Source organism: Arvicola amphibius, chromosome 2, assembly GCF_903992535.2.
Source record: "Arvicola amphibius chromosome 2, mArvAmp1.2, whole genome shotgun sequence".
Classification (NCBI taxonomy): Eukaryota; Metazoa; Chordata; class Mammalia; order Rodentia; family Cricetidae; genus Arvicola; species Arvicola amphibius.
In genome coordinates this window covers 172866879-172938967 of record NC_052048.2, presented here as the reverse complement: position 1 = coordinate 172938967, position 72089 = coordinate 172866879, and the positions used below count along the sequence as shown (strand labels likewise).

The window sequence follows — 72089 nt, the reverse complement described above, 5'->3', positions numbered from 1 at the left end:
CCTTAACTGTATTCTGATGTGTGCCATACTGTAGAGCCATTGAGGTGTGCATCGTTGAAGTCACTGTTACTAATCCCCAACTTGAAGCATTATGTTATTCTCTTTAGTAAACCCATTTCTTAGTTTCTACAATGAGCTGAAAATTAAATTAAAAAGTCAATAGTAACTTTTGGTAGAACAAATAGCACAGTTCATATTGAATTTGGCATCAGACATAAGTAAGAACATCATTTGTAAACACATTATTACATTGAAATGATGACATCACCCTATAGGTTTCTAGTATTTGTGACATAACCAGGAAAGAGTTTTTTGTTTTTAAAGAAAAGTGGTATCCAAATGACATTTTACTGACACATTGGTGTTTTTCTGTTCTTCAACTAAAATCTTCAGTTAGGAAGGCAGTTTTCATGTTAGAGAAAAGAGCAGGAACCTGAGGAGACCTCAACCCTAAGTCCATCATTCATTGGCTATAGCAATGTGCTGTTCATTTCCTATGTGACTCCCAGGCTAGAATTGTCAAAGGCAAAGGATCAGGCATAGCAGACGTGTACAAAGATCACTGGAGAACTCAGTAGTATTCAAACTTACATAATTTTCAATAGAAAAAAGGTAAAATTGTCTATATTAATAGTTGTGTCTATACATACAGAAAAAAATCTATTGATTGGTAATGACTACATACGTATATAGGGTCACATAAGGCAATGTAGGAAAATGGAATGAATGATAAGGAAGATAAAAGCAGTTTATGAGTGATGGATAGTAGTAATTCTCTTTTCACTTTCTTGATGGTAAAATTGATTCTGAGTTGGTTGCATTAAAATTAAATGCTACATACACACACATATATTTCTCTTCTATGGAAACTTTTGTTCATTCATAAATTAAATAAAGAACATTTGTAACAACTCAGAGAGTCAGATATTAAGATTTTCCCCCAATATTTTTTTTAAAAAATTGCACAATGCAGGTTTGCCTACACCCTGAACAGCTCCCAATAACTAGTGCACTTTTAGCCTGATTCCAGGGCTACCTTTGCTGCTTTCTTTTCTCTGCCTCTTCGTCTGCCTTCCTTTCCCAATCTTCTTCCATTTTTCTGCAGGCCACCTTATTTTTTAATGCCTGGATATTTCTTGATCCATTTATTGTTTATATCATATATCTTTCAGCCTTCCATATTTTATATTTTCTATCCCGATTTCTCTTTATTTATCTCCTTTCTTCCTCGTCATCCACTGGGAGGAGTGTGTGTGTGTGCATGCGTGCGTGCGTGCGTGCGTGTGTGTGTGTGTGTGTGTGTGCGTGTACTTTAGTCTCACTCTAACTGTGGATATTTTAATTGCAACTATGACTTTAAAAAACTATTACCCCAAAGTGGGTATAAGAGTGATGTGGATGTGCTAGTGTGTGTGACTACATGTCGCACCTGATAGCTGGCTAGATCAGTGCTGTCATCTAAGACAGCCAGCTGTCTCCTGTTTGCCCTTCCAGATCCACTTTCCACTCTTCCGTAGGTACCCGATCAATGGCCAGGTGATGGACATGCTAATTACCATCATTGTGCTGAGACCTCAGCATCATGTACGTGTATTTGAATCCATTGAACTGTTCCCAACAAAGAGTGTCATTTAAATATGTGAGGTTTTGTGTATCAGATAAACCTTCATCATGCTGTTGAGAAAACAAACAGCAGAATAGAGATCTTGTGTCTTTAGGTTTAGGCTTTAGCAGGAGCCAAGGAAAAGTATAGTGAAAAAGGGTCTTCCTGAATCCTGATAACCTCTACTTCCTTCATTGTGTCTTGGGTTCCCATATGGTCGCTTGAATTTCCCAGACAACTTACTTTCTACTTTTGTCTGTGATAAACTAACTTTCCTCCAATTGTCATAGTTTTTTTTCCACGCCACGAGAGGGCGTGGGAAATCTCACACACGGGACACAGACGGCCCACGCCGCTCTGTGACAGAATCGAACTCGGGACCAGACCCGGGATTCGAACCCGGGTCCTCGGACTCGCAAGCGCCGCGCTTAACAGGCTGAGCTACTGCTCAGCTCATGTCATAGTCTGAGTACATATTTTGTATTAGAATCTTGGTATATACAGCAGTATTAAGTTCACTCTTCATTCATTTGACAAACAGCTCTTCAATAAGCCTGCTAAGTGGCAGGAATGAAACCAGAATAGAACACATGTAGATAGGTCATAAACTATCATAGCTTTTGATCTCAAGGAGATTAAAATTTAGAGTATAACAGTCTACCTTGGTGGGTGAGCAATTTGAATGATATGTTCATTTTTAAAAATGATATATTTGATCTAATCCAGTTCAAGCTTAATATAAAAATTACCTGGAGCATTGTGCATTATTGCCTTTTCCTCTTAATCTACTTTATAACAGACGTTTTGTTGAAGAACACATGGGAGTAGCAGGTGCAGATATTTTCAGATAAGAACATAGTAATTAGCTATTAATACATTCCACCTGGATAGAGGATCAGCCAGTTCTCTAACAACTTTTTCCAAGCATACAACTCCAAAAGTGTGCTTAAATTGAGGTGTGGGCCTCTCTATTGGAGGTGCCTATTTTTGTCACCATTTCTTTGCAAGGATTTCATATTTCAGTAATCTTCAAAGAAAATTAGCCCACAAAAAGTTTCTTAAAACTTAATGAATGAAGGGGGAGTGGAGAGATGGCTCAGTGGTTAAGAGCACAGGCTCCTCTCCCAGAGTTTCTGAGTTCAATGCCTAGCAACCACAGGGTGTTTCACAACCACCCGTAATGAGATCTGGTGCCCTCTTCTGACCTGCAGGTGTACATGCAGGCAGAACACTGTATACATAATAAATAAATCTTTTTAAAAAAACTTAATGAATGTTGAATGATTTATACACATCAAGATACTTAACTGATCTTAGATACAACCAATATAGGTTACCTCATAGCCATCAGATAGTTGCTGAGTGGAAAGATGTGATAGAACTAGATCCCCAACAAATTGTTGGTGAGAAAGAACAGTGACTGTCACAGTGGGAAAGAAACAAAATTACCATATGGTCCTGTCATCCTACTTCTTGTTACACATCCTAAAATGCGGAAAGCAACACAACAAAGCAATATTTACACATCAATATTCATAGGGCCATTATTAATAGCCAAGAGATAGAAATAGCCTGCATGTCTACGGATGGGAGAAAAGCTAAAATATAATGTGGCATACAAACACAAGAGAGTATTAATCGTACCTGAAAGGAAAAATACATAGTACATGTTAAAATATAGCTGACCCTTGAGGACATGCTAAGTGAATAAAGACAGCTGCACAAACACAAATACTGTATGACTCACTAAGCCGGAACATTTGTGATAGTCTAATTCATAGAGAAAATAAGTAGAATGATAGTTTCTAGAAATAAAGGGATGATGAGGGTCGTTTTTAATATGTATATGGAACTGTGCAAGAAGACAAAGTTTTTCGGTAGATTGTAAAATAATGGGAATGTACCTAACCATTTGGTTTAAACTTCTACATGAATAGGGTATAAAACAATAATTGATGTTATACATATTTTTAAACAATTAAAATATGCTGTTTTGTGTATGAATATTTACACACATACATTTTTCAATCTTATGTATTGTATCTTTAGCAAGGAATTCATAATTTTGAAACTGCTTAATAATTAAAATGATGGTTGGAAAAGATACATAAGGTGAAACTGTATCTGACCTTGGTGCTTTTGTCTCTTCCCTGAGTATAAGGAACATTTTTAGAAGAGACAAGAAATTATAATTCCAAAGGTTTTCTGGGTAGAATAAAAAAGTTTTGCTTCCTTTATAACCTGTTGAGTATAATTCACTTCAAGTTCAAATCATTCAAGAAATTTAGCTTTTTTTTTTTTTTTTTGTGCTTAGAGCAGAAAGCATCAAAGAGCCAGAGGACATGGAGGATACCAAGGAAGCAAGGATTTCGAAGCACAGCGGGACTGATGCCTGTATGACCACACAGACTGTGGCAGCATGGGCAGGGCTTCCATAGGTGTGCTCCACAGGAGATCCCAGGGTTGAGAGAAGTGTATCCAATACCACATCACATACCAGACACCATAGTCAATTGATAACCACTAGCAAATTAAAAATTAGTTTTCTCCAGGGGAGTCTCACTGGGAAAACAAACCACTCTGAAGGGTAGACCTCATACCCACCAGTAGATGACCAGCACAAAACAAACTCAAAGGAATCTCTTTGGATGTTCCTGTCTCATAATGTTGTGTCAGGACATTCTACTCTTTTTATTTATTTATTTGCTTATTTGTTTGTTTGGTTTTTTTAACCTTACGAATCCTTTACATATATTTCATGGCTTCTGGTGTTGATATTCCTCTGTATGCAAAAGTATGTCTCTGCATCTGTACGTGTTTCTTGTGCTTTTTCCTCTGACTCTTTTTCCTTATCCTGATTTTTGATGTTGCTCTAATTTACTTCATTATTATACTTCAGATGCCTATTTGCTTACTAAGGAGAGACAGAAAGGGTGTGGATTCAGATGGAAGAGGAGGTAGGGAGAAACTGGTAGTGGAGGGGGAGGGCAAAACATAATCAGAATATTTTATGTCAGAAGAAAATTTCTTTTTTGGAATTCTTTTTATTTTTTAAACAATCTTATTTTACATACCAATCCCAGTTCCCACTCCCTCCAATCCTCCTGTTCCCCCTACAAACACACCCCTTCTCCTCATTCCATCTCCTATCCACTCCTTAGGGAGAGTAAGACTTCCCATGGGGAGTCAACAAAGCCTGTCCAAGGCCTATTGTATCACTTGAGGAAAGACCAAGGCTCTCCCCCCTGTACTTAGGTTGAGCAAGGTGTCCCTCCATAGAGCTCCAATGGGCTCCAAGGAGCCAGTTCATGCACTAGGGATAAACACTGGTTCCACTACTAATGGCCCCACAAACTGCCCAAGCCACACTACTGTCACCCACATTCAAATGTCCTCGTTTGGTTTTATGCAGGTTCCCCAGCTATCAGACCAGAGTCAGTGAGCTCCCACTTGCTCTGTTCAGTTGTTTCTATGGGTTTTCCCGTCACGAATTGTCTTCTTTGCTCATAATATTGCTCTTCCCTCTCTATGACTGGACTCCGGGAGTTCGGTCCAGTGCTTAGCTGTGGATCTCTGCAACTGCTTCCATCAGTTATTGGATGAAGGGTCTATGATAACAATTAAGGTAGTCATCAATCTGATTACAGGGGAAGGGATGGTAAGGTACCCTCTCTACAATAGCGTATATTCTTAGCTGGAGTGATGCTTGTAGATTTCTTGGAATTTCCTTAGTGCCTGGTTTGTCAATAACCCTATAATAGCTCTTGCTTTCAAGGTATCTCTTTTTTTGTTCTCTTCTCTGACCTTCATCCAACTTGACTTTCCAGATCCCTCATGTCCTCCTCCCTGCTCCCCTTATCCCCTATCACCGCCCCCTGGTCTCCCCAAGCTGCCAAGTTACTAATGAACTCTTGTCTACATCCCCATCCCAGAAGATCCACATATGTCCCTCTTAGTGTTCTCCTTGTTTTCTCTCTTCTCTGGGGTTGTGGACTGTAGGCTTGTTATCCTTTGATCTATGTCTAATATCTACTTATGAGTAAGTACATACTGTGTTAGTCTCTCTGTGTCTTGATTACCACGGTCAAGATGGATTTTTCTAGCTCCATCCATTTGTCTGCAAATTTCAATGAACTGGAGAGATGGCTCAGCCTTTAAAAGCTAGGCTCACAACCACAAATTTAAAAATATATTTTAAATAAAATGAAAAAACATACATAGCTTATAGAGTAATTTTCTATTGATTGGATTCTTAAGCATTTTGTTGATGCCAGGGCACACACCATAGCACACCTTCAGCATGTGTGGGCATACAGTGTCACACTTGCCAGGTGTCAGGTCTCCTTGTATTCCTCTTGTGTGAACAGGCTTAAAGATCACTGTTTTGTCCTTGACCCCTCTGGCTCCTACAACTCACAGAATCAACTCATAGAGGCTCACAGAGACTGAACGAACAATCAGGGTGCCTGTTTGGGTCTGACCTAAGTCCTCTGCATATATGTTACAGTTGTGTAACTTGGTGTTCTTATGAAACTTCTAATGGTGAGAACAAGGGTTGTCTCTGACTCTTTTGCCTACTTTGGAGACCCCTTTCCTTCTACTGGTTAGTCTGTTCCATTATTAATATAAGTGGAGGTGCCTACTCTTATTACAACACAATATACCATGTTTGATTGGTATCCTTGGGATACCTGCCCCTTTCTGAAGGGAAATGAAGGAAGAGTGAATCTGGGGGAGAGGGAAAGTGGGGAAAGAGACTGGGAAAAGGGGAGGGAGGGGAAACATAGTGCAGAAGAATAATAAAAACATCAGTGTTTTGGATAGAGAGACATCAACTTTATTGGCTACTTCAAAGACCTCATTCAAAATCAAATATTCATAATATTAAAATGTTTATGTCAAAGAGAATATAGATAAATTATCAGAAAAAATTAATGACAAAGATTTCTTGAAGAAATTAGGAACCATTGATTCTAAGTTTCCAGGTGTCCAAGTTAAAAGGAGAAGTGTGTTGAACTTCTTTGACTAATAGAAGAAAGGCAAACAAGTTATGTTATTATTAATTTCTAGGTGTTGTTTATTTTGCCATTCTCTACATGTCCCATATATGTTGTCTCTCTTCTCATGCATGTGTCTCAACTAGGAACTCTGCCTGGTTTTCCTGGCTCATCTTTTAAGCACATATGCTCTTGTAAATGGTTTGTCTATTCTTACCTATTCTAATCTAATTCTTCCATCTCTTGTACCTCCCTACTAACCACAACTTTTTATTGTCTAGGTTGCCACATGTGACTTCATAAGGACTGTGTGGTAATTAGGGTTTTTATTGCTGTGAAGAGACACCATGACCAGGGCAACTAGTATAAAGGAAAAACATTTAATTAGAGTGACTCACATTTACAGAGGTTTATTTCATTATCATCACGGCGTGATGTGGTGGCACACAGTCAGACAAGGTACTAGAGAAATAGCCATGTGTCTTACATCTTGACTTCAGGCAGCAGGTAGTAATGTGGGACACTGGGTGGTTTCTTGAGCATATATGAGATCCCAAAGACCTCTTCCATATGACAGACTTCCACCAACAAGATCATACCCACTCCAATGAGGCCACACTCCCAAGAGTGCCACTCTTTTTTGGGAGGCATTTTCATTCAAACCACCACACACTGTTTCTATCCTTGACAGCAATCCTTTAAGATATCAAATCACCTTTATTTTAAAGACAAGAAGCCTGTGACCAATCCATAGATAAATCCATAGAATTAATCCCTATTAAATTTCACAGGAATCACTGGTACAGAAGTTCTCTGCCTCTAGGGATTTCTGAAAGTACTTTGCTCATTTTTGTGTCTTGCTTTTTAGTGATGCATCATTTATCTGCTCTCCATAAATGAGAAGAAGCCAAGAACCAGGATGTTGCCACTCGGTTCCGCCATGTATCAGCTCGTAGAACAGCGCCTGCAGCTACCACAGATGCCAGCATGTATTAGATAAATGAGTGCCTGAATCAAACTGAGAATAAAGTCAAATAAAAAAATACAATGCATGACTTTCCTACCTCTGACTTTCATACCCCATGCTTTTCCTACTCCATTTGGATGGACTACTCTCTACTGAAGATTATATATACTGAAACACAGTCAAAAAGGTAATGTTAATAAAGTCTTATGATTCCCTGAACCACCCCCCAACCCAAAAATCAGGATTAAAATGTTATGTAAACAGAGAAAGATACTTATTTTAATGGAGTAGCTCAAAATATAATTAGACTGCCATCTTCACAGTCTGCAGGGAAGACTATCAGACTATGGAGATCAAGGATAAGCAGAAAGCCAGCATGCAAGAATGAGAAGACTTAGACTTGTGCTAGAGTCAGATTTTTCCATCAGTCAGGTGTAGGAAAGTCTTTCTGTATATGTGTTGCTTTTATTGGTTAATGAATAAAGAAACTGCTTTCTGCCAATGGCTTAACAGAATATAGCCAGGCTGTAAGGTCTCTCTCTCTCTCTCTCTCTCTCTCTCTCTCTCTCTCTCTCTCTCTCTCTCTCTCTCTCCCTCCCTCCCTCCCTCGCTCAGAGAAAGTAGGCAGAGTCAAGGAGATGCCATGTAGCCCCTACAGAGACAGACACTTCGGACAGAATTTTACCCAGTAAACCACAGCCACGTGGCAATTCACAGATAAATGAAGATGGGCTAGTTTGGAATACAAGAGTTAGCCAGAAATATGCTTAAGCTATTGGCCAAACAGTATTCCAAATAATATGGTTTGTGTGTGCTTATTTTGGGGCTGAGCAGCTGGGAACTAACTAGCAGCCTCCGTACAACAAATTGGCTGTTGGGATAACACCTGATCTAGTAATTCATTTAAACAAAATCTTAGATGTTGACAAAGATTTAAATAATCCCAGCTGAAGTGGAAAAATAGTTGATGATCATTGAGGAGGAACATATAAATAAAGAGAATTCAAATTTTAATTGTATTCTATTCATATTGCCTTCCAGAATTTTTTTACAGGAATTTTAATGCATACTGAAGATATTATCTTAGGATGGATCTTTTCCCCATATAAACCAAGTAAATAATTAAAAACTTATGTGGAAAAAGTCTCTGAATTAATTATAAAAGGAAAATTGAGACTTTGTCAACTAGCAGGTATAGACCCAGCAGAGATTATGCCTTTTACTACTGATGAAATTTAAAAAATATGGAAATACAATGAACCATGGCAAAGAGCTTATGTTAATTTTTGGAAAAAATTAATAACAATTATCCCAAAAGTGATATAATTAACTTTATAAAGAGAACTACTTGGATCTTTCCCCAAATTGTACATGACACACCAATAACTGGAGCCTGTACATTTTATACTGAAGCAAATAAATAAGGAGAGGCAGGTTACAAATCAGAAAACTAAGTAAGGTGTAACAAAGCCCTTATAAATCTGTCCAAAAGGCAAAGTTACATGCTTTTCTCATGGTACTAAGGTATTTTAAAGAACCTCTCAATATAGTTACTGATTTGCAATATGCAGAAAGAATTGTCTTGCATATTGAAACTGCTGAATTTATACCAGATGATACAGAATTGACTTCATTATTCATTCAGGTTCAAGACATAATGAAGAATAGGCTTTGTCCCATATACACAACACACTTCCAATACTATATGGATCTTCCAGGTCCTCTAGCTGAAGGTAATGTAGAAATTGATTGATTATTGATTGGAAGTGTGCTGAAGGCTTCAGAATTTCATAAGAAACATCATGTCAATCTCAAAGGTTTAAAGAAAGAGTTTTCTATTAAATGGCAACAAACTAAGAAGATTATAAAGAGATGTCCTACTTGCTCTTTCTATAGCAACACCATTACCAGTAGGAAGTACCCAAAAGGGTACTCAAAGGAATGAGATCTGGCAGATGGATGTTTTCCACTCTGCAGAATTTGGAAAATTAAAATATGTACACTATACAATTGATACATATTCAGGTTTTCAGTGGACAACTGCTTTAAGCTCAGAAAAGGCTGATTCAGTAATCACACATTTATCAGAAGTTATGGCCATCATGGTATACCTGCAAAAATAAAGACAGATAATGGCCCAGCATATGTACCTAAGAAAATGAAACAGTTTTTTGCTTATTATAATATAAAGCATATTACAGGTATACCAAAAATCTTACAGGTCAAGCAGTTATAAAAGAATAGATTAGCAAAATGTGGAACATTAACACAATGGAGTTCTACATGGCAGAAAAAAATAATGACATCTTGAATTTTGCAGGAAAATGGATGGAGCTAGAAAATACTATTTTGGGTGAAGTAACCCAGACACAGAAAGACAATTATCACATGTACTCACTCATAGGTAGTTTTTAAACATAAAGCAAAGAAAACCAGTCTACAAACCATAATCCCAGAGAACTTAGACAACAATGAGAACAATAAAAGAGACTTCCATAGATCTAATCTACATGGGAAGTAGAAAAAGACAAGATCTCCTGAGTAAATTGGGAGCATGGGGACCTTGGGGGAGGGTTGAAGAGGGGAGGGGAGAGGCTGGGAGAGGAGCAGAGAAAAATGTAGAGCTCAATAAATATCAAGAAAAAAAGAAGATCAAATCGAACTATAAAGAATATGCTAAACGCACAGAAAGGGATGAAAAATACCTCCAGAAATAGATTGCATAATGCTTTATTAGCCTTGAATTTTCTTAACACTAATGAGAAAGGAACGACAGCAGCACAGAGAGATTGGATAATAGAAAAAACTTCTGAATTAAATCAGCCAGTATCCCTTTTGGCTCCCGGAGCAGCACCATGGCGGTCGGCAAGAACAAGCGGCTGACGAAAGGCCGCAAGAAGGGAGCCAAGAAGAAAGTGGTTGATCCATTTTCGAAGAAAGACTGGTATGATGTGAAAGCCCCAGCCATGTTCAATATTAGAAACATTGGAAAGACACTAGTAACGAGGACTCAAGGAACCAAAATTGCATCCGATGGCCTCAAGGGTCGTGTGTTTGAAGTAAGCCTTGCTGATCTCCAAAACGATGAAGTTGCATTTAGAAAATTCAAGCTAATCACTGAGGATGTTCAGGGCAAAAACTGTCTGACTAACTTCCACGGCATGGATCTTACCCGGGACAAAATGTGTTCCATGGTCAAAAAGTGGCAGACCATGATTGAAGCTCACGTGGACGTCAAGACAACCGATGGTTATTTGCTCCGCCTCTTCTGTGTTGGTTTCACTAAAAAACGCAACAATCAGATCCGCAAGACCTCGTATGCACAGCACCAGCAGGTCCGCCAGATCCGGAAGAAGATGATGGAGATCATGACCCGAGAGGTGCAGACCAACGACTTGAAGGAAGTGGTTAATAAATTGATTCCAGACAGCATCGGGAAAGACATAGAAAAGGCTTGCCAGTCCATTTATCCTCTTCATGATGTTTTTGTTAGAAAAGTAAAAATGCTGAAGAAACCCAAGTTTGAATTGGGAAAACTCATGGAGCTCCATGGTGAAGGCGGTAGTTCTGGAAAAACTACTGGTGATGAGACGGGTGCTAAGGTTGAGCGAGCTGATGGGTACGAACCACCAGTCCAAGAGTCTGTGTGAAATGCAGATGTTTAATAGTGACAAATAAAGCCTTATTTGTGATGAAAAAAATAAATCAGCCAGTATATTTCAAGGATGTGTTGACCTCACAATGGAAACCAGGAGATGTGCTATGCTGGGGAAAGGATTTTGCTCTTGTTTCCACAGGAAAAGAAAACTATTGATACCATCAAAATTAATAAAGATTCACTTTGAAAAAGGAGAAACCCCTTGAGAAAGAGAAATGACAGCTTATCCACAGAGGTGAAAATTATGCAGGTGGTAAGAAAACCTTATAAGGTTTGGGGCAGGGTTCAGTTCTTATCTTTGCAGGAAAATAGTCATCGTCAAAGAGTTTAAGAGACCTTGGACATCTAGATACCTAAAGATAAAAAGATAGCTATCCAGAAAGAATCAACAAGCAAAGAGAAATCTGACTTATGATGTTGTATCATCTGCATGGTGAAATTTGATTATCTGAAGATGTATACATCTCTACTTAAAAATAAGAGCTGGTTTTAGAGTCAGACAATGACTATACTTCTCTAAATCCAAGCATGATGTTAAAAGAAAATTTCAGAATTTTTGTCTCATATCAGGAGCCATCTGGTATGGGATAGAAAGAAGATAGATTTTAAGGAAATATTTTACTTTTCTCCAGGTCCATTTTGTCTATATCATATCTTCCATTGAATATATATCTATATAAATAATATTTAAGTTTTCAACAATGGACATTAGATTTTCCTGCAGTAATCTTTGAAGTTTCCAGGAAGAAGATGGGGCCCCACAGCAATGACTCCACTTGGTAGATACAACATCATGATGCTGATAGCACTACTGTGAGACTGGTTTTTGGGTATCAGCTGTGGAAATGGTGCACCTTCTTACAATGTTCTGGCCAGAACTCCAAATAAGAATTTCAAAAAAACAAAACAAAACAAAACTAAAAACCTATTGACCTATTGATTACTCAGAGATCATTTGTAATTATACAAAACAGCAATCTTGAAATTTAACCATCATTTTACTTTTACCAGATCCCTTAGAAAGAACATTGCCACCATGACAGATGGAAGCAATTCTCTGTCATCTACTACACATTTTGGAAGCTGTTTGATTGCACTTCCTGCCTACTCAAGTAGTATTATCTCCCTGCTCAGGCCTTCGATGGAATTGAAGATTAGATAGTCATAGTTACCATCCTCTTATGATCTAGCAAAGCCATTTCCAACACAAGACTTAGACTCCTTAGGATAGAAAGTTTATTAAAACATTAGACTATATTCCTTGCTTAATATTGTTTATGCTGGCTCTAATTCTAACTTTACCCTTGATATCTGTTCCTAGTGTACATAGTTTTGTATTGGGTTTGGAACTCTCTTATTTAAACAAAAGGAGAAGGTGCTGTGGGAGCTCCTTCAGTCAATAGCCTTTAGGATACCAGCCCATATGGGCGTGGTCTCTTATACTATACATGCAGCTGTAAAGCATGTGCTCACTCTCTTGCTCTTGCTTCTGGTTCTTACTTCCAGCTGCTAGATTTGATTCCTGTTCCCAGTTTGTGCAGAGGACTGTGATCTAGGACTGTGATATCTGAGTCTACCCCTAAGTAAATAATCCTTTATTATATATAATTCTGAACTAGTGTGGGATTACTTTGTAACTTCCGGCATTAGTCAGGCCTTTAACTCATTGAAGTGGCTCACTTGCATCAAGGAGGGCACATAGATTAAATCAAATTCACCAGTTTAAATGTAAGTTTTATTTAGAAGTACCATCACAGCTTACTTCTTATAGCATCTCCCCATCAAACTAGACTCCACAGTTTCACCTTAGTGAAATAACTCACATCAGAAGGTATTCTGAAATATAAAGGTTTAAATGTTCAGTGGAAGTTAAATGCATACCTCTTTGTTTGCCATTGGTCTTAGTGAGGTGAGTAAGGTAAACAGACTGCCAGAATCACTGAGCTTATGCACATACATGCATGAAACAACATTGATACTTTAATGTATAACATGAATCTCCCCCAGCCTCGACACTCAGTGCTACAATTGCACATTTGTGGATGCAATATTTTTTAATCAGTATCCATTCTCTCTTATAAGGGTTGGACGTTGTCAGAACACAGAGGAGTTTAGCAGAATCTCTTCAAATTTGAATGAATAATTGCAATGCCCATAGCCTTGGTTTCTTTTTCTTTTTTCTTTCTGAAGTTAGTGTAATAGCCTTCCACGCTGTCAAAATGGGACACTGATGTGATTGACAGGTTGAAATGAAACTGCACGGGCAAGTGGTGACAGAATTCAGAGATGGAATAAGAGAACCGCTACACAAAGCCAGAGGTGATGCAGTGAGTTTAGGGGGCAGCTATGGCTTTGCATGCCTCCCACATCCCTGCGGAATGGCACATCCTGAAGAAAGGAAGGATGTAATCAGGTGGGGGTAGCTTCCTCTACCATCATCAAAGAACACACACACACACATGTACCTGTACACACAGACATACATACACACACACACACACACACACACACGCACACACACACACACATGCACCTATACACACACATGCGCGCGCGCGCGCACACACACACACACACACACACACACACACACACACCACTAGCCTGGCTGGTCTGGACATTCTGGCTTCATGCCTGACTCCTTACTATATGCAAGTAGGTAGCACAAAATTAAATAATCTCCTTCTTGAGTTTTTATGTGGAGTGGGATGAAGTGAAGTTCTGTCATGCAGGATCAAGCTGCAGCAGGCATCGCCTTCAAACTCAGTGAGCATGCCTCCTGCCAGCAATGTTCGCAAAATCCAGCATGGATGCCTTGATCATAACTGACATTGTTTATATTTCTATAGATTTATTACTGGATTGCCTTTATTGGAATACTTTATGAAATAGATTCTCATTGCTAAAACAGTACATGACCATTGCTCTGTATATCATTAATATTATTCAATGTCCTCTGCACAGTGTGTGCTTAGAGTTTTCATATTCCCAGTCTTTTGCATATTCACCATGTTGAACATTTTAAAAGGAGCACTATTCACTTTTGTGTATAACTGATGTTGACAATTACAGAATATTTTACTCACTATACACTCAGAAACTAATAGCCTTACAGTTGATAGTTTGCATATTCTATTGGCTTTAAAACAAGATTTCTCTTTGTTCTTTTTATGTTAAGAATATCAAATTATACCATTTCTGAACACAGATCCTACATGTTATTCATACATTAAGCAACATTGTGACACATGTGAAAAGACACACAACTTTTAGATGTGTATTTATTCATGTATGTCTTTAGTGCTTCCTTATATTTGATGTCATATTTGTGCTTTCCACGTTTTATTTGTAAAGGACTTTATATATGTTTCCCAGACACAGCAACCCCCTAGAGCCCATCACTGTGCATTGGAGCAGTAGAAATCTGATAAATATTTGTAAAATGGATGAATGAATATGAGCCGTGTATAAAATCATGTACTGTCAGCTACGTATTTGTACTACTGGATCATCAGAAGACATATAGATGCTTTTTTAAATTTATCTTTTTGGAATTTTTAAATCAAAAGATTCCAGTGTCTGTTCCTTCTCATGCTTTTGATTTCTTAGGGCACTTACTAATTCACCAAGTGCCTTCAATAAAATGTTAGCATTTTCTTTGTGTTGTGTCCTTTCTTACCACCCCCGGGGAGAAGAACGGCCAGCCTGACTCTCTCTGTGACAGATCTACCATGGCATGTCTACTCTGATAGAAAATCCCTCTCCCCAAAGGCTTTGCCTCTCCTGCAGAGAAGGTTCATGAGCAAAGGCTGTGATCAGCAGCCATGCATTGGTGAAAACACACAGTGGAAGAAGATCTCAGGCTTTGTTTCAACTCAGGGATTTTAGCAGAAACCCAAGAAGACTGTTTAGAATATCTGCTCTCAACAAAACAACCTTTCCCCTACATCCTGAGGCTGCTCTTGTCATTGCAATTTTGTTATTTGTTCTTGGCTCTCTATTGAAGAACAACTGAGTTTTCTCTTGTATTTTCAAGGATGCATTCACTTGACAAAGATTTTTACAGCTATGTTATGGGGTTTTGTGTCTCTTTTTACACAGCCTGTTTCATACCTCTTGGTTTAAAATAATCAAAATAAACTTTTCCTCTAACTGGGACAATAAGTACATCAAGCTTCCTTATGCAACCACACACACACACACACACACACACACACACACACACACACACACACACACACATATATATATATATATGGAAGTACTACTAAAGAAAAATATTCTACATTTTTAATGAATGAATCCAATACTGTATATAGCATGTTCATCACAAACCATACGAGAAACAGCATTATTTGTGTTTTAAAATGCATAAAACAACAAACTGTGGAAATAATTCTATTTTCTGGTGGAGAATCCAAAAACTGAGAGACTATGTAATTGACCACATGGTAAATTCTCATAGTAAAGATTACTGAATGTGTGTGAATGGCACACCAGTATACAGTGAATGGGAAACTGTATTGAGGTTGGTGTAACTTATGGGTACCTATGCCTTATTGGTAATTAAAGAAGGACTGAGAAAGAAAGGAATTTTTGAAGATCAAATACAGGAATCAGTAAGATAGGCACCTTAAGGTGATTGACATGCTGTCATCAGTCTAAATAGCTGTCATAGCAACTCCTCTCCTTCACTTAGAACTTGCAACAGTTATTAAAGTGGAAGGCAATTATTTTTAAAGTGTTTGATAAATACCTTGAGCATATTTGAAACTAAAACCTATAAATGCTAATTCATTAATCTTTTAAAAGGTAGCCAAGAACATGGGTTCCACTGCTGAATCAAGCACTTCATTCTTTCTTCTTCTTTGTATGTACATGATGTATGTATGTGTATTAGTGTACATGTGTGAGTATGTATGTGTGTATGTACGTGTGTGTGTGTGTCTGTGTGTGTGTCTCTCTCTGTGTGTGTGTGTAGGCCAGAAGTCAAAGTCAGTTGTCTTTCTTTATGGATCGACACCTCATTGATTTTTTTGAGGCAAGATCTCTCACTGAACCTGTAGCAAACTGATTAGACTTTATGAGCTAGTTAGCCAGCTCCAGGTTTCCTCCTGTTTCTACCTCCTCAGCACTACAAGATCACAGGAGCCCACTAGGACCACTTTTCCCCATGGTACTGGGGATCCAAACTCAGGTCCTCATGCTTATACAGGAAATAGTTTATTGATTGAGCCATCTCCTCAGTCCCCTCCATTCTCTTTCTTGTACAAGCAATAACCATAGCACATTATTTACATTTCCAGCTTGAATCTCACTACAGTGAGAACATAACACTGATAAAGGAATATGGAAACATAAATATTTGAACTTCTTCCAATATTTTGTCATCATCTCACATATCATTTAAAACATTGAAAACTGTCTCAAAGCAAACAGCTCTGCTTTCTCAGCCACAACGCAGTTCTTTATATAATGCTTACTTATAGAACTACAGTGACAAGTACAACTGGATTTCACAGATAAGGAAGCAGATTTTCAGGGAAAATGAGCCAGTGTTAGAGGGACAAATGCAGCATGCTTTCTTTCATATGTGGAGTCTAGACTTAACAACAACAGGAAGGCACGAAAGTAGATTATTTAAAAAGAGGGAAAGGATGAACAAGATTGGAAAGGGAAGGTGAGGGAGTAGTGGAGGGTGAATAGAACTGAGGTACTTCAAGTACAGATACATATACACTTATGAAAATACCACAGTACCACCCATTATTATTGAGATCACTATATCCTAATGAGAATGAATGGAAAAAGACTGGGATGGGAGTAATATTGTTGACCCAATGAAGCAACAAAGTTCCAGCAGACAGTGTCAACAAAAATGTCCCAGTCTATTGTTGAGCAGCCCACCAGTGATTTGGTGGACCATATTGCATGGGTGGAATGAAGAGTAATGGAGAGTCCACCAATTGTTTAATTCTGACTATGCAATTTTCTTTAAAACATTTATTTATTTTTGGTTTCAGGGATAGTATATTTTCATATGGATACAAATATATGGACATATATAGAGATGTAAAAACATACACGCACTGTACCATTTACAAAATTACTACAAAAATTAAGCATTTGTACATTATTTCTAAGTCCAAAATCTTTGAAAAGGCTAGAGAAATGGCTCAGTATTTAAGAACTCTTTCTACTCTTGCAGAGGACCTGTTTGGTTCCCAGCATCAAAACCTGATAACTTACAACCATTTGTAAGTTCAGTACTGAGTAATCCAGCACCCTCTTCTGAACTCTACAGAGACCTACACTCATGTGCTCTCTCTCTCTCTCCCTCCCTCTCTCTCTCTCTCTCTCTCGCTCGCTCTCTCTCGCCCTCCCTCTCTCTCTCTCTCTCTCTCTCTCTCTCTCTCGCTCTCTCTCTCTCTCTCTCTCTCCTCTCTGTCTCTCTCACAACACTCCACTCATACTTACATAATCAAAAAAATAAAGTCATAAGAAATAATAGTTAAGTTTTCATAAGCTTTTATGAATGGATCAGTCCAACACAACCATTTAAGCACAGTTCATGTTAGTATCTAATAATGTATACATCATATAAAATAGGACAGAATACATTTATAAGGAGACATTATTTTTTATAACTCAAATATTTGTATCAATATAAAGTCTATAGATAGATTTCTGGGCTTTCCAGTCTCTTTGTCCTGGCACTCCAGGCATTGTCAGGGGTGGACATACTTCCGTGCCATGGTTTGGAGGCTACTTCCACCATCTCTGTGCCACACTTAACCCAACACATCTCATAGGCAGGACAGATGGAAGGTTATGCGGCTGGGTTGGTTTCATTATCCCTCCTCTGGAAGTTAGGCCTGGTCACAGGAGCTGGCCACTTGAGGAATACTATTGCTAGGATTGCTGGGGTCATTTTTGTAGATTCCTGGGAGTTTACCTTGCAAGAGGATTATACCTGACCTCAAAATGCTCCACTTCTTATCATTTTATTCAGTTCTCTACCCCTCCATCAGCCCCCAACCTAATCCCTCATGTTCCTATCCCTACCCAGCCCAAATCCTCCCATGAGATGTCTTCTATTTCCCTTTTCCAGGGAGATCAGAGCATTCGCCCCACTCCTTTGAGCCTCTCTGGGTCTGTGAATTGTAGCATGGTTATCTCTTACTTTATAACTATTATCCACTTATAAATGAGTACATACCATGTTTCTTTCTGAGACTGGGTTTCCTCACTAAGGTTAATTTTTTTCATTCCATGTATTTGCCTTCAAATTTAATGATGCCACTGTTTTAAACAGCTGAGTAATACTCCATTGAGTAAATGTAACATGTTTTCTTTATACATTCTTCAGTTGAGGGACATATAGGCTGTTGCTTCCATGTTATGACTATTATGAATAAAGGTGTTATGAACATAGTTGAACAAGTGTCCTTGTGGTATGATTGAGCAAACTTTGGATATATGCTCAAGAGTGGTATAATGGGGTCTTGAGGTAGATCAATTTCCAATTTCGTCATATTGATTTTCAAAGTGGCTGTACAAGTTTGCACTCCCAGCAGCAATGGAGGAGTGTCCTCATGGTTCCAAATCTGCCTCAGCATACGCTGTCAGTTGTTTTTGGTCTTAGACATTCTGACGGGTACAAAATGGAATCTCTAGGATAGAACTAAATGTCAGCATAACAATGCCTAATAATATTCTGCTATGGCAAAGATTGGTGACTAGCCCAGTTGTCACCAGAGAGGCTTCATCGAGTAACAGATGGGAACAGATGCAGAGATCCACAGCCAAACATTAGCCTGAGCTCAGAGGATCCTGCTGAAGAGAGGGAGGGAGGAGCCAGAGAAGTCAAAGACATACAGGAAACCCTACAGAATTAACTAACCTGGGCTCATAGGAGTGCACAGAGTCTGAAATGACAACCAGGAAGCCTGCATGAGACTAACCTAGATCCTCTACGTATATGTGACATTGGTATAGCCTGGTCTACTTGTCGGACTCCTAAATGTGGGGACGGGGGTTGCCTTTCATTCTTTTACTGGCTTTTGGGACCCCACTCCTCTTACTGGGTTACCTTGCACAGGCTTTAATACAATGGGAGTTGCTTCGTCTTCCTGCAGTTTGTAGGCCATGTTTTGTTGATAGCCATGGGAGGCCTGCCTTTTTCTGAGCAGAAAAGGAGAAGAAGTTAATAGGGGTGGGCAGAGAAAAGGGGAGAGGAGGTAACAGGCGAAGAGGGGGAATGGGAAACTGAGATCAGGATGTAAAATGAATAAATAATAAATTTAACAAATAAAAAATTAATCTATAGAGAGAAGAATATCTAGATGTTGTTCATTTAAATAAATGTACAAAAGATGAATCTTAAACAATATATGGAAAACATTCATACGTAAATCATGAATATTTAAATAATTATTTACCATCACATGGTTTAGTGTTCTTTCAGCAGTTTCCAAATGAGGATATATCAATGTGGGAAGATTAGAGAGGCTCTGAATTTTAGCCCTATACTCACAATATAACCCAAGATAGAAAACTCACAACTGTTACCAAAATCTGCCCTGTTTCTACAGTACTTAGGGTACCTTATTAGAGAACAGTGAGTTAGATCAAAGCAGCATTTGGAGGATATAGCTTCCTTCTGAAGTTTTTTTCAGAATGAAAACACTAAACTTCATATATTTAGTGTTATATATATAATATGACATTATATTTTCTGACAATATTTTCAGATTGTGGCCATTTTTTTTTTTTACAAACAATTACAAAATATCAAGGACCTGCCTTGGAATAAAAAAAAACACCTCTGTTTTGCCTTTTTAAAATGCACCTTAAGAGTTATAGAACTTGCTAGAAATAAAAATACTACTTTTTGTCTATTTTGTCTCCAAAATTCTGTGTTTAATTTTGAAAATGAAGAACTGCCTTTATAAAGAAAGACAAGCTGCATATGATGTCACTCATCTGTGTCACCTAAACGTGGAAATCTCAAGGACGCTAGGGTAGGATGGTGGTGGTGACAGATGGGGAAGGGCTGGTCAGAGAGTTCTTTAAAGGTCTTGTTATTGTTGTTGAAAAGTTATTCATGTTTAAGAAGGTAGTGAGCGCAGTGATCTCAGGAGCCAGCAGAGGGCATCTGGTCCCTTGGAGCTGGTATTGGCTACTATGATCCACTGACAGATGGCTGCTGAAATACAAGGCAATGGCAAAAGTAGTACTAGATTCTTTACCCCTGAACCATCTTCCCAGCAACCAGTCAGTGAGTTCTAATTCATCATTAAAAGGAGTTAAGAAGTTCCAGTGTGTCTGGTCATAATAAGGCAATATAGATGATAATGCACAGAAAATTAAGGGAAATATTACCTAGAACAGAGGATTTGAACAGCAAGATTAGAAAAGATAATTATTTACCTAAACTTTAGTTTTGTACATTGTATATATGCATTGAAATATATGAAAGCCTGTAAGTCTGAATAGGTTTTAGGTGGGGATAGTGATGCTTGTTTTATTCCTAGTATTTGGGAGGTTGAAACAGGAGGCTCCAGCATTCAAGGCTACCCTGTGCCACATAGCAAATTCTAGACCAATCTGGGTTATAGTTTGAGACCCTGTCAAAACAAATCAGTAGATAAAAGCTTCAATGAACAGCCTCGGCTTGGCAGAGGATCTCATACAAAAGGGATATTCTGGTTCACAGTCTCTGGTTATTGCTTGCTTTTTCTTTTTTATTTGTGATCTCCAAGTCTTTCCTAAATACTATACTTGTTTCATTCCACTTCAACTCAAGCTCATTGAGGAGACTTGCTTTGTACCTGCCTCCTATCATCTATCCTAGAGTCAGATAAACAAAGCACAGGTCACAGGTACCTCCTGGGAAACGGGCCAAATATAACTTCCCCTCCTATGAAAGCTACACAGAGGACTGCACCTCTAACTGGGCTTTGAAGATTCACATAGTCCAGATGAGAAGGGGTCAAAATGTTTTCTTTCTGTAGTCTACTGAGGCAATCTGTTAATGTACAAAAAGACAAAAACAAAAACAAAAAAAAAAAACCCTGTGTGGGAAGTGAACACAACACATTATTGCTTGGTGATGAAAAAGCAAGAATTTTTTTATCCATCTGGGTGGTCATGGTGCATGCCTTTAATCCCAGCATTCAGGAGGCAGAATTAGACAGATCTCTGTGAATTCGAAACCAGCCTGATCTACAAAAGCAAAGTTCAGGAAAGCAAGAGCTGTTATACAGACAAACCCTGTCTTGAAAAACCAAAAAAAAAAAAAAATCAAATCAAAACAAAACAAAACAAAACAACAACAACAAAAACTCAACTGTTATCCAGATTTAAATATCTAGGATCAAAAAAGGGTACTAAATTTGTATAAACTCCATTTTTATTTAAGGCAACAACTGCTGTATACATCACTGTGTACATTTTACATGTGTTATCTTTTCTGTTATCAGAATATCATTTAGACTATAAGAAGTTGCCAGAGGCCGTGAGAGTTGCAGCAGGTGGCAACTAGTGTTCAGATGTCAACCCACCAGAGGAATAATTCTCTGAAGGATGTAATCCTGTCCAGGTAAAGCCTGCAGGACCATCGACTCTGGAAACTGTTACTCACATTTGCTAAAGCAGCTTGGTTTCTCCCCAATACCTGCCTTGTAGTGTGTAACCTACTGTGTTGTCTATATGTAATCTCATGACTGCATCTCAAGCTTCAGTGCACCTATATCTGTGTGTGGCCAGGAAGATGTCTTTTCATTTGTGTGTATAATTTTGATACATAGAAAATATACGAGGACATGCTTTGTAACTAGATCTATTGTCCCATGAGAACTGTAGACACTTAAAAGCCTGCTTTGTTCCCTTCTGGCCAGACTAACTGCACAAAATTAGCTTGGTTCACTTTTACCTTAGAGCAAGTGCAAACTAGACTAAAGGCTTTTCAAAAATATATCATATGTTTAAAACTTTACAGCTATACACAAGGTCAAAGTTGCAGGTGTCTAACCTAGGTTACTACACAAAGCACCCTATGAAAAGCATGCCACGTCTTCACTTGCCAAGCCTGCTGACAATAGACCTATGTCTCAAAGTTTGTCACTGTGCACTGTGCCCCCTCCCTCCCAGTCTGGTCAGTCTTATTCCTGTAAACTTGAAACCTTGTGTTGCTATGGTAAATGGCTAAGCTCCTTATTGCTTATCCTAGGAATATGCTTTTGACCAGTGAGAAGTACCTCTTGTAATTATTATCATTTCTTCAAGCCCCACATGGGAAAAGAGAGTCTGCAGGCTAGAGGAATAGAGGCTTGGAAGAATTATAATTAAGACAGGAAAATTAGAATAGAGGCAGAAGAATAAATGGATTTGTTAGGAACAGCATGATGTGAGAGAACTTACTTTTCCGCAGAATATCCTAAGTTCCTTTTGCTTGCTCTAGTGTCCAGTTTGAAGACTGAAGAGGATCTTGGGGCTGGACCCCAAATGTCCCCCTTATGAAGTGCAGGCTCAGATCTCCTCCTCCAGGGAAAAGCCTCACAATTGCTCTGTCTTTGAATATGCTTCTCTGCATAGCACAACTGTGATGGGGCCCATGCAAGCCGTGTGCAGTTTAGCCTTGCACATCTCTGGCTATACATGAAAAGTCCAGGGATGGTCACATGTCAATGTTGAGCCCCTAACTAAATAATTAGGCCATTCTTTTTTTTATGACTGGCTTTCTCAAAGCTTAAATAAGAAGTGTTGGCAGGTATATGTTATCACATGCCTGATGTACAAAGGAAACCAGAATGCAGGAAGAAAGAACAAAGCTGTATCAGAAAGTAGAGAGAAAGGCTGGTTTGGAGCCCAAATATTTCCTTACACCCTGCTGGGCTCTATTGCTGCAGGGAACTCCATAGGACAGCCTGTGAGGCCCTGCTCTTGGTTAAATATTAACACCTTGTGAATTCACTCCTAAAAGACACTCTGCCACCTCTGCCTCTATTCCGAGCCTCACCGTACTCTTGCTACTTCGTTAGCTTTATCCTGTCGTCTGTGTATGCAATTGTGCTCTCTTTTTCCTTCTTCCCATCCTTAGAATTCTTAGAACCCTCAGCTTAAAATTCTCTCTTTCATGGGCATCTCTATGTGCTGGTCTCCAATCTTTGCAAGATGATTTTATTGTCTTCTCAGCATTCCTTGTTCTAGTCTGCAGCTAATTTCTCAAATTATATCTTCTAAGGAAGTACCCATGCATTATGAGTTCTGTATATAAGGACCAAAACTAAAGCAATGTGATTGCTAGAGACAATCCGTCACTTGTGCAACCCTGACAAACTGAAGCCTGAGATGCTCTGGGCTCCTGTTTAAATGATGATTGGTTCAGGGCTGAGTAAGTATCAAATCATCTGTTTCTCTTTGGATTTTCAAAGAGAAAAGAGGCCATATCTCTTGAGCATTTGCATCCATAAAAAAGTTGGAAATATTTGGTCATGTACATGTTACTTCATCTTCAATTTTGTTTCTTTTTGTATTTTGGCTTTTTACACAGTGTAGTATTATGGGGAAAACACATTTTATGTAGTCCAAGAACTACTTGTTTTTCTACCATAAAGTATAATTTTCATTTAAAAATATTTTATTTTGTTTTCCTTTTGAGATAGGATCGTGTGTACCTCAGGATGCCTCCAAATATAAATACTTTAATCTTGATTTTTAAAATATAGGTATAATTATTTTGATGTTATAGCTCTGACAAAAATATTTTCCTATTAATTCTAAATAAGTTTTCATATGTGAAAAATAATAATTAATAGAATAATAGGTACGTGAATGAAGCTTTGCGAAGTAATAATTGATAACTAAGGACAAAGAGAATTTTCCATAATAAACGTCAAAATCAAAATAGGACAGTTGAATCTCAGATGAAGATCTATTGGCAGCATGTTAAAAGTCCTCTTGTGAATAAAGTGTTTTATTAATTATTTGAAGCATAAAGGGAAAAAGTATTTGGCCACTGCATAAATTATCTTCTGTTCAATGATGTATCTTAAAATTTGAAGTAGTAATTTACTTTAATATGTTTTATTTTGGCAAATCAGACACTAAATGGAGCATAATAGATTTCATAGAAATACTGAGACATGTAATAATTTACATGTATTCATTTTTATAAAGCTTAATACTATGTAATACAAAGCTTATAGAATGCCGACAGGGAAAATACCCATAACCAAAACCAGTCCTTTATGTAGAGATAAATGACCTCTGCTCTAATTCAGACACTGAGTAGCTAACTTCTTTTCTGATTTGACTTCTGAAGTAGAAACTTCAGAAGTAGATGAGCTATGACTCTTCCTATTTTTAAAATTATAACAACCGTGAGAAACCTTGGGAATTCATTTGAAAGGTGTTTGTTTTACTTCTTTCTTGAATGTATTCTAAACTTCCTTAGAAAATAAACCCATTAATTCAAACTTTTATTTATCATACACATTGCCCAGTAAGGCTTATATATTCTTAATGGTGTTTAAATTCTGATAAGAATTACAAATAGCTGGATTATCAATGCCATTGAAATTTTATATTTTATATTGTCTTTTCATATCCACTTAATCAATATAATATATTGTGTGAGCAAATCTGAAAGCAGCTGTTTGTATCCTTGTGTTTTAGAAGAAAAATTACATTTTTCTAAAAAAAAATTGATATTGTGCTGGCTTCAGTAGAGCTCCCCATGGCTTTCTTCATGCTCACTGTGAAACTGAAGGAGCTAGGACATGGCATCCATCCAGACAGGAAGGCATCATTGTTCTGGTGGAGGAGGGGATGCTTGGGGAAAAGGAGGAGGCGTGCAGATTCACACAAGCATCCCTCTGGTGTTTGCATAAGCCACAGATGCATAACTGTCTACTTGGAACTGTGTTCTGCCACTTTAATGATGCCAGCTGGAGCGTCTAGGAAGGACATAAAGGGGTTTTCTCCCTATAAGTTCAGCCTCTATTCCTTTATGAGTAATATGGAAGGTAGTGGAGCATTTAAGCTCATCCAGAGGAAGAAGAAGAGAAAAAAAATTGTTTACATATTTAACGCCAACTTTAAGGTAAATTGAGAGGGAAAATAGTACCACAGACTTTATTCTGACACTTTTTTCCTAGTCTACAATTAACCTAGCTATTGTTTTGGGATTCTTAAAAAATACTTTAATTACAATAGAAGGTTCTTTGCATCCCATCACCTTTTGCCTATTTCTGAAGGGACTAATGATCAAAAAAAAGATGTGTCCTTTCTATCTACGTCTTATAATATGCATAACCCAAATGGTGGCACAGATTAGCAAACCCATCGAATCCTGATCCTTTTCTCTTATATTCATGGTGTTTGGATCAGTCTGGTTGATATGACATGCACGTCTAGTTTGCTGTTTCATTGCGTACACTCTAATGAAAATGTCCATTCCTATCTTGGTTGTCATTTACATTATTCCTTTGGAATTCTGGCTGCTGTTGTTTCTCATAGAAATAAGTGGGAGGAATCGTTATAAGACACACAAGAGCTCCACAAGGTTTTATTCTTGACCTTGTGTTTTGAATTCATAGGATGTAAACCTGCAATATTTTAAGGTATTGACAAATTACTTTCTCCTTCAACAGCAGCCCGTGAGTTCTCATTTTCTTTCCAGGCTCTCAAATGAAATTGTCTTCCTTATTTATTTAGTTACAGTTTACAAGAAGTACATTTTTATTTGTATTTCTATTTGCAGTTATCGAACAAGCTCATGTTGAGCACTTTCTCCACTTTGCTTGTTATTTGGGACTTACTTTTCGTGAAATTCCACATTTTACTTCTTGACCATCTGTTTTTCAGTTTTTTTCCCCTTACCACTTTTGCTTTTTTGAGGCTGCTGGCTCAGTCTTCCTGTCTGAGCATCAACACAAGAATAAGATTATGAAGCGCTTCATAGGATGTCGTAGGATGTATTAAGGAAAATACAGAAAGGTAGACAACAATGTCACAGCATTCCTGGGCCATGCTATAATAATTTCTCCTCTTAGTCCCAGGGCAAACTTCAAAAATTACATATTACACCCTTCTGTTGGCTACAGGATGTGTAAGGACCTCTTTTGGCAGTCTCTTTAGGGGTATCGAACAGAGCTGGAGCCTATCTTGGCTCACAGTTTAAAGGGGAGGCAGATTATTGTGGCAGAGAGTGAATTCCCAGACACATCGTGTCTGTGGTCAGAACACAGAGAAAAAGGAATGCTGGTGCTCAGCTGGGTTCTTTTTATCCAGCCCGAAACTGCAACCCATGAAATGGTACTGCCTATAGTCAGGGTTCATCTTTCCACCTCACTTAAACCTTTCTGGAAATGTCCTCACATAGAATTTATATCAGATTTCTCATGGCAGCTGTGATTTTGTAACATAGAAGTGCTTCTGACTCATAAGAACTAAACTACTAAACTAAAGCTAAAGTTAGGTTTTTCTTTACCTGGTGCACACTATGAGGACCCCTAATACTCCCAAACACATTGCAGTTTCAACCTTTGGCTGTAGAGATCACGGCCTTACTAACTCAGAAATGGGAAAACCCTACGGTAGTCATATTTGTCATTATTTTCTTCTATTCTATCATGTTTAGTAAAGCTGTTTTTACTCTGATGTGGTGATGACAGTGCCTTAACTATCCTTCTCTAAGCCGTAAATACTTAATTTTTGTATCTAAGTCTTTAATCTGATGTGGGCTTCATAGGTAGCACAAGGAAAGAAAATAAGTCTGTCAACTTTTCCTGACACCTTTTGTTGACTTCTTCAAAGATTCCCATCATCTGTTATGCTAGTACCCATCAAATTCCTGTATAAGTTTGTGCAAGTTTCTCTATTGATTGTTAACCTGGGTAACTGAACATCTTGTGATTATTCATGCTACTTTTAACAGTCTTGCCATCTAGGAAGGGACACCCGGATCCTATGCATCCACTGAGTAGGGTTCATCTCTAGCTACAACTCCATTTCCGTAGTCTTCCTTTCTCTATACCACACCATCTAACATAAACACAATGCATAGTATTTATCTGTTTACTATGTCTCTACCAAAAGAGTACAACTTCAGTGAGAAAATAAGTTTAATTTGTTCACTGATCTGCTCTAATGAACCTACCCAGAATATTTTGCTATTTAACTAATTTGGGACAATTAACATATATAAATGGATTGAAGAATGTACAAATGAATATGGATCTTATAGGTTCTAATTTGGAATTTATTTTTCACTGACGGATGTTGACTAATTATAATGTCACCATGGCTTTTAAAGAGAACATGGTACATTTCAAATATTTTGCACAAATGTACATTTAGTCCTAAGACTAGATTATGGCCCAGCACTTTCTTATGAGTACACATTGATAACTGATTTGGTCTCTTTAATGTGATGGCTTTACTGTTTCTGCAATTTTTTTCCTTGAGCTATTTTGAGGACTTTGTATTTTTTTTTCTGTAAAATTAATCCTGTTGTTACATTTTCAAATTGATTTGTTCATTACTGTGGTATCATTGCTCTGAAAAATGCATTTAAGTTTATCAGGGTCAATGGAAAAATGGATTCTGGAAGCTGGAGGCAGGAATTAGGGTGGGGAGGCGGCACATTTGTGTTCCTTATCCCAGTTCTCATCTTGAAGCCTTATGTCCTGGTTTCATCTTCTCAGCTCTCCCCACCCACGTGACCTTTCTCTTCTTGGGTCCTTGTGTTGTAATGCACCACTTTATAAACTATGACGCTCTTCCCATCTCCAGATATTTAGTTGAAGCTCATCACAGAGTCCCCTTTGCCATGTAAACACATATTCACAAATCGAAGTGCTTAGGATACAGTTTGTGGCTCTTTATCACAATTATCATATTTTCTCTTGTATTCTTAGATAATTCTGTTGTGTTTGTCTCCATTTTACAATATGTTATTTCTTCCTTCTTTTTTACCCCTTAATTGGGCGGGTATTTGTCTGTTTTATTAGCTATACCATGATGGCTATACAGGGGTGAAAGGTAACTTGCTGGGGTTCGGTCTCCCTCTGCTGTCAGATCTCAGTTCTCAGCACATCAAGGATGCTGCTTTCCTTCTGCTCTGGTGATCTGCCCTCACTCCCACCTCCGGGCAGGATGCTTTCAAAGTCAATATTAAAGGCAATGGGGCGCCTGGAGACTGCTCACGTTACACCCCTCTCTCTCACGGACTGAATGAAGCCTGTGAACTCTGTTTCTCTTCTGCCGCTGCTCCAGGGAATCTAAGACTGTGAATGTGTCGCTATTCCCTGGGGGTAGTCTGAGGCCTGAGCATGCGCACCAGCTGATACCAATTGTTGCAGATCGCAGAGTCTCGCCCTTTCTACGTTCTCCAGGGATTCCCGCCAGCACCCCGGGTCCTGAGATCCTCCCCTCTCCTGGGTGGTGGACGGTTAGGTTGGGTTGGTTGGAATATCTAGGGAAATAGCCGTTGGAGTTCATGCCCTTGCCTCTAGCCACGCAGGCTCCGCGGCGCCGCCGCCCTTGCTCCCTGGTCGCACTTCCGAGTGAAAGCCGCTGTGAACCGCTTGAATGAAACATGTGTGGGTTTAGTGTGTGGTAAAACCACCAGGGGATCCCTTCTCTCCACAAACCAGAAGCTCTGTTAGAAGGAGGACGAGAGGGAGGAGGCCTGGAGCGAAGCGCGAGCAGTGGCTGAGCGGCTGGGAGAGGCCGGGCCACCTCCCCTGGCGACCACGCACCGCTCCACCCGCCTGCGGCGGTTCCAGGCACCACGCTCTCCGCCGGGGCTGTGATGGTGGTGGCAGTGACAAGCTCCTACACCCCACAGCACTGTGCACAAACCAGCAGCGCCCTCTCCTCCCTCTCCCTCCACCCCACGCCTACTCCGCCTGGGCACTATGCACAACCGCCGGCGATAGCCCCTTGTCAACTTTGAGCTGAAGGAGCAGCAACTTTGACAGCAGCCGCGGGTTTCGAATCTGGCTTCTCCTTGGCAACAGAAGCCTCGAAAGTGGCCTGAGTTAAACCAGACAAGAGTTTCCTCTGAGCACCAGCATTGGCTCTGTTTGTAAAGGGTTCCCTGCCAGCCGGGAGTGGGATTGTGACAGCCAGTGCCCTGGTGGAGGGGACTTGTTTTTCTTTCTCTCAAGAGACCTCGACTAGCGACTGGAAAAAGCTGTACCAAAAGGATGTAAATAGCAAAGCAACTGTTACCAAGAAGGCAGCCACCACCCAAAGGCAGGGAGGAACGCGGGGCTTCCTCCAGGCTGTGCCCAGTCGCAACATTAGGAAACAATCGGGTGGTGTTTGCAACTTTTCAAGGTCAGTCTGGTTGGATCTGCTATTTTCCCTGGGAACCTTCCGGTGATCAGAGCTTGGGTTAGATTTGACTGCGAAATGCACAGGACGCCAAACGTGGAAGGATTGTAGGGGGTGTGTTGAGCTCTTGACCCCCCCCCCCCCCCCCGTTCTGTTCCCTGCTTTCCCAGTAGTCTTCACCTCCTCTCCACTACCCAGCGGTGAGTATGTGACATGTGTCTAACTCTCTGCACCAAGTTTGGCAGCAGGTGTCGGTGCTAAGTAAGAGCGGGGCTACTAGGTGCGCCCTCGCTGAGCCATGCCGGCCCGGGGCGCGCCTTTCTCGCGTACATCGCGGCTGCTGCTCCTCCTGCTGATGAAGATTTCTGTCTCTGCTGCCCTGAGCTTTGTTTCTGAGGCCAGGAATGGAACTTGTCTCGGGGGCAGTTGTCCCCTACTGCTCCAACGCCACAGCAGGGATGCCCGGGAAACAGGAAATTCTGCGAGAGACATTCTGCGAGTTCGTATGCCCAGGGAGAAACTGGAAGCAGAGGTGAGAGGGGCGACCTCCTGGGACCTCCCACCGGCCCGAGACGGCAAGACAGGTGTGAGTGAAGAGGCGGCAGGTGCCGCAGCCGCTGGTCCCTTGGGTCCTCCAACCAAGCCACCTGCTGCCTGGAGGTGGAAAGGTGCACAGGGTAAAGAGCCATTGGGAAATTTGGGGAGAAGGGACCCCACGGACCTCCAACTCTTCCTTCAGACTTCGGAGGGGGAAGAGATGAGTCCCAGGGGCGCTGGAATTCCCGGGAGCAGCCAGGAGAAGAGTGTGAAAATAGAACCTGAACCCAGAGATCTTTTTTACTGGCCACGGAGAACTGGACAACTCCAGGGTTCCCACCAAAAGCCTCCAGCGGGGCACGAAGGGAGGACCATTGCTCCCCCAGGCAGGGCACTGCCACAAAACGGGTCTGTAGATGACTGGATCCCTGACCAAGGGGGTCCGCGACGTGGAAACAGCACAAGCAGGCGTGTGAGACTGAAGAACCCTTTCTACCCCCTGACCCAGGAGTCCTATGGCGCCTATGCAGTCATGTGCTTATCTGTGGTGATCTTTGGGACTGGTATCATTGGTAACTTGGCGGTGATGTGCATCGTGTGCCACAATTACTACATGAGGAGCATCTCCAATTCTCTCTTAGCAAACTTGGCCTTCTGGGACTTTCTCATCATCTTCTTCTGCCTACCCCTGGTCATCTTCCATGAGCTGACCAAGAAGTGGCTTTTGGAGGATTTCTCCTGCAAGATCGTGCCCTATATCGAGGTAATGTCTTCTAGCTACTGCCTTTATCTGTTTCCGGAATTATAGTCAAAGAACAGTGGTTGGGGGTACTACCTGGTGGGACCCCTTGCTTCTTTCTCTGACTGTCCTCTCTTTCCCTCAGTCACTTATGTGTGCATGTGTGTATATGAAAGAAAGAAGCTTTGCTAAATCGCTTTCAAACCCCTTTGCTCCTGGCCTGTGAAAAAAAGATGGTCATATAACATGTACAACCATCACCAGGATATGGTTGTATTTCTGACTTGGCACCCTTCAGAGAGCCCAGGGTTAAGTAATGGCCTGTTCCTGGTGGTTGCCCTTATTGAAGCCTAGTAAAAGGGGGGAAGAAAGCCATTAGCATATTTACTAAAGTTCTAATGTTTCATCGTGACTCTTCCATCTTCCCATCCCCCAGGAAGACTAATGAGTATTTCCTAAACTACCAAAGCTGGAGTTATATTTTATGTATAAGAGGAAATCAATCTTTTTTTTTTTTTTTTTTTTTTACAGTTGGCCTCAAGATGTATTAGGAACCTCCAAAATTAGTTTAAGTTGGCAAAACTCTCTATCCTACTACTTTACCTAAGTTCTTAGGTCTTTCTTGTTTCTCTGTGGATCCTTTAAAAATTGAGAAACTTTTCAAAACAGCTTATTCTTCTAAATGGACTTAAACAAAAATAAGAGGATAGCCCCCATCCCTAGTATCCAACATAACCAAGTATATAAAACAAGTTTACTACTATTATGTCTGTGAAGAACGGGCTATTTTTAAGGGATTTACTCTTAAGATTAGAATGTTTCTGAAGAAATCAGTAAGCTTACAAACTTTGGAAATGAAAATCGTTTGAGCCAAGGAAGGTTTTACAGCTTCATGTTGAAGCTACTGTGGCAGCTGTCGCTCTGTTGGTTGGAATTTTCTCTGTAAATTGGCCTCTTTAAACACCAGCTCTTGGAACCTGCCCAAGTATTTGGCTGCCAGTTGTGGTTTTAGCCAGCTGGGCCTTGATTTTCTCCATTCAGTCTGGCCATTTCATTTATGGAAACCCAAGATGGGGAACTGTAAATATTGCAGGGCCTCTGATCTGTCTGGCACCAGGACCAGTTGACACTATGTTCAGCATTGTCTCTGGCTTAAAACTCCAGGGTAAGTCAACTGAAAACAGTGTCTACTAACAAGGTTCAAAGCCAGAGACAGTCAATAAGACCCTCTGTTACTCTGTCAGGGCTCAGATGTAGGACCATCCATGACTGCTAAATCAGCTGTTGCTACTTACCAGGATCCAGGGCCTCCCTTGTTGCCGAGCATGGAGTGACTTGGAGACACTGTTATTTACTGGGGAGACAGTTCACTCTTTAATTTGAGAGGACATAGGTGAGGAACATAAAAGAATATGCTTCAATTTACAATTGTCTTTTCAAAGACAACTTTAGTTTAAGCATTCTCTGGTTCTTGTTTTTAACAATGCTAAAAGATTTAGGCAAGAAGCACCTTTAGAAAATAAAATAAAAAGTTCAATGGAAGAGGCAGCCTGCAAGCAAGAACTGTGTTAACTTGTTTCAGTGGGGACTAAAGGGTTGGGGCAGGGGTTGGTTTTATACACTGGGCATAAAAATAATAAAGAAGGCAGAAAAAAAGGACAAGGAAAAGAAAAAAGAACAACCAAAGTTACTGAAGGAAAACCACAAGTGAAAAGAGTTGTATCAAACAGAAGAAAGAATATAAAAAACTTTGGTTAGTTTAAAGAGATCTATCTTTTCTAAATAATGGTGTTTATTTTGCATTTAAATTCCTTTCTCACTATGTCTGAAGTTGTATTTTGCTTTCAGTTTTTTGAAACTGGGTGCCATATCATGGAAGCTGGCCTTATACTTACTGTGTAGTTAAGGATGTTCTTGAACTCCTGATCCTCCTGCTTCCACATCTGGAGTATGGGGATTGCAGTTGAGCTTCACCATATCCAACCCGAGAGTTTACAAACACACAGTGACACTTTATTCTGTCTTTTCCACTTACTTTTCTTACTAAGACTTCTGAAAGCCTCTTGTTAGTAAAACTCTTTTTGTACTCTCTGCAGTTTGGCTTAGTTTTCACTATTTTTTTTACCTCTCTTCCGTTATTGAGATTTTATTTTTTCTAGAGAAACAAAGGCTTGCTTGAAAATATTTACTTAAAAACATGGTTTATATTACACATTTTTTCTTTCGTTTTTTTTGTTTTTTTATGCTTCTTACACATTTTTGTATTATATACTTTTTGCTGTTATAATATACATAAAATCAACCTTTACTCTATATTTCATTCCACTAAAAGAGATTTACAATACTTCAGCATGTTTTATAAAATAATTATTGAGCCATGGTATGTTTCCCATTTCCAATTTCTTTAATTAATTATTATTTTTTTAAAAAAATGTTCTTTTCTCATTTACATACCTATACCAGTTCCAACTCTCTCCCCTCCTCCCACTCCCCCAACTTTCTCTCCTCCCCACCCCCTCCATCCTTCAAAGAGGGTAAGGCATTCCATGGGGAGTCAAAAAAGTCTGACATCATTTGAGGCAGAACCAAGGCCCTCCCCACACTATATTTAGGATGAGCAAACTATCCCTCCAAAAAGAATACAGTCCAACAATCCATTTCTAAGAATAAAAGCTATAGCCCAAAACTCAAATACTATATTTCTGCTATTTTCAAAGAAGGGAAAAGGATTTGCTCACAGTCCCAAGTGAGATTACTGCATACACAAACCCTGAGATGGAGCCTTTCTGTATATGGTCTTGGGTGGGGGAGGGGATGAAGCTTGTTGGGCCATAATCAGGTTCAACACTTGTTTGGAATTTGAACTGTGTATGAAGATGTCAAAAAGACGTCCGTTGACACCAGAGGGCTCTTCTAGTGTTAGGGCAGCCATGAAGAGAAAGACAGAATTGTCAGTAGATAGAAACAACTTTCAGAATTGGGCATAACCTTGAGTCTAATGAAACTCTTTGGTGAGGAGCAACTTGTTGAGAGGATTACAATCCACAACTGTCAGACACCCACACTCTGTTATCCAAAGGAAACAATGCTTCGTCCCTGAAGGAAGAGTTGGAACAACCAGATGGAGAGCCACAGAATCCACTGTACTCACCTTTCCAAATTACTTCAGATAAGCCACTGTAGGTTCCAGCCGCATTTTAATGACAAAGGAAGAGATTTAGCAAATGTACCTAGGAAGAGGTACTCAGACCCACAAACGCATCAGTCTAGGTTTCTGTTTGCTTGTTGTAAAGTAGAGTTGTATCCAAAGAGTGGTTTGATTTTTTTTCCTACTTCTTTTCATCCTTTGAAATTTATCCCTGCATCTATTAGATAAGAAAGCATCAAAAGGTCAGTCAGCACCATTCAGTATGTTAACCTCAAAACTCTTGCTAGTCATAAGTTTTCATCCTGTTTCTGCAATAAATTCCATGATTTGTACGTGACACATTTTTAAAAATATTATAATAAGCATGGCTGGGCTTAGTACTAATAAAGATGAAGGGCAATAGAATGGTAGGAAAATGGAGGTGAGAGAGAAGGTGAGGAAGAGAACTTGGATAGCTTTGGGAGTTTCCCTTGTAGATACATCTGTTTAAGTTGGCCTATCACATAGACACCAGGAAAAATAATACTCAGAGAAATAGACATAGTGTCTTTGTGCTGTGGAATCTTGGGTATGGGTGGTAGAAGGAGAATTGTGTAAGAATTACCTAACTTCCTAGCTACTCAAAGATGGAGCATGTGTTTGAAGCCAGATGATTCAGACACTGAATATGGCATGCGGAATAGCCCTTTGCTCATAAGTTGATGGAGGGAAGTCAGTCGGAATAAATGTATCAGATGATCCCAGACCATTGCCAAACAATTATTTGTTTACATCTTAAATATGGGCTCCAAATGATATAATTTCCTCTGTTGATTAAAGGACCACACCTTCATGCAAGAGCTAGAGGCTTCCAGTTGGTCTCAGGTCATCACAAATTTAGCTATTTATATTGCTGGAGTACCAGATTCCTATAGAGAGGTAAAAGATGACTCAAGGGAACATATCTCACCAGGAATTCTGCTCATAGATAATATGTGATAAACTTAGAATATTTTCCTCATGAAGAGAGATGACGCTTCCAATGGCTCTGGAAATACTGGTTTGTAGCTGTGTAAAACAAGTGATTCTTTCCTTGCCTTAGCTTGTACTCAACAATGACAAATGAAGAAAGGAAGGGTAATTGGATGCTAAAGATGGCATGGCCAGTAAGTGTGCACTTCTACAAAGAATTTCCTACCCCCTCCCTCTTTCAAGTAATAGCACATTTATCACAGCAGATGCTAAATTTGCTTTAATGGCAGATTAGCTATTAGGTAGTATGATGGACTTTTAAGTGGAAACATGCAGTTTTATGAGCAATTTGAAAGTTACTAATAATATTCTCTGGGAAAATGGACTCAATCTGTGAGAATGGTACTTAACAAATATTTTATGACTTCTCATTGATCCCGTTGTAATCCTTTGCTGCATTTCCAAACATGAGAAAATATTTAGCTGGAGATTCTGGTGGGAAAAAAAATCAGTATTCTGGTGGGAAAAAAAATCAGTTTCCCAGACTGTTCTTTCATTTACAACTATATTCTGGAAAAGTATATGATGAAATTAACTGAATTTGGGGCTGAATAAATAAAGAATACAATAATCAAATTTCAGCTTCAAATAGCTAACATGATTATTGTGAAAATGAGACCTTTTTTTAAGCACATCAATGGATCGTGAGCATGTATTTTTCTTCGTTTCTCTCCTAGAATACTAGATGACATTAAGCTCTTAAGGGTTATATATAAAACAATAAATAGCACCTGATAAATGACTAAGAACAGTCTGAATAAATCACCAGTGTCTATGAGTTTTTTTCATATATGACATTAGGCATCCATTGATCCACTGCCTATTCATTCATTACACATTTATTATGCTTTTCTTTGGTCAAAGGCAATGTGTTAGGAGACACAGGAGCAGAAAAATATGTACAACCTTCCAAAGATGAATATCACAGGTAAACTAAAGTTTTGAAAGTGTAATATAATGTCTTACAGTATAACAAATAACATAATAGAGATTTTAAGGATGTTTTGGAAAAGCTCTGGAATGGTCTTAGATGTACCATTATAACATGAGGGCCTGCTTGTTGGGGTTTCTGTCCTTCCCAGTTCCCACAGCTGGTAAATCCCAAAGAAAATCACACAGAGATCTACGTAAGTTATAAACTGATTGGCCCCTTAGCTCAGGCTTCCTATTAACTCTTATAACTTATATTAACCCATTATTCTTATCTATGTTAGCTTCATGGCTTGGTACATTTTTCAGCGGGGCATGTCACATCCTGCTTCTTCAGTGTCTGGACAGGACTGGGGAGTAATGGGCTTTCTCCTTCCCAGAATTCTCCTGTTTTCATTGACCCACCTCTACTTCCTATCTGGTTGTCCCACCTATACTTCCTGCCTGGCTACTGGCCAATCAGCGTTTATTTAAAATATAATTGACAGAATATAGACCATTGTCCCACACCAGACCATTTCATAATCATAAGGAATTATGATGAAAGATGGAGAAATTCAACTGATAACTCTGCTCCCTATAATGTTCTTTTCACTTACATTCTCACCACTAATTTAAATTCTTCCACTGCTTGGATCCATGTTGAAAAATCATAACTATGAAAATGTTATAATTCTTGTTTTCATAATATCATTAACTTTGTTGACAAAGAAAAGGAAAAAAATTAACAAAATAAGGCAGCAGAGAGAAAGGGACTAGAAAATTCTTTTAAAATACAAAATTTACATAAATTCCAAATAAACTATCTTTACTTAATAACTTTAGTCTTGTTCATCTATACAAGCATTAACTAGTTAGAATTTTATTTAGCAATGTAACAATATATTAAATTGGGTAATTTTTGATAATCTCCAAAGCCATGCAATTGCATTTACTATGAGCTTAGAGAAACTAAGAAGAAAGACTGGCAAATGAGAGACTTTATACATCATTACAAAACTGGGCAAAGAAGCATAGAAAATGGAGTTCTGCAAGAACTGGGTTAATTTCTGGAGTGCACACTCTGAGGACTCTGAGTTCCTGAGAGGTTCCATGGTATCCTGAATATGTCAGTAAAGTGTCTTTTAACAAAGAAAAGGAACCAACTACAGCTACAAAACAAAAATAAAAACAAAGAAAGAAAAACTTCTTTGATCTTATGAGTATAACCAAGGGTGGAGCCAGTGAGGATGTACCTTGGTCTTCATGCTAATGCATGGCCCTTGATGGCGTTTTACCTCCTCTTAATATGTTATAACTATATTTAATTGTATCACTTTGGGAGTGCATAAACCTGCATCTGAGATGTAGGTTGTGGGAGGTGAGAGATGGACAGGCTTCTACTCACCAAGGTTTGTCTCTGATATTGTCATCATGTTCCCATTCCTTAAGGGTACTTCCTCATTTTATCTCCCAAGAACTTACCTGCCAAGGTCCCATAATTAACTCAACCTTGTTGCCAAGACTTACTCTTAAGTATCCTCATTAAAATATTATCCTTTGTGCCAGAAAAGATGATGTCATATAAAATTTCAGGGTAGAGAATGAAATTATTATAGCTTCAAACTTTGGGGTCTTTCTCGTTGCAGTGTGGGTATTGATTTTTTAGATCATTTCCATAAAGGACAGGCTATAATCTTAGTAACAAACTTACCATAAAGAACAGATACTTTCTGCTTGTGAGTTTATGATTGTTTTCGGTGTTATTTTTCTGCATACTCTGATGGTTCCTAACATTAATGAGGTTCATACCACTGATTTAATCTTTGTCTAGAATGCCTTAGTTTCATTAGGTCTAAGACTCATTTAACAACTGCGACTTTGTTGTAAAATAGGCTTGTCTTAGCAAGCTCCGCCTTCCTATCCTCTTACCTATTCGGTCTGTCTTGTCCTTAGTCTGAGTATCTTTCTTACAGGACAGACAATCTGATAAGTTAATTCACTTTAAGATATCAGAATTGTAAATATTTTTCCATTTTAGAGAGGACTGAAAAAGGAAGGCTAGTTCCTTATCAGATTACAGTAGTAGATTTTTAGTTAAAAACTAAGAAATTTCATGTTAAATGCTTTTTTCAGTATCACTAAAAATGGCAGAAATATTCAACTATAACTAAGTCTGTTTTTAGTGTATATTCACTATTATGCAAATAGATTTAAGTAATGATAAGATAAATAAGTTGAAAATCTGTTGCTTATCCTTGGATATTTGCCCAGTTTCCATTCCAGGTCCCATTAAGTTGGGAAGGAAATATCATAATGGTACCAAGAATTGTAAACGGAACTGTGAGCGTGGGAAAAGGACATTTGGAACAAATTTCAAATTACTGGCAATTAATATGAGATAGAAAAATTATCCTTTAATTAGTTCATTTAAAATGGTAGCATGTATTTTAAAACAAATGGTGCCAATATTGCCTAATTTTCTTTTTAAAATTAATGAAAAATTGGCAGATATTTAGTCAAATACCTTACATTTTAAGTATAGAAGGCATATACTGTGGTATAAAATTTTTAGTTGAAGAAAACCTTAATTAAAGCTGGAACTTGAAAGACAAAATATGGGTTCAAAACAATTTTTTGAACCAATATGTGGATTTTAAAATAGTCTTATTTGGTTCTTTGGTAGAATGAACTTACTTTTAAGCTGAAACAACAGCAAAATATGTAAGAGGAGGTTAAAATGGCAGTCATCAGTTGATGTCTTGTATCTTTTTTTGCATAGTTTTCTCAGTGACATTAGAAATTACATATAAATAAAATAGGCTAGGTGTGACAGACTAACTTTGGCTTTTACAAGGTATGGAAGTCTTATATTCAGTATTTTTCATGTTCAAAGTGCAAGAAACCTTCTCTTTGTGAAGTTATGGTTGTGACGAACCCTTTGATTTTAGAGCTGAAGAGGAGGCTTATTTATCTATTTGCACCCTTTGGTTTTAGAAACATTAATCAAAGCTTGTTCCTGCCATAGTTATCATCTGTACTAACTCTAAAATGAAGACCTTTTTGATAAAGTTCATCTTATTACAGCGTTCTGATCAACAACAGTTCTATTGAATGTGCTCTCCCTTGGTATATAGTATCCTTTTCCTGGTGAAGTTGCCCTGAGGTATTGCAAGGATGAAGATTATGGAAAATGCAAGAAAAAAAAAAAACCAAAAGCATAGAAGTTCCAGCCATTTAGACTTGAAAGGAAAGTTCCCTGTGTCCATCCTGCCCCTTCCTGACTGGGTGTTATCCCTATAACCACTGACTTATAATAGATTGCCATTCATGGCCCAGATGAATGGGTTTGCTAACAATAATGCCCTTGTTCTCTAGGGTACCATGTAAACAAAAGATACTACATAAATAGATGTATTGAACATTTCAGTTATAAAAGCAAAGTTAGAATACAGTTTTAATGTCCTCAGTTAGAAATTTCCCTACTTTACAGAAGTTATTTAAGCATGGAAATCCTTGAGCAATGAGTACAATGCATCCTGTTATATCTTGAATTATAAAGTATGCCTCCTACTGTTAGCACTGTGATTGCTATTTTGCCTTGTTCTGTTATATTTCTTAAAAGCGCCTAGGAAACCATTTAGAATCACCCATGATTGAAAGAGAAATCCGTTTTATTCTTATGCAAGAAGAGAGTTTCACATTGAATCCTTCCCTAAAGACATCGTCATCCATATCTTACTGATGTAGTTACTCCTCAGTTTTGTAACATAGCAATCTTAAATTGGTCATCAGCAAAGCCGAGCAGAAATTTGGGGTCCATGTTATCACAAACATGAACTTCCCAGAAGAACATGACATTTGGTAGTCAGAGCCTGTCTTTGACTGTCTTTGAGTTCCATAATCACTCAGTTGAGTTTCTCTAGTTAATCCTTACCAGGGATGAATGGGTTTCCCAAAGAACACTGCAGTTTCTAGGAAGGGAACTATATTTGGGTTGTTTCAGTAAGAAGCATCTGTATTGCCTGGTTAGCGTCTATAACAACATTTAGATGCAAGCTTTGGAAACCATCTACAAATAAAGCCACTTTTATTATAGTTTTAAAATTCCCTATATTGCTTATACTTCTTTTATTTCTTTTCACTGAAGTGACTTCCCAGATTCCACAGTAAAGGGAGGAGTCTACAGTACCCTTCTTCTTATCAAAGAGGGTCAAGGGGAAGATGATAGCTTGTCTCTCATGGTACTGGATGTGAATTGAAATGTTTCAGTCACTGACTTGTGTGAATTCAACCCTAACTACAATAAGGAATATGTTTTTATATGAATTAAAAGTGGAGTCTAGTTTGGGTTATTAAAACATGTAACTATAAAATGCCATGTAACTTGTATAATGAGTGGCTTCGGTCTGCACTCCTTCTCAAGCACCAAATAAATCTTCATACCGGCAAATGTTACCAAAGCACCAGCTCCATCTTTAAAATACACCAGCATATACAAGAAACATTGAGTTGCCACTCAGATATTAAATGGTCCTGTTAATGAAGAAAGTGGCAGATGAAGCGATGACCTCCATTCTGGGCTATTATTCTCCTGAAGAAGAGAAAAATCTTTTCCACTTTATGAGGGTCACTGTATGTGTCAGGACCAACAAAAAGCATATTGAGAGTCAAATCTGTGTGGTCTTCAGTTTCTCTTGCCTGTGTTCTTTATCCTTTGAACCTACAGAGCTGAATGAAAGCTTTAAGGTATAATTCATGACTACCTCAATTGTTAGCATGCAATAGAAATGGCCAAGCCCAAATGTATCTCAATTTAATGGCTTAAGTAATACATTGGTGTTATTTGCCAAGATGTAGACCATATCCTTGGTAAGTGTGTAATATGCAAAGTTTTATTATTTGGTCATCTTAGGAAGCCAGTTAGACATCTGTAGCCAATTTGGAACTTATATTTCTCTTCCCATCTCCTTGAGTTGATACCTTCAGTAGATTCTAAAATACATGCATCTGTCCCAGAGTAATGGGAGTCACAGAAAACATGCTATAAATTGTGTAAAGTCAAGTCCGTTTCTTCAGCAGAGCCATTTCATATACAAGGCTATTTGCTAGATAGATAGCAGTAAGTAGGGGGTAATGGAGAAATTATACTTTTGGTCTGATGCCACTTGAGAACATAATGTATGTCTTATTAGTTATGGGTTTTTTTGGCCAGTAAGCATGATATAACCTGTATATATGTATATATATATGTATATTTATGTATATATATATGTGTGTGTGTATGCATGTGTATGTATGTATGTATGTATGGACAAAAATTTATTTTTAAAGCATTGAACTGATTTAACACTCCATTTGCTGCTAAAGATAGGATTCAATAAATCCACAATGATGCTGAAATTGTGACAGTCACTTTGTAAGTTTGATTAAGGAGAGTGACCCCCTAAGCCCATTCTTTGGTGCTGTATCTACAGCTTCCCTGTGCCAGTTTTCAGACTGGGGCTATTGCTGCATCCCTCTTGTCCCGTGGAGCCATGCTGGAGATGGCTACAGCTCTCTGAAGCATTCCTGCACTGGATGATGACAGGAGAGAGCTGAAGGAGCTTCATTGTTGTTCCTCCGGGATACAGAGAACAGTGGGACATTGTTGTTTGAAAGAAAGATCTTTGAGATTTTTATTTTGTTTCTGTTGCCTTTTCTGAATTTTGATATCTATCCCATAATGACTAGTTTCTCCAGTATTTCAAACTCTCCGCTTCTAGCTTCTCTCTACCCTTGAAAACTAGCCTTGTCTATCAAAAATGTTTATCATTCCTGCTTTTGATGTTGTTTACTAGTCTCCCCATTGCCATTTAATTAATAAGAAATGGCATCTCACTCATTCCATCTCAGAGTGTTTGCACCACAGAATTATCTATCTAAGCCAATGCCTAACAGCTTTCCTCCATAGAACATGCTTTGCAGTGACTTTTAGCCATCAGATATGGTCATTACTTGCAGAAGATCCACAGTTCATGATACAGTTGTATAATTGCATATAATTGCACTATTCATCCTCATAGAACTTTTAATAAGCTGTAAGTAGACAGGTATATTTAAAATTGTGATAGTGATCTTTTCATGTTATCTTAACGTTTAGGCACTTTTAATTACATAGGTAAATTTTATATGTGTGTATGCAGAATCTGGGCCAATGCTCCTTATTCTGATGACTTTTATCAATTTATCTCTGAGATAAACAGCCAAATCTTTACATGTACTTAAGCCTTCTATAAATAGTCCGGGGAGTTACTTAGTAGAGCATTTTTACACGTTCCTTTTTCTTCCACATCATAAAATTTAGTGCATGAGTGAATTTTGAGAAAATATCTGAAGTAATAGGTCTGCAGGTGGTGACAGCAGGAGAGCAGCGAGGTCTAAGACTGACATTTGGGTTGCGGTTGCTGTTGGCAACTACATTTCAAGGGCTATCAGCATCTGGGCTAGCAAAGCTTTCCCTACCGTCCCCTTCAATAGCTCTTTCCGACGCTCATGGGACCTCTCTGGGTTCACGGTGTTACTGCTGGCTCTAAACTTCAAAGCATGCTATCAGAGAGAAGAATAATTTGTAAACAAAAAGCTTGTTACGGGAACGATGTGACTTTTGTACATGAAACCTAGAATGATCTCTCAAGACAGCTACCGAGGAAAGCAGATGCGTTTTGGATTCTAACCTGGTACTGAAGCTTTGGTAATGTGTCTGTCTATCTTCCAATCAAAGGCAGTAAGAGAACGAATGAACAAAGTTGGAACACATGTACATCTGGCTTGAATTTGCCCTGACATTTGTTGTGAGAGGAACCGTATGGAACCTGGGAACTGTTCTGCTTTTTCTCTAGACAACGGAGCATATTCTCCCTAAGAGGCAGCTTCCACAGTCACTGCAGCAATCTACCACTCCCATTTAATACCTGTCTTTCCACATGCATTGGCTCTCACGTCTTCTGAAATGCTCTGTGACTGACTCAGACACTAACACTTGTAATACGTGGTTCAGAGTTTAGGATTCTCTAAACTAGTAATTAGAATTAGGAAAGGAATATGGCATCCATATTAAATAGTGTGTTTTTTTGTAAGTGATGAAAGAAAACTATCAGCCAGTAGGTGCATTGAGCCTCTAAGAGACTGTATCTTCTCAATCTTTTGTTTCTATATTACTGAGATTCCGCTTATCACAAGCACTATTCATCATTTTCAAAAGGAAACCCAGGGGCTTCATATTTGTGTGCGGACTCTGAACATTAGTGGCAGTGATGAAAGGAAACCCTGCACAAACATTTTCCTTAGGGTGACTACACAGAGACTCTTGGGAGGATTTGCTGATACCCGCGCATCTGAGGGTTTCTTTAGTTTACATTTTTAAAAGAAATAAATCAACACACTTAAAAACCTTAAATACAAATAGAAAATTTGAAAAAATCTGTAAAGTACTGTAATTTCCACACGATATTGTTTTTTTTTTCTTTGATGGGGGAAAAGAAATCCCTAAATGTTTTATTAAAGGAATTCAACAAGTACAAATATTAACAGCAAGGCTGTGAATTATTCAAACTGTGACTACCTAAACCAGGCTACTATAAATTAAACATGAAAGACTCTTTTTGACATCACCAGAATCCAGACATCCCGAAACAACAAGAATTGAACACCCTACCCCAGAAGATATAGAAGAAACAGACCTTAAACAGTACTTTATGAAAATAACAGAGGACCTTAAACAGGAGGTAAAAAACTGCCATAAAGAAATGGAGATGACAAACAAAAAGGTAGACGAAATAAATAAATCTCTCAAAGACACACGATATTGTTTGATGGAGATCTTTAGGTAACAATCCTGCTTAAAATCTGTCCAAGTGTGGTTACCAATATTTAAAAAAATGCCTCACTAGAAAACAATAATAACATGTGGACCTCACTTGGAGAATTGTTTAGCATTTGGAGCTGATATAAGAAGCAAATATCCATTACGAAGAGTGGATCATCATTGTAAAAGTTAGTTTTAATCTTTATTATTTATTTCTAAATAGTTTGCAAAACTTATCAATGAGCATCTATATCACTCTTGACTCCCTGCCTCCCTCCAATTCTCTCCATACTTGAAAGTTGATTTTTACAAGTGGCTTTTCATTTTCCCAACTCTACAACAATTGATATTTCTTATACAAGTATTTGGGAGGATTTTGAAAAGAACTTCAAGAATTAGGGCCATAAGCTCAGTCATAAGCTTTTTATCTGACTCGTTTAGAGCTCTGTTGTAAAATTTTCCTGCCTTTTGATTTTCATACATTTAAAACATTATATTCCATTTTAAGATTCTTTTTGCCAATAATAATAAGAGTAGTCATGACATAGGCAATGACAATATTTCATATTAGAGCTTAGGGATGCTGTGTGATGTGTCATGTGTGGGAAGAAGAAAGCATATTGGACAGAACCTTTGAAGCATGTTGGCATAGCTCTGGATACAGCAGCAGCTTGAATGTACCAGATAAATAACAAATGTCAGAGAATTATAGTGGTTGTGCTATCATGATCCCATTGGGATCTAAAAAACTGACACTAGCATTATATTTCTAATTTCCTTGCTTTTATTTTTGCCAAGCCATGATATATAATAACTATGGTTTAAAACATTCTCATCAACAAGAGTGGAAACAACTTCAGTTAACTCAGTTTCTGGGTTAAAGCCCAAAGAAATTCATCTCCCGGAAGACTTTTCCTTCCAAAGCATCATTAACTCCTTTTTAAATTTATTGTCCTTATTTAAACCTGTAAACAGTGGTCATATTCATTAAACTCTAAATTGCTTACACATCCCACCAAATATCTACTTAAATATCGTTTCAGGTCATGGCAATGTTGAGCTTGTGACTTTATGACTACTCAGCCATTCTTGGGTGAGTGTTAGGTGGAGAGACGGATGCTTTTCCCCATCAAAACCTTCAGCATCAAACACCGTGCTTGACTTAGTGTTGATATCAACAAATTTGTACATACATCAGCTGTGTATCTCTGTGTTTCACTAGAATAAGTGTGATGTTTAAGGAATATTTTGCAGACAAATGACAGTCTGTGTCGTGGCTCTTTTTGCATCACGGTGACCAAAACTTTTGATAGAAACAACCTTGGGAAGGACTCATAGTTCCATTGTGGAGGCATTAGTAGAGCATCATGGTTCTGAAAGCCTATGGTGGAGGCTTGGGCAGAGCATCCTGATTTCACCTCTTGACAGACTGAAGCAAAGAAAGAAAGGTTGAGGGAAGCTTCTAGATAAGATAAAGCTCTAAGAACTTCCCCGCCAATGACTTACTCTCCCCTAACCTGGCCCCTCCTCTCACCTTTCACATAAATTCATCACATTATGAGCCCATCTAGGGTTCAACGCATAACTAGGTTAGAGTCTTCAGGATCCAACTATCTGAAAATAGACACAACCATATGTATACTTCCTTGGTTCAGTAGGTTTTTCTTATCCATCCATATTGACACTCAAAATGAACTATCACAGTATATTTTGATTAGGAGTATGCAGCCTCGAAAAAGCCTTGGTATATGAATGATAGGAATGTCTTTCTGATTAAGCTGGAGCTATTGGCTTACTTAGATATCTGGCCATAAGCACACAAGAGCAGTGAGTTTTTGATATAATATTCTATCTGTAAAATACTTTTTCAATATGAGGATTTCCTGTAGTTAGAATGGGGTACCTTTGGGATCCTTTATGTATTTTTCATGGTTATTTTATGTGTACATTGACCTTATTTAAACATCTCATATTTCTTTACATTTAATGGAAGTTTGTATTTGAGTATACTTTTATGAAAAAATCTTTTTTTATGTTTTATTATGTATACATGAGCACTTAGAGGTAGTTGTGTCTTATATATTGTGATTTTGATTTTGTTAACTCATATTTTCTTTATCCATATGACTTCTCTGACCCCTTCAAAAGATTTATATTTATCTCTATCATTAATGATTTTAAATTCCATTTTTAACTTTTCCATCCCACATAGTTGGTGCAACTTCTTCCCTTCATGCCATGTATGTTAAACTCTTAGTTTCAATTTGACACCACCAAACCACCACCCCAAATTTACCCTGATTCCCATAATATTATGGTATTAAGTTTCTCTATTTCCCCCCTTATACCCTTAAAGGTGTCAGTACTGGAGGAATCCCAAACTCATAAGGGAGTCTTTGCTCCAATTTTTACCCACTTAAAAAATTCAATTGCATTTATTTATTTGCTTATCTACATAGTATGCGTACACATGTGTGCGGCAGTGTGCATACAAGCAGAAGTGAGAGGACCACTTTCAAATGTCAGGTCTCTTCTTGCAGAAAGTGGGACCTGAGGTCATCAGGCTTGGTGGCAGCACCTACTATGCCAACTTCCCAGAGACTTTACTTTCATTGGTCCTAAGTTGATCTTCTATCTGTGTGCATCTGGACATCTAGTGCCAGCATGAAAATCTCTGGAAGTCACATGTAGAAAAGGGGGCGTTACTAACTGACTTGAACTTCATTTTCTCAATGATTTTGGTCCCTGGAGAATCTCTCTCTCTCTCTCTCTCTCTCTCTCTCTCTCTCTCTCTCTCTCTCTCTCTCTCTCTCTCTCTCTCTCTCTCTCTCTGCAAAAGTTTATGGCTTTGAAAAAAAACAGAAAGGGTCAATTATTTCTGTTCAGGAAACTTTGGTGGAATATCTCCAATCAAGGAACTTGTAAGGAACAGTCAGCTCAGAGGCACTGGCTGTGTGAGACAGTCCTGAGTCCCACCGGGGAAATCACGACTAACCTTTGAAGTAATAAAAACGAGACACAAGCCAGTCTCTGCTGGTTATCTCGATGTCCCGATGGCTGGCATTTTCACAGTGACTGAAATTCTTTCAGCCTCCAGATGTTCTTATCTGTGACAGAAAAATCACCCAGAAGTTGCTGACCTTCATAGAAGCTCCCTGCTCTCCTTATGGTGTGTGTGTGTGTGTGTCTGTGTGTGTGTGTGTGTGTGTGTGTGTGTGTGATATACACACATGCATCACCTAAGAAATGCTACAATTTTCTTTTTATCAGGCTCAAATGATTTAAATAATGGCTGGTCTAGTTTCCCCTCTTCTCCCCAGTCTTCTTGTGCTTCCCTGCTTTCAGCTCACCACCTCCAGTTCTTTGTTCTCCCTTGCCATGTTCCTACCCTTTCTTCCTTTGTCCTTCCTTTTCATCCTCCCCTCTCCCCCTCTTCTATACCCTCTTCTATGTTGCCTTCCCTTTATCTCCCTTGCTGTCCCCTCTTTCCTGCTTTTATTTTCCAGTGCCATGATCTCATGCATTGTGTCCCCCACAGGTGGCTTCTCTGGGCGTCACTACTTTCACCTTATGTGCACTGTGCATAGATCGCTTCCGGGCTGCCACCAACGTCCAGATGTACTATGAAATGATCGAAAATTGTTCTTCCACCACTGCCAAACTTGCAGTTATCTGGGTTGGCGCTTTGCTCTTGGCACTTCCGGAAATTGTCCTCCGCCAGCTGAGCAAGGAGGATTTGGGCTTTAGTGGCCAGGCGCCTGCAGAACGGTGTGTCATAAAGATCTCTCCCGATTTACCGGACACCATCTATGTTTTGGCCCTAACTTATGACGGTGCACGGCTCTGGTGGTATTTTGGTTGCTACTTTTGTCTGCCTACACTTTTCACCATCACCTGCTCGCTAGTGACTGCCCGAAAGATCCGCAAAGCAGAGAAGGCCAGCACCCGTGGAAACAAGCGGCAGATCCATCTGGAAAGCCAGATGAACTGCACGGTGGTGGCCCTTACCATTTTATATGGATTTTGCATCATCCCTGAGAATATCTGCAACATCGTCACTGCCTACATGGCCACGGGCGTCTCACAGCAGACGATGGACCTCCTCAACATCATCAGCCAGTTCCTCTTGTTCTTCAAGTCCTGTGTCACCCCGGTGCTCCTCTTCTGCCTCTGCAGACCCTTCAGCCGGGCCTTCATGGAGTGCTGTTGTTGTTGCTGTGAGGAGTGCATCCAGAAGGCTTCCACTGTGACCAGCGATGACAACGACAACGAGTACACCACGGAGCTGGAGCTGTCGCCCTTCAGCACGATCCGCAGGGAGATGTCCACTTTTGCCTCTGTGGGGACCCACTGCTGAAGTACCCGGCTTGCTTAGCTCAGATTTCTCCGATTTTCATATCCTGTGAAAATTTTTACTTCATATTTTTCCTTGCAGGGGAACGAGGCAAACATTTTGAAAAGCAAGTAGAGGAAGACATATTAACTACTCTAGAACTGATTTTGCAAATTAATATTTGTGCTCTGGGAAAAAATGTTTCTATTTAGTTATGTAAGAAGAAGATGGCCAACAGTCTCAGATCATTTTTCCTGCTATGGTGCTAATATTTTATTTAAAAGTTACTGCACCTTAACAATATTAATTGTTGGATTTCTTTATTTCTTTTAAGAACATAATCATTGTATACTGATGGCGGACCTGTAATTTTGCTAGTTATTTTGTGTTTAAGTTGTGATTGAAAGTACATTGTATCTAAAATGATTTGTACTTCCAGCCATGCAAAGTAGCCCCAAATAAACAACCCATCCTTCTATAACATGACTGTCAATCTACTTTTAACAAGACTCAATAAATCTTTTAATTGCCTTAAACATACAATTACTGGTCTTATGCACAACTTGAAACTGGCCTTTTTTAAAATAATATCTTCCTTTAAGGCAGGTAATCACTGTTGTAAAGAAGTTTTCAAAATAATACTGTTTATATACATAACTCATAAAATTATATTGTAGATTAAAATTAATCTGTATTTTTAATATTCACACTGTAAAATTACTTCTGAATATTTTTAAAAATATGAAAGACAGAGGAGTAGGTTTAGAGTTCTTTTACTTCCTATAGATATATTTTAAATCCACCTTTGAACTGGCACATGGAAGAACAGGTTTTCCCATAGGGGATTATGGGCAGTTCAAGACTGGGAAACAATGTGCCTAGCATCTGATTTCCACTGAACAATAGCCTCTGAAATTTCATGGCTCGTATGTGAAGTGCTCTGAATTCTAATAGTTCATCTTGGCTTCTATTTTACTTTTTAAATTTTTGAGAATTTCATAGGAGCACTCTGTTTAAACCATTTCCACCCATTCCTTCCTCTTCCAACTCTTCCCATTTGACTCCCTCAGATTCATACTTTTAAAAAAAATCAACCTAATTAAATCTCTGACTTGAGTTTTTCTGTGGAATGAAACACACACACACACATATATGTATATATATGTATATATATATATATATATATATAGTCTTGACTAGAGCATGCAAATATTCAAACACTACCTTTAAATGGATGTTCAATAAATGCCCCCACCCCCAAACCTAACCCCACCCATTTAGTTTATTGAGTCAAATGGTGTTTGGCACATGGGTCAATGTCCAGTTGTAATGGCAGATTCTGTCTGGGAAACAAAGTCCTTTTTTTTAAAGCTCCAAGTAAAAGTACATGATTGAATGCCAGTGCCTTCAGCAAAACAACAGGATTAGGAGCCCAATTATCTGTCTGGAAAGTGTTCTTTTCATCAGTCTCTGAGCTTTTCAGCATGAACTGAATCAGTGCCCATCTACCAGAAACTAGCTTGATGTTATTACAGCCACAGAAATTTAGTGGTAGAAAACTGAAGAGATTTGGCCCAAATCATTTATGTCCCTGATAAAGTCTAGGTCAACAGGAACATCTTTCTCTTAACTTCTTTCCCCAGTTCAATTCTGGAGATGTGATTAATCCCCACACTGGCCAGGGATTTAGGGCAGGGTAAAAACACAGCATAATTGTTTTCTGACAATTGTGCAGGGTCTTTGGGGAATTCCTGAAGGAGACATCTGAGGACATCCGGGTTTGGGTTGAAGAGCAGGTTGACAACTCTGATTCTACAATGCCTGTCTCAACACCACAGGTGACTTCAGAATGGAGAAACTCATTTTATGGAAGCTTCCATGCTACTACTTGCAGTACCTGTGAGTAGAACTCATTCTCAGACTGGTCAAAGAATCAAGGAGGGATGGATGTGTAGAAAGAACCAAGAGAAAGCATGAATGAATACAGTAAAAACTTAGAGCTGATGGGTGGTGGACAGAATGCGTAAAATTTGATAACCATTCTCAGGGAAGAGGGAAGTCAGACTTATATAAAACAATGAAGCTTTTATGTGATAGCTGATGGCCAGCCCACATAAGGAGGTGGTGTTGGAAGATTTGATGAGTAGAAAATCCAAGAAGAGAGAAGTTATTTTAGAAATACTAGAACAAGAAATCACTAGGTGCAATTGAATCTTTTAGTTTAACTGGCTTTGATAAAGATTTGGTTTAAAGGTGTCTCTCAAAGCTAAATGGACTAGAAGCTGGTCCTCATGTGGCCGCAGAAGAGGGTACAGCAATCAGGAGATAAGGCCCAGTGGTAAGTGAATAGGCTATAAAGGTGATACTATCATGACTAATGACATTTATAGAATTTCTGATTCCCACAAACCCAGATTAGCAATGCAAAGTATGAGTGTATTCTACAAAGAAAACCCACACGACATGTTTGGTTTCATCTGCTCAGAGATTTCTCTCCCTCTTTTTCTTTCTACTATGTCATGTTATGAGGCAGCATGAGAGCCTCATTAGAGACCAGATAGATGGACATAGGAGCCTAATATTGGACTTTTACCTTCCAAAACTGCAATATGAACAAACCTCTGTATAAGTATTCATCCTCTAGCATTTTATTCAAACAATGACAAAGCTGTATAGAATATTTGTGAGTTATCATGATGAATATTCACTGAAGTCATCTAATAAGAATGCTATGTTATGGATAAATGTCAGAACTCAATAACTAGAAGATATTTGTAAACAAGTTAGGTATAGAAGCAGTGATGGTTTGAATATGAAATAGATGACTAGATAGTTACAACATGTTATTGAACTATAATGTAGGCAGTGAAACTAAAATTTACTTTTTCTATGCTTGCCTTTTGATGATCAGTAGTTGATATACAGACCTTTTATTATATCCTACCCTTGCCACTTTAGTATTCAAACTAAGCTGTCCTAAATAGAATTTGATTTGTATGTTTTCTCATAGACATGGTTCAACTGAAAGAAATTTCTGAAACATACATTTTGTTATTAACTGTTTTTGTTATATTTTCTCTAATCTAAATTCCATCCAGTGGTTTACTCTACTTATTAAGAGAAGAAGAAAGCTCACTCAAAATTTAGTCTAAGATAATCATCAGAACTCTAGGAATGGTGTTGGGTTATTTAAGCAGGGAATTTTTGTGGTATGAGAATAGTTAAAATAAATACTATCAAATATATCTATATTTACAGCTAGATATCACAATAAAATAATGTAAGACTGTTATGATTTACAATTCTAAAGTCTTAAAATTCATGACTTTAATCCCGAATACTTTGGCCATTTATATAACTCTGTACTTCATACAAGGTTAGGTAATGGAAATCATCTGATTGCCTTTAATCTTTACATTTTTGCATTAAAAAATTGCATGTGATAAGTACAGTGTAGATTGTATAGAAAATGATGGAATGACCAAGGAAGATGAAAGTGATGTTCTTCTTTCTGAGGGTCAGAAGCCAGATGGCAAAAAGACATCCATTTTTCCATTTCTTCAAAACAAGTTATTTGCTAAAATTGATTTGATTTGTGTTATCCTAACAAAATTGTGATGCTGCTTGTTAAATATATCCCAAGTAATTATTTTTGCCATTACTTGCCGATTTTCATAAAAGAAGAGCTAAGATAAAATTTCCAGTTCTCTACAAATTATGGTGGAATTAGCTTTAGCCTATCATAAAAGGATATGAATGGTATTAAGGGAAGATCACCTAGTAACCTCTTTGTCATCACACTCAGTCCATTAAACAGGTATCAAAGAGTACTGTTGTACATTATGCAGCATGTTAGCTTGAACACAAATTAATAAATTGGCAAAATGTGTATTTGGCTGAAAAGTACCATAGAGGAAGGGAGACTAGATCAGAGTTGAATATGAATATGTTGTTTGCAAAGGTGACACTGCAGTTACATCCTGAAGCAGAAGGAACTGCGCTACAACAATTCTGAGGCAGGATCCTACTGAATAGATTTTAAGGATGCAAAGTGTCCAGAGTCATTCGAGACAATCAAGGTGCGGGAAGAAATTGACAGCGCCGAAGAGACATCCTGAGCTATTTTAAGGACTTTCCTTTTCATTCCAAATGAGAGATATTTGTACATAATGACCTAATTTTTCCACAAATACTGTGTTTTATTTAAATTTAATGTTAAGATGTAGTTTTTGTAGCATAAATTCATGTCATTTAGCATGTATCTCTAAGCATGTATGGTTACATAACCACTATCACCAATATACAAGCATTCCTGAAACTCCCTGTTTCTCTTATAGTGAATCTAATTCTACCTGTCAATTATTTTCTATTTTTAAATTTTTTCTCTTTCATAAATGCCATATAGATAGTATTAGGCAATATGTGGCTTCAGTCCAATTTTTACCTTGTACAATATGTTGCATACTGATTCATATTGTTGATGTCAGTGGTATAGCTTTCTGTTTTTGAGAATTACTACATTTTATAGATATACCACAATGTGTTTCTATATTTTATTTATACTTTCGTTATGTATTAACCAGTTTTCTACTACTGCAGAAAACACTGAACACAATCAATTTAAAAAGAGGAAATGTTTATTTCAGCTCCCTGTCTTGGAGGTTTTAGTTCATGGTTGACCCTGTTCCTCTGACCAACAAACAGCACAGACTGTTATATATCCATAGGGAACTTTCTACATCCAAACCATGAGAAGAAGCCTTTTTGTCATTTCAAATTTTGATTATAAAATAATCAAATATCCACGGGTAAATTTTTTTTATGTGAAAACGAGTTTTACATCTTCAGTAAATAACTAGAACTAAGCATTTGGAATGATATAGTATGTATGTATTTTAACTTCATAAAAAGGTGGCAGCTAATGGTCCAAGGCACCATTATCTGAAGATCCCATGAGCACTGTGTGAGAGCTCTGCTTTGTCCACGTAGTCTATAGCGTTCAGCAGGATGACTAAGTTTTGCTAGTCTAGTATGTGTATTATGTAGTTGTATGTATGTATGTGCATGTAGTTTTGCTAGTCTAGTATGTGTATGGTCTCTAATCTTGGTGTTTGCAGCTTTTTTAGTCAATTCTACTTTTGAAAAAAATTTAGTAACATGAAAGTTGAAGGACTAAACCAATAAATGTATGTTTAGTGTTGTTTAGCTAAAACCACACTTCCATTTACCCAGTTTTAAAGCATGTTTTACTTTTTTCTCAATTGGAAAAAAAATCACAGCAGACACTATCAATTCCTTACTTACAGGTAAATCTTGTCCACTAGGGACAAGATTTCTTTCTGATTTGAGATCATTATCAGAATGAAGAAATTTGCCATTAGAGCAGCATTATCTACAATACACTGGAACAGTGATATACTAATATAATATCTACTACCATTACCTATTAATATGCAAATATACAGTAAAGTTCTTTGTGTGAGCATCCTAGGTAGAAGAGCTCTCCCCTCATCTCAATATTCTATGTCTTCATTTGTAATTTGAGGTCACTACACTTTTAACTGAGGTTTTCCCTCAAAAGCAAGTTCCAAGAAAATAGTCTGGCTGGGTTTTACTTTTTATTTAAATGCTTCCACTAAGATCTTTTCTACTACTCGATCTATTAATTTACATGCTAAACATTCTAGACACACACCCATCAGCATTCAGCCTACTATCTGTATCTTTTAGTCCACTCAAGATATCATGGAAATTTAATAATCATAGATGGTATAACAAGGAACTGGTTGGTTTCAAACAGAAAAAAACCCCTGTTGTCTGACAGTTCTTGAAAGTAGAAGTCCAAAGGACAGGTGCTGGCAGGGCTGTGCCTGGTAACAATGCTTTAGAAGGCCTTCCTTCATCTGTTCCAGTTTCTGGTAGAGCCCCAAACCTTGGGCTATAACACCTAAACTGCAGTCACTGCCCTCAACTTTCCAAGGTCACTCTCTTAACTGTATATGTTTTCTTCTTGTGAAGAAGCCCGGGCAAGTTGGATCAAGCACATATCAATCCAGCATGATTTTATTTAACTGGTTGTATCTGTAACCCTTGTTTTAATCAAAATCACATCCTTATGCTCTGGCGTTCTCAGTGACAGTACACCTTTTTGAGAGGGGGAATTGAGTTTTCAAAATAGAAGACTGAGTGATAATGCACTGGGAGTGAAATGACCACATCTCTAGAAACTTGGAGTTTCCGACTCAGATTGAATTGAACTGCTGATTTTTCTTTTCCCTTCTGGTGTGGGAGGTGATGTATGCTGTGAACATGTTTTACTGCATTGGTTAATAAAGAAGCTGCTTTCAGCCAATTGCTTAACAAAATAAAGCAAGCCTGGAAAAAAATCTATAGAGAGAGTAGGCAGAGTCAATGAGAAGCCATATAGCTGCTGCTGGAGACAGACACCTCTGTGGGAGCCCACTGAAATTTTGATGGTAGGCCATGACGGTGATGCACAGATTAATGGAGATGGGTTAGTTTAGGATATAAGAACTAGCTAGCAATATGCTTAAGCTATGGGCCAAATGGTATTACAAATAATATAGTTTCTGTGTAGTTATTTCAAGTCAGGGCAGCCAGGAACAAACAAGTAGCCTCTGGAAACAAATTGGCTCCAACAACACATTGGCATGCCAATGTGTACTGACTAAATACATATAAAACCCGAGAGAGCTTGGAAAGGAATTCTAGACATGAAAAAACCCCAATGTTTAACTACTTTTTTTTCCTGGATGGATTATGTTTGATGGTAGCATGCCACAGCTCCTTTAAGAGAGGTCTTCCTGATTTAGTGGTAGCAAAAAAACAGTGTGGCTTCAAAATGGTGGATTCCTGGTCTTTGCTGCTAGCATGAACTCTGGCTTTTTCAGGAGGCTGAGAACTTGAATGGGGTTTGTGAGCAGCATGCTGTAAGTTACTTGGTGGCAGCATGGACCAACTGGTTACCAGAGTTGAGGTTGTGAAAATGGCTCCCACCTGGAAGTCTCAGAGGCAGTAAATGGACCTCTGCCATGTTGAAATGGGTGGAGCCAAAAGACAAAGCAGCCTTAGTCCTTGCCCTGACACTTAGCATTTTAAGAAGCAGTCCTGGTCAGAAAAGATTACAGATACACAATAAAGACAAATTCAAATGAAAAAGACCCCAAAATGAGTCCCAGGTGGTTTAAAAAATGTACATAGCCTTAGGAAAAAAGAGAGAAAGAGTATAGAGAGTTATAAAAGAAAGTAAATCATTTTTTTAAAAAATCAAACAAAGTCTTTAAAGAGGCAGAGTACAGACAGTCATATAGATAAAAGGAATAAAGAAAAATAAGCTATATAAAGATGAAATATACATAGAGAGTCTGGATTATGTATATTATTGTGCTTTGTTTGAATTTTTGACTGTGAAAGAACTAAGTACAGAGAGACATTTCATTGTATGAACTGCTAAGTTAAACCAACATATATAGTTTAAATGTATCTTGACTTCAAAATTTGGGTCTAAAGATTTGTTGCTTTGGAAAAGGGGTTCTTCTTTTGTTTCCACAGAGGATGAGAACCTGTGGATTCCTTCCAGACTAATGTGGTTTGATGGACCAAGATCCCCCAAAAGAATACCCCCAAAATTACTTTGCTCAACAAAAAGCAGAAAGTAGTTTGGAGAGAACTACAACCAAATTCTCAAATATTGTTTATAAATGTTTATTTACGTTTAATGAGGATATGTTATAGATATGAGTAGTTTGGATTTATATGAATCTTGGTTTATTGATACAAATTTAAGGTCAATTTTGTTATAAGTAAATTTCTGCTCTTGATTAAGGTATTGTGTTTGTACAGCTCATTTAAAAATGTAATATATATATATATATATATATATATATATATATATATATATATAGAGAGAGAGAGAGAGAGAGAGAGAGAGAGAGTAGGCAGAGTCAGGAAGATGCCATGTAGCTGCTGCAGGAGACAGATGTATCCCAGAACTACCAGTAGTCCACAAGCCTCATAATAAAATATAAAATGATAAGAATGGGATAATTTAAGATGTAAGAGCTTGCTAGGAATGCACTAGAGACATTGTTCTGTACTAAGGGGCTGTTTATTTGTTTCTTGGCCACCAAGACTCCTGAAATAATCACACAGAAACTATATTATTTAAACCACTGTTTGGCCCATTAGCTATAGATTCTTATCAGCTAACTTTTGCATCTTAATTTAACCCATTTCTATTAATTTGTGCATCACCATGAGATTGTGGCCTATCAGCAAAGTTTCAGGATGCCTGTTTCCAGCAGTGCCTCCATGGCTTCTCTCTGACTCTGCCTCCTTTCTCCCAGCATTCATTTTAGTTTTCCTTGCCTACCTAAATTCTGCCCTATCAACAGTCCAAGGCAGTTTCTTTATTTGGCAATGATATTCACAGCATACAGAGGGGAATCCCACATCACCTCCCCTTTTCTGTTTAAATGAAAAGGATGGTTTTAACTTTAACATAGTAAATTTACATATAACAAATCAGGTATCAAACAAGAATTATAGTTATAATATTTATATCTACTTTACCATTTATCATAACTAAGGAAAATTGTAACTATAACTATAAATTTTTCAGCTCCACCAAAGACTCCAGAAGGATAAAACATTACCTAAGTAAACAGTAAGTGCATTTTAAGCAACTTCTAAAACTCTAGAATTGACAGAGACATCTTGCTACCTGGCTAGTCACCTAAAGTTCTTCTGTAGCATTGGGGTACCCATCATCAGCCTACAGGCCCATAGTATCTGGCAGACTTTTCCATGAAGCAAGAAATTTCAAAGACAATTCCAACTATAGTGCCAGTTTTTCAGTCATCTTCTTTGTTCTGCAGAATGTCTAACAGAAATTTTCATGAAACAGGAATCCCAAAGGACTGTCTCACATTTAGGCAAGTTCAACATTCATGTCTCTGCAGGTTCTGCATGCCCAGTTCATCAAGCAGTCCAGGCAAGAACAGTTTCTTGCCCAAATGACTAACAAACTCTATGAGGAGTCTCTTTATGCTCATCTACCTCTTGATGTATTGGTACTGCCAGGAGCAGATGTGTCTCATGCCTTAAAAAGTTCTAAGTTCTTAAAACATTTTAAATGCCATATTCTGAAGGTCTTTGAAAGATTTGAAGAATTTTCATCCATCTGAAATATATCTTTGTACATCTAGGAAACATAACTACTATGACTACAACTTGACTATTATAGATGATTATTTATTAATAAAATTAAACATAAATTTGTATCAATAAACCAAGATCCATACCAATGCAAATATGTACAGCATATCCCACTTTAAATGTAAAGAAACATTTATAAAGAATATGTGAAAATATTGGCATAGTCCTTTTCTACACTGTTTCCCACGGTTTGGAGGTGCTATTAATTAGACCTTTCATGGTGCATCATGTATGCTAGGTTTACCTCAGTCAGCAGTTGGGTGAAGTAATTTTTGGGGGAGTACTTACAGTGACCTTTATGGGGCTCTTGATCCACCAAACCACATTAGTCTGGAAGCAATCCACAGGTTCTCATCCTTTGTGGAAACAAAAGCGGAACCTCTTTTTTTAAGGCAACATATCCTGAAACCCATACTTTGAATTCAAGATACATTTAAAACATATATGCTGGTTTAGCTTAGCAGCCCATATAATGAAATGTCTCTCTGTACTTAGTTCTTTCACAGTCAAAAATTCAAAGAAAACACAATAATATACATAATCCAGACTCTCTGTGAATTTTCATTTTTACATGGTTTATTTTTCTTTGCTCCTTTTAATATATCACTGTCTGTACTCAACTTATTTATTTTTATAACTTTCTATTCTCTTTTCCTTTTCTCTCCCAAGCTTACATACATTTATCCAACACTGTGACCCATTTAGAGAGTGTTTTAAAAAAAATCTGAATCTGTCTTTATTATGTATCTGTATTTATTTTCTGACCAGAAGCACTTCTTAAAATGCTAAGCACCTCTTAAGAATCTAACCTGCAGCATTATTAGTGCTTGTCTGCACAGTCCAACATGGTGGAAATCCCTTCACTGCCTCTGCCAATTGTGCACATTGCTCCAGTTCCAAGCATGCAGCCAGTCTATGTCAAACCATTAAGCAGTTTGTAACACACCACTTACAAACTCCATTTAAATGCTCAGCCTCCTGAAAGAGCCAGAGGTTGCCCTAGCAGCATGGCCTAGAAAGTCGGCATTTCAAAACATTGTGACTTTTTTTTTTTTTTTTGCTACTGCTGAGTCAGGAAAACCTCTCTTAAAGAACCTGCTGCATGCCACCAGCAAACATCAAGAAGCTGTGTTAAACTCTGTATTTTTGTGCCTATAATTCCTTTACAAACTCTCTCAGGTTGTAAGTGAATTTTAGTTGGCCATGTGGGCACCAATTTGTTGTAAGGGGCTGCTTGTTTCCCAGCTACCCAGACTCCTGAAATAATCAAATAGAAACTATATTATTTAAGTCATTGCTTGTTCCATTAGCTCTAGATTCTCGTTGGCTAACTTTTACATTTTAATTTAACCCATTTCCATTAATCTGCAAATCACCACTAGGTCTTGGCCTACCAGCAAAGTTTCAGCATGTCTGTCTCTTGCGGTGGCTCCATTGCTTCTCTATGACTCTGTCTTCTTTCTCCTAGCATTCAGTTTAGTTTTCCCTGCCTACTAAGTTCTTCCCTACTAACATGCCAAGGCAGGATCTTTTTTTTTTTTTTTTTTTTTTTTTTTTTTTTTTTTCTCATGGTTTATTTTTTTTTATATTTAAAAATTTCCATCTCCTTCCCTCCTCCTCCCCCCTCCCTCCCCTCCTTCTCCCCTTTCTCTCCCCTCCTTCTCCCCCTTCCCTCCCCTCCCCTCCACCCATACCTCCCCTCCCTCCCTCTCAAGGCCAAGGAGCCATCAGGGTTCCCCACTCTATGCTAAGACCAAGGTCCTCCCAACTCCCCCCAGGTCCAGGAAGGTGATCGACCAAGCTGAGAAGGCTCCCACAGAGCCCGTCCATGCAGAAGAATCAGAGCCCAGAGCCATTGTCCTTTGCTTCTCAGTCAGCCCCCGCTGTTGGCCACACTCAGAGAGACGGGTTTGGTCGCATGATCCATCAGTCCCATTCCAACTGGAGTTGGTGATCTCCCATTAGTTCTGTCCCACCGTCTCCATGAGTGAACGCACCCCTCTCGTTCCTGACTTTCTCCCTCATGTTCTCGCTCCTTCTGCTCCTCATCGGGACCTTGGGAGCTCAGTCCAGTGCTCCAATGTGGGGCTCAGTCACCTTCCCCATCTGTCGCCAGCTGGAGGTTCCCTCACGGTCCTGACTTTCTTTCTCATGTTCTCTCTCCTTCTGCTCCTCATCAGGACCTTGGGAGCTCAGTCCGGTGCTCCAAGGTGGGGCTCTGTCATTTTCTTCATCTATCGTCAGGTGGAGGTTCTATGGTGATATGCAAGAAATTCATCAGTATGGCTATAGGAACTGGCCTTTTCAGGCTCCCTCTCCTCAGCTGCCCAAGGAACTAACTGGGGGCATCTCCCTGGAAACCTGGGAACCCCTCTAGGGTCAAGTCTCTTGACAACCCTCAGGTAGCTCCTTAAATTCAGATATATGCTTCACTGCTCTCATATCCACCCTTCCTATATCCCAAGCACCCCATTCCTCCGAGCTCCCCTGCTCTCCCCTTCACACTTTTCTCTCCCCATCTTCCCTTGGCCCAGTCTTGCCCAACCCTCAAGTTCCCAATTTTGCCTGGCGATCGTGTCTACTTCCAATATCCAGGAGGATTACTATATCTTTTTTGGGAGTTCACCTTCTTATTATCTTCTCAAGGATCCCAAACTTATAGGCTCGATGTCCTATAATCATGGCTAGAAACCGAATATGAGTGAGTACATCCCATGTTCATCTTTATGGGTCTGGGTTACCTCACTCAGAATAGTGTTTTCTATTTCCATCCATTTGCCTGCAAATTCAAGATGTCATTGTTTTTTACCGCTGAGTAGTATTCTAGCATGTATATATTCCACAGTTTCTTCATCCATTCTTCCACTGAAGGGCATCTAGGCTGTCTCCAGGATCTGGCTATTACAAATAATGCTGCTATGAACATAGATGAGCATATGCTTTTGTTGTATGATTGGGCATCTCTTGGGTAGATTCCCAATAGTGGAATTGCTGGGTCCTGGGGTAGGTTGATCCCGAATTTCCTGAGAAACCGCCACACTGCTTTCCAAAGTGGTTGCACAAGTTTGCATTCCCACCAGCAATGGATGAGTGTGCCCCTTACCCCACAACCTCTCCAGCAAAGGTTATTATTGGTGTTTTGGATTTTAGCCAATCTGACAGGTGTGAGATGATATCTCAAAGTTGTTTTGATTTGCATTTCCCTGATAGCTAGGGAGGTTGAGCATGACCTTAAGTGTCTTTGGCCATTCGAACTTCTTCTGTTGAGAATTCTCTGTTCAGTTCATCGCCCCATTTTTTAATTGGGTTAATTGGCATTTTACCGTCTAGTCTCTTGAGTTCCTTATATATTTTAGAGATCAGACCTTTGTCAGTTGCAGGGTTGGTGAAGATCTTTTCCCAGTCAGTAGGCTGCCTTTGTGTCTTAGTGACAATGTCCTTTGCTTTACAGAAGCTGCTCAACTTCAGGAGGTCCCATTTATTCAATGTTGCCCTTAAAGTCTGTGCAGCTGGGGTTATGCATAGGAAACGGTTCCCTGTGCCCATTTGTTGTAGAGTACTTCCCACTTTCTCCTCTATCAATCTCAATGTGTTCAAATTAATATTGAGGTCTTTAATCCATTTGGACTTGAGTTTTGTGCATGGTGATAGATATGGATCTACTTTCATTCTTCTACAGGTTGACATCCAGTTATGCCAGCACCATTTGTTGAAGATGCCCTCTTTTTTCCATTGTGTACTTTTGGCTCCTTTATCAAAAATCAGGTGTTCATAGGTTTGTGGTTTAAGATCCGGGTCTTCTATACGATTCCATTGGTCAACTTCTCTGTTCTTATGCCAATACCAAGCCGTTTTCAATACTGTAGCTCTGTAATAGAGTTTGAAGTCAGGGATGGTAATGCCTCCAGAAGTACCTTTATTGTATAAGATTTTTTTGGCTATCCTGGGTTTCTTGTTTTTCCATATAAAGTTGATTATTGTCTTCTCAATCTCTGTGAAGAATTTTAATGGGACCTTGATTGGGATTGCATTGAATCTATAGATTGCTTTTGGTAGAATTGCCATTTTTACTATGTTGATCCTCCAGAAATTAAAGTCTTTCTTGAATTTAATGAAAACAAAGACACAACATACTCAAACCTATGGGACACAATGAAAGCAGTGCTAAGAGGAAAGTTCATAGCACTAAGTGCCCACTTAAAGAAAACGGAGAAAGCACTCATTGGTGACTTAACAGCACACCTGAAAGCTCTGGAAAAAAAAGAAGCAGACTCACCTAGGAGAAGTAGAAGACTGGAAATAATCAAACTGAGGGCAGAAATCAACAAAATAGAAACACAGAAAACAATCCAAAGAATCAATGAAACAAGAAGCTGGTTCTTGGAGAAAATCAACAAGATTGACAAACCCTTAGCCAATCTAATCAAACGGCAGAGGGAGAACACGCAAATTAACAAGATCAGAAATGAAAAGGGGGACATAACCACAGACACAGAGGAAATTCAGAAAATCATTAGATCTTACTACAAAAGCCTGTATGCCACAAAATTGGAAAATGTAAAAGAAATGGACAGTTTTTTAGATAAATACCATATACCAAAGTTAAACCAGGACCAGGTAAATGCTCTAAATCGTCCTGTTAGTCGCGAAGAATTAGAAACTGTTATCAGAAACCTCCCTACCAAAAAGAGCCCAGGACCAGATGGTTTCAATGCGGAATTCTACCAGAACTTCCAAGAAGACCTAATACCTATACTCCTTAAGGTATTTCATAATATAGAAACACAAGAGTCACTGCCAAATTCCTTCTATGAAGCTACAGTTACCCTGATACCTAAACCACACAAAGACTCAACCAAGAAAGAGAATTACAGGCCAATCTCACTCATGAACATGGACGCAAAAATTCTCAATAAAATACTGGCAAACCGAATCCAAGAACACATTAGAAAAATTATCCATTACGATCAAGTAGGCTTCATCCCAGAGATGCAGGGCTGGTTCAACATACGAAAATCTATTAATGTAATCCATCATATAAACAAACTGAAGGAAAAAAAACCATATGGTCATCTCATTAGATGCTGAAAAAGCATTTGACAAAATTCAGCACCCTTTTATGATAAAGGTCTTGGAGAGATTAGGGATACAAGGGTCATTCCTAAATATAATAAAAGCTATTTACAGCAAACCGACAGCTAACATCAAATTAAACGGAGAGAAACTCAAGGCTATCCCACTAAATTCAGGAACACGACAAGGCTGTCCACTCTCTCCTTATCTCTTCAATATAGTGCTTGAAGTTCTAGCAATAGCAATAAGACAACATAAGGGAATCAAGGGGATCCAATTTGGAAAGGAAGAAGTTAAACTTTCATTATTTGCAGATGATATGATAGTATACATAAGCGACCCCAAAAACTCCACCAAAGAACTCCTACAGCTGATAAACTCCTTCAGTAACGTGGCAGGATACAAGATCAACTCCAAAAAATCAGTCGCCCTCCTATACACAAAGGATAAGGAAGCAGAGAGGGAAATCAGAGAAGTATCACCTTTCACAATAGCCACAAATAGCATAAGATATCTGGGAGTATCGCTAACCAAGGAAGTGAAGGATTTATATGACAAGAACTTTAAGTCTTTGAAGAAAGAAATTGAAGAGGATACCAGAAAATGGAAGGATCTCCCCTGCTCGTGGATTGGGAGGATCAACATAGTAAAAATGGCAATTCTACCAAGGCAGGATCTTTATTCACCATTGGTATTTGCAACATACAGAGGGGAATTCCACATCATTGTCCAAGCAGTGTTGTAATTAATATAGTTTCTGTATTATTATTTTGGGTCTGGCAGCTAGGAATGAGCAGGTTCCACCAACACCCCTGTTTCTCCAACTCAGAGATTGAGTACTGTGAAATTTTCAGTTCTGTATTGTATTAGCCAATTCCCACAATAACCCCCACTTACATATCTATATCTACATCTATCTACATGTGTACACATATACATGTATACACACTTAATGATTCTGTGAATAAGGTCAGACATTCATAGTTTGGATTTTAAATACTTAATATACATATAGATACAACAGTATGTCACACAATTTGTGTAAATACAAAATAATGTTTATAATGTAAACATGCTTTGATATATGAGACTTTTTAATAGCATTACTTTATTATTTTTACATTCCAGTTTATAAGACATTTCTTTTATTAATGACATTCTTATATCTATGTTTTTATTCCTATAAATAATAGACTATGTTATTAGTTTCTGAGTCTCATCAAATAGATAATTTATCCTAATATGTTACTGTCACTTTGTGCTTTATCCAATTTCTTTAATGAGATTAGAACCGTTTTCATAATATTAATGATATTATTAATCATGATGTCCATACCACCATGTTGAGATGTCTATATTTTAATCCTCTCCTTTGTCAAATTTTAGAGTTTCTTTGTAAGAAGTTCCTTTTTGCAGCTTGTGCATGTTCAGTATTCATAAGGTTTCCAATTTCCTGTTTTTCCTCTGCACTTGTTTTGTGATAGTGTTTAGCTAGAGCTCAATATCTGGGGACATGCTCCCTGTGAAGTAAGTTTACCATCTGTTACTGAAAACACAAAGCTCTCTTGCTTCACAGAGTTGACTCTGAACTACTGGATCAGATTTTGTTTAGCTCTGTGATATACATATAGCTAGATATACAGATAGGTATTTTGGGAAGCTATTTCCCCCTAGATAACTTCTAAAACATTTATTAATTCTCTCTAGTATTTTTAATTTCATAGAATTTTCATATTCACGCAACCATTTTATACTCACATAGATGTACTCTCTGGTTTCATAGTATTAGAAATCAACTTGTATTAAATTTCAGTGCATTAATATATATAAAGAATAAAACATTTTATAAAATAAATCCTTATTGAATACTAGTTATTATTATGTTTCACATTTAATATTGCTCTTATTGTTTCCTAAGGGTGACATGAACTCTAAAAAACCTTATTTAGTATTTTTTCCACCTCAAGTTGCTTAGTGTCATCCCAACTGTTACCAATGAAAATACTTCTTTCTGTTTGAAGCAACCTGGATTAAGAATGAGTTTGATCTTACAGAGGATTTCTTTAGTATATTAAAAACAGAGTTCCAAGTTCATGTAGACTAATCCATGTTCTAATACTAGTGAACAGGCAGTTATTTAGCTTTATATTTCTGAAATTCCCAATAATCTTCTCATGAGAGACCCTGCTGCCTTTCACTATATAATATCTTGTGTAAGTTGGAAGTGTGAATAGTAACCCCCTTCTCCCTATTCTCAGCTTGTCTAACTGGCTGTCAGAAACACTTGGAGGGGAACTTGCTTCCATTAAAAACATTTATAATCTTTATTTCCAGAAACCAATGGACATTTCTGATTTTTTTTTACATTATAACATATTTAAATCACTTCTAACTTTCCTTTCCTCCTGCCAAACCCTCACATCTATGCCTCCCTGCTCTCTTCCAAATACATGACTTTTTCTCATTAGTTATTGCTATGGGAATATATATATTCCCATATATGGAACACACATGTCTGTCTGTCTGTCTGTCTGTATGTATGTATGTATGTATGTATTCCTAAATATAACATGCTCAGTTTGTATAATACTGCTTGTTTATATGTCTTCAGGGCTGACCATTTGGTATTGGATAACCATCAATTGGTGTGATCTTCCTGGAGGAAGATTATTTCTCCCTCTCTCATCATTTCTTAGTTACCTGTGTTTCTTTGCATAGGGTTGAGGCCTCTTGGGCTTCCTCTATCCACTTTATCATGCCTGTTGTTATTGTTCTTGTTCAATCCATGTTTAGGCAGTCATGTTGGCCAATTTTTTAAAATTTAAAATCACTCACTTAGCACCCATAGAATAGTCTGGAATTACACAGCATTGATTTAAAGACTATTATTAACACTTTTATTTAAATATCCATAATTGATTATCTAAGACATTAACTGATTCATTATAAGCCACACAATTTGACCTTAGATGAATAATGTCTTAACGTATGTATGATAAAAACAGAATACATTTTGTTAATTTAATCTCTTTCCATGTAAACAGAAAACTATTTAGAAAAAACCTTGACTCAATAAATATTTATTAAATAAAAGAAAATAAGTCTGTAAAGTGGAAGAACATGCAGAAAACACAGTGTAGTCTAAATACAGCCGGCAGATCAACACTGTGAACTGAGATTGTCTTGTAACATTGGTCAGATGATAAGATTGGCTGATTCCTGTTAAAGGATGCACACGTCTATGACTTACACATGTCACATGTTTTAGACAGACTGACATCTGGCCGCTCTCATTGATCATGGCTAGTCCTTCAATTACGGGATTATAAATGTAATTTAAGACCTTGCCTTTTGATTCCTTCTTCCATTCACCCTACTCAGTCAAATACCTACTTTATTGTAAGTCTTAGGGAGAAGATTATGAATACATCAGACAGAAAGTGTTCCTATTGCAGCTTACAGCCTAACCTACAGAGTATTAACTCCTTACTCTGTCAACTATTTAGTGAGAACTTGATTAATGTGGTGTTAACAGTGCTCCAGGAGAATGAAACTGAGGACCGTGATCTAATTGTCGTGTCCGAGAAGTTTCCTGGAGGAAGGGCTAAAAAACCCTGGAAGATGGAAAGGGAAAAACCACAAGAACAGGGGTGTATTACAATAAAGACCAGGAAGGAGGCTCAGCACAGCCTTGTCATGCAATGGACAGGCAGGGAAGGAGCTGTAGCAAGAGACCAGAGTTTCCATACAACCAATCACTCTTCATTTGTCATGGGATTCTGTTATACTCAGGTAATGTAACATCTGGTTATTGCTGTTATGTTGGTCTCTATGATTCACAGGAGACAATGCATCATTCTTAGAAAACACACATCTGAGCCTCACAACACCCAGTCCTCACTTATCAATAAACTAAAATTTCTACAGTTTACCTAATCATTCTAATCTTTAGAATAAAAGTTCATGGAAGAGACTGTGCTGGTTTAAGGAGAAAGTAATTATTATTTAGTATTATAGTCTCTGGTTCTTTGAGTCCTGGGGCTAACTTGATTTTCCATTGCATTCTATACATTTGTAGAAAGAGATTGAGAAGTTTCTGTGATTCAAATGCAAAATAATTCTAAGACTGATTATTTTTTAAGTGCAGTTTAATTAATCTCCCAGTGATGATTCTCTTGACCTAGTGATATTTAAATCAGTCACATGGCTTTCAAATGACATTTCCATTTCCTTTTGGTCCCATGGTTGTGAGTTTTGAGCTGTGTTCATATCATTTATATTTGTACAGAAGGGGATTTAGAGCTTTAGTTTGATGTGATTCCTTTCCATCTAATCAAATATTTTAAAGTAGTGAGTATTTGAACTTGAATAAATATTGAAAATTACATGGTCTTAGGGTTTGTATTGCTGTGAAGAGACACCATGGCCACAGCAACTCTTATAAGGAAAACATTTAATTAGAGTGGCTTAGTTACAGTTCAGAGTTCCAGTCCATTATTATCATGGTGAGGAGCATGGCAGCATTCAGGAAGATATGGCGCTGGAGCTGAGAGTTCTACATCTTGCAGGCAAAGGGAAGTTGACTGGCATGCTAGGCAGTATCCTGAGCATATGAAACCTCAAAGCCTGCCCCCACAGTGACACACTGTCTCCAACAAGGTCATACCCACTCCAGCAAAACCACATCTCTTAATAGTGTTGCTCTCTATGAGACTATGGGGCCACATAGACTTGAACTGAATATTGAAATTTAAAGAACATTCTTTTTCCAGAGAAAAACAATTCAAAGTCACACTGAAATGCGTATCTACATTCACATATGCACACATCCATAAATAAACATGTACACACCTACATGCAGGCACAGGCACACCCATACCCATACATATACACAGTACACACATACATACACACACACACACACACACACACACACACACATTCTTGACACATACACAAAGCACAAAAAGGCACAGTTACGGTGACCAGAGTGAGTAAAGATATTGTTGCACATGAAGGAAAATTGCAAGTACTTATGAAAAAATTCCGTCATGCTTTCAACCCTTCCTCCACTGATGACTTTTATTTCTGAGTAAGTTATTGTTTACCAGTCTTGGTTACCAAGAAGAATAACTGTGATCACAACTGCTTTGAAGGTGGTGTATGGTGATTGGAATCTTAAAATGCATTAATAACAGGAAGTTACCATGGAATATACAATTGTTTGGTTTAGTCATTCTGAAAACTCATCTATGTTATTTTGCTGTTGTTGTTTGTTGGTTTGAAGCTTTTTATAGCTTGTTTTGATGACACTGACATTTCAATTTTAAAGTCTAAAGAGTCTTAAAAAACAGTGTGTGAAGAGGGAAGACTTTATTTTTTATTTTGGTGAATTACCAGCCCATACATAGGAATAGCATTGTGAATCACCTTTAAGTTTCTGTGTTATGCTGTTCGCCCTTGTCTCTTGAAGGTAGTCTGATAAGGACAGAAGCTGGCATAGTAAGCTTTATTCTTGAATCACTGTCTTGGAGAGAGGGCGTTTTGCTTTTGTTTGTGTTTTGCTTACCACATTTGACTTGACCCTAGTAAGTGGGCTTGAAGCATGTTCTCTCTCGACATATTCAGATTTGAATTCCAAATTGATTGAACAAGCCCTACATTGATAGGCTGGCATTATTCTGTGGGAATAATGTGCTGATTGTTAGAGAAGTGTGGCTTCCAAGTCCACCCGGGGTGACACATAGTCAATGGCCCTTTTGTTGACTCGGGGGTTGGATTATTTTTCTTTGTCTTACTGATTTTGAGATTGTTGGACAGAAGTTTTACTTTTTCTCCTTTTACATTGGCAAGAGATAAAAACATCTCAGCAAAGTTCTTCAAAAGGCTTCATTGACTCTTCAAAAACTTTGTTTCTGAATTAACTTTTATCTCCTGAAAAGCTTTGGGGGTAGGACAAACAGGGCATTTACAGAACATTTGCAACTGTTGCACTGGGCCTGATCATTGGTTACTCAGCTTTCCAAGGGTAGATGCTGTAATGCCAGTTGATGGTGTAATTGTTTAAACCTCCCTCAGGATTTCAGCTGAAGAGTCTTTGTCTAAGGGAGGCCTAGGAGCTCCAGCTGCATCTGTCCCAAGAATTGAGAGCCTTTGTGTAAACGGTCAGCCCTGCTCTGATGTTTGATCATCTCCTGTTCATATCCCAACCTATTTCCATCATAATTTGTGTTATGATGTTGAGCTTGGTTATCTGGTTCAGAAAATGGAGAGATATTTAAAGTGCAAAGAGCCAGAGGAGATGGAGGACACAAAGAAACAAGGTTCTGTAAATCATCATGAGCAAAGCTCACAGACTCACATAGACTGAATGAGTCTACACCAGGTCCTCTTAATGTATATAATGGCTTCCAGTTTAGTGCTTTTCTGGGATTCCTACGTGTGCAAATGAGTGTGTCTCTATTTTGTGTGCCTTGCTTGTCTTGGGCTCTTTTTCTTCTGTTGGTTTGTCTTGTCTAACTTCAATGTGATAATTACTTTGTCTTATTATATTTTATTTTGCTATATTTAAAAACTGAATAAAAAATACTAGTCATTAGAGTAAAAGCTAAAAACTGAACTAACATTTATATATGCTGGGAGAAGGAAAAATGAATTTATTTCAATGGACTGATGCTGGGTATATAACAACTACTCCAGGAAAGACCTCACATACAGTAGTTGATCAACACTTAATGGACAAAGCAGGTTTTTGTGTGTGTGCGCGTGCGTGCGTGCGTGCGTGCATGTGTGTGTGTGTGCTTTTATTTGTTTATAGTTTGGTGGGATTATTTTTTCCTTTTTTGTGTGGTGTTTTATTTTGTTTTCTTGATTTGGGTGGGTTGTTATTGTATTAGATGATTCTTTTTTTTTGAGAAAACTTAAAGTTGGGTGGGCTAAAGGGAACAGGCTCTGGAAAGGACTTGGGGGGAAGGGAAGAATGTGATCAAAATATTTAAATTTAAAAATTGTTTTAAATAATAAAAAGAAAAGAGGACTAAAAGATTTAAATAAGTATATCTGATCTTTTTTTTTAAAGCAAGCAAATATTATCAGCCCAGGAAGCTGCAATTTATCCTCATTTCATAAAGGACTGGAAACAATGTCTATCAGACGTATATGATTGACAATTAGTGCCAGAGCGTCCTTTGTTACTTTCTGTGTGCCTTTCTTACTGTTGTAACATGTTTAATGTTTCCAAATCCCCAGAACTTAGACTCTAGTGACAAACCTCTATCTTGTGGCAACACACAGAACCCCATTTTTCTAAGCAGTATTTATAGTTTGTCTTATGTTTCAGAAACTGAAATATGAAATAAATAATCAGTCTTCAATTGCTTGAAACCTGTGGACAACTTCTGAATTTCAGAATGTTCAGGCTGCTCAACCTTTTTTTTGTAATTATAACTTCATACAAAAAATTCCATAGAAACTCTGAAATTTGTGAGATTCATTTAAGCAACTGTAGATTCTTTTCCCTTTTTTTCTATTGAAAAGGAAAAAAAAAACATAATGTGTAGAAGTGTCATCAGTTTTTGCCCTGCAATCTTGTCTACTTCCAATATCCAGGAGGATAACTACATGTTTCTCTTTGGGTTCACCTTCCTATTTAGCTTCTCTAGGATCATGAATTATAGGCTCAATTTCCTTTATTTATGGCTAGAATCAACTAATGAGTGAGTACATACCATATTCATCTTTTGGGGTCTGGGTTACCTCACACAGGATAATATTTTCTATTTCCATCCATTTGCATGTAAAACTCAAGATGTCATTGTTTTTTTACCTCTGAGTAGTACTCTAATGCGTATATATCTCATACTTACTTTATCCATTCTTCCATTGAGGGGATTCTAGGTTGTTTCCAGGTTCTGGCTATTACAAATTATGCTGCTATGAACATAGTTGAACAAATGCTTTTGAAGTATGATAGTGTATCTCTTAGGTATATTCCCAGGAGTGGTATTGCTAGATCCTGGGGTAGGCTGATCCAGAATTTCCTGAGAAACCGCCACACTGATTTCCAAAGTGGTTGCATAAGTTTGCATTCCCACCAGCAATGGATGAGTGTTCCCCTTACTCCACATTCTCTCCAACAAAGGCGATCATTGGTGTTTGTAAAAGGAACAGTGGGCTGCATCCCTCCACCTGGCTAGCTTTACACCCAAAATAATTACACGGAAACTGTATTCTTTTAAACACTGCCTGGCCCATTAGTTTCAGCCTCTTATTGGCTAATCCTCATATCCTGTTTTAACCCATATTTAGTAATCTGTGTAGCACCATGAGGGGTGGTTTACCAGGAGAGATCTTAATCTGCATCTGTCTTGGAGAGGAGAGGCATGGTGTCTGCCTGACTCTGCTTTCTTTCTCCCACAATTCTGTTCTGTCTATTCCGCCTACCTAATTTTCTGATCTATTAAAGGGCCAAGGCAGTTTCTTTATTAACCAATGAAAGTAACACATAGACAGATGACCGTCCTCCATCAGGTGTTTTTGATTCTAGCCATTCTGACAGGTGTAAGATGCTATCCCAAAGTTGTTTTGATTTGCATTTCCCTGATTGCTAAGGAGGTTGGGCATGACCTTAAGTGTCTTTTGGCCATTTGAACTTCTTCAGGTGAGAATTCTCTGTTCAGATCAGTACCCCATTTTTTAATTGAGTTAATTAACATTTTAAAGTCTAGTTTCTTGAGTTCTTTATATATTTTGGAGATCAGACCTTTGTCTGTTGCGGTATTGGTGAAGATCTCCCAATCAGTAGGTTTTCTTTTTGTCTTAATGACAGTGTCCTTTGCTTTACAGAAGATTCTCAGTTTTAGGAGGTCCCATTTATTCACTGTTTCCCTTATTGTCTGTACTACTGGGGTTATACATAGGGAGTGGTCCCCTGTGCCCATATGTTGTAGACTGTTTCCCACTTTCTCTTCTATCATGTTCAGTGTGTTCATATTGATATTGAGATCTATAATCCATTTGGACTTGAGTTTTGTGCATGGTGGTAGATAAGGATCTATTTTCATTCTTCTACAGGTTGACATCCAGTTCTGCCAGCACCATTTGTTTAAGTAGACAAGATTGTCAGGAAAAAATTGAGAGCTTGGGGGTGGGAGTGGGATGGGGGTAAGGGAAGATGGGGAGAGAGAAGTGAGAAGGAGAGGATGGTGAGAACTTGGGGGAATGGGACAGTTGAGCTGAAGGAAGAGTGGATATGGGAGCAGGGAAGTATATATATTAATTAAGGGAGCCATTTGAGGATTAGCAAGAGACTGGACTCTAGAGGGGTTCCCAGGTGTCCAAGGAGATGTCCCCAGCTTGTTCCTTGAGCAGCTGAGGAGAGGGTGCCTGAACTGGCCCTATACTATAGCCACACTGATGAATATCTTGCATATCACCATAGAACCTTCATCTGGTGATGGATGGAGATAGAGACAGACCCACACTGGAGCATTGGACTGAGCTCTTAAGGTCCAAATGAGGAGCAGAAGGAGAAAGAACATGAGCAAGGAAGTCAGGGCCACAAGGGGTGAGCCCACCCACTGTGATGGTGGGGCTGATCTAATGGGAACTCACCAAGGCCAGCTGGACTGAGGCTGATGGAGCATGTGATCAAACATGACTCTCTGAATGTGGCTGACAAGGAG

At 38.4% G+C, this 72089-nt stretch overlaps 2 protein-coding genes across 2 annotated transcripts; both read left to right on the top strand.

Annotated features, from left to right (window-relative positions):
• The first annotated feature begins 10422 nt into the window (after positions 1–10422).
• LOC119807706 (40S ribosomal protein S3a-like) lies at positions 10423–11217 on the top strand. Its single transcript, XM_038319805.1, has one exon. The coding sequence runs from the start codon at positions 10423–10425 to the stop codon at positions 11215–11217; it is 795 nt and encodes a 264-aa protein (XP_038175733.1).
• An 18654-nt stretch (positions 11218–29871) lies between these two features.
• Gpr37 (G protein-coupled receptor 37) lies at positions 29872–48120 on the top strand. Its single transcript, XM_038321027.1, has 2 exons — positions 29872–30873; positions 47302–48120. Exons 1-2 carry the CDS (start codon positions 29872–29874, stop codon positions 48118–48120), a joined length of 1821 nt encoding a protein of 606 aa, XP_038176955.1.
• Positions 48121–72089: the final 23969 nt, after the last annotated feature.

Bases quoted from the DNA above. Each gene is read 5' to 3' on its own strand.
- LOC119807706 (XM_038319805.1), top strand. From the start codon at position 10,423: ATGGCGGTCGGCAAGAACAAGCGGCTGACGAAAGGCCGCAAGAAGGGA.
- Gpr37 (XM_038321027.1), top strand. From the start codon at position 29,872: ATGCCGGCCCGGGGCGCGCCTTTCTCGCGTACATCGCGGCTGCTGCTC. The intron at 30,874-47,301 runs GTAATGTCTTCT...TGTCCCCCACAG, and splicing joins AGATCGTGCCCTATATCGAG to GTGGCTTCTCTGGGCGTCAC.